Here is a 54,165-nt window from a genome sequence, read left to right as displayed (position 1 = left end):
AAAATGCATGTCCTAATGACTATCCTTAGTCATGATGCAATCTTTCCATAAAGATCCTCAGCGGATCAAGAACCTTTGTAAATTAGATTTTCATTAGTACGATCACAAGTAAAAATATTGTTGTTCCCCCTTTAATTTGAATAGTCGAACTATAAAATTAAGCTTAACAAAGAAATCCTCTTTAGCAGTTGCCCATCGAATTCTCTGAATACGATAACAAGAATGATAACTTTAATTGTAATTGGTTGTTAATTTCAGAAATCAACAAAGTTCCAAGTATGTGGTCCAATATCTTAGTAGATAGGGTATTTGGTGCGTCTCGGACCGCCCCCGCCCCCGCCCTCCACACACCACCACCACCAAAAAAAAAAATTATCATAATAGTTTCGAATTCTTCCCCTTCTCCTTACTAATAATAAAAAATGATAGTTCCAAATTTTCCCACAAGAAGTAACAATTATAAAGCCAGTTTAAAATCAAGGAGAAGATGATGAGCTTTTTAATTCGAGTACAAGCTTTTCCTAATTCAGGGAACGAATGAACTAAAACTATAAGCCTCTACTTCATCAAACAAACAATCCTTAAAACATAAATCTAAGATTTGCCAATTTCAATCCTTCACCAAACAATTTTATACACCATTGAATTTCTACAACTTATTGAGAAATGTGTGTGCAGTTTTTATAAAGGTTAAAATTCCATTTTACTCAAATAATTGTTTAATTAGAAAATTTCCTATCAGAAGCATAACTCCAAATAAATTCAGCTTCCACATCTGAACACTGCTATATATCCATAAAAGAAAAAGTGCCAAATGAAGTACGTGTAATATTGTGAATGTATTAGCAGTTTAGCACATATAGGAGAGAGAAAATGTTTTTTCTTGTAGATGGACTTAGAGATCTAGTCTACAAAGATTGAGATTGAAAGTACAGAGAAGATTGAAGGAAGAAAATGTTTTTTCTTGTAATTTTTTATTAAAATTATTCTATTGTTCTGAGATCTGGAAAGATGAAAGATGAAGATGAATCATGCTGGGTTTGAATATTTTGAATGGTTTAAAATCAATAACTGACGTTTGAGTGGATTAATGTATTTATTATCTTATGAATTTTTTTTATATAAATGAAAGTATTAGGAGTGGATGTATTTATTTGTTTGATTTTTTTTTTTTATATAATTGAAAAGTATTAGGGGCAGATGTTTCTGCCAACGTGGCAACAAAAACAATAGGGACGGATGTTTGACATTTTTTTGCATCTAATAACAATAGCAATAGCTTTTTTAGGGGCGAATCTATTTTCCGCCACTCCTTGTTAGTAGGGCCGATTTTTCCATATATTTGCCCCTATTGGTGGTTTTTAGAGGCAAATATTTTTGCCTATATTAATTCGATTTCTTGTAGTGAATGCAGTGATATATATGCAAAGTCAGATTATGATGTGACTCATGTTTCTAAAGTTTCTAACTTTTAAAGGTGATCTAAGGAAGATACCTAATTCTATGAAAAAAAAAAACAACATAATTTACAAAAATGTCATTTACTTTTTCTCAAAAGAAAAACTTTAAAATAAATATAATAATTTTTATGCCCATCAAATTTGTTTTCCTATAAACCAATAATTCTCCAACAGGCTTCCAATACTTCTTTAATGGGGATATGATTACTAAGGGCAATTGAGGACTCGAAGGAGCTACTGATCAAACAGGTTGAAGGTTTTTTCGCCATCAAGCTATCTAATTCAATTGCACATTGTCTGACTCGTTTTGCCTTGCATATTGGTGGGGTTCGTCTTTGTTTGAAGAGAGGCACCTGACTTCATTCTCAACAAAATGCTTTTTGGGGTCTATCAAAAAACTGAAATTTGTGATGATTTCATTCTGAGAAAATAACGATTCACGTGGAATATAGTTATGTAAAGAAAATGTATTTGTTTTATAAACACGAGAAGAATAAAGAACAGTACTGCTAAGTGCATATTGTTTACCCATAACATATACTGCACAAAACGTATTTGTTTTGATGCAATGTGTTTACCCATAACAATAGGACTTGTACGCATAAGAAATGTCGTAATTTACATATATAAAAAGACAGAGATTAATAAGTACGTAGAACATGCATGAACCTGCAGCCTCAAAACAGTGCATTAGTACAGATCAAATAATAAAAGAATTAATCGACTAGGATGCCGTTCAAAGAATATTTATTTTGAAGTAACAAGGAAAAGGTTAATTTCAAACGTGGATAACAAGAAAGGATCAATTTGATTAATTAAGGATGTGGTATACCTGAGGAAAGAGAAAGCGAAAGTATCAATTCTAATGATACAATTACTTAATTCCAAATTTTTTTGCAAGTTTGGTTTAAAAATTTGATCTCCCTAACATTACCCATTTTGATTAAATAAAGATGTGGTCAGAGAAAGCATCAATTATACCACTAATAATACAACTACTTAATTCCACACTGCGCCCCTTGTAAGCTATATCAGTGCACTTGTTTGTACTAAACTGAAAAAACAACCAGCCGCTCCAACCAAAACCCACGTTCGTTGTTTGAATCAAAACCATTAGCCATAACCTATCATTTATAATTTTTCTCCTTACTTTGATGTGGATGCGCTTTCTTTATTCTACATTCCAGAACATCACCTTTTTGGATTTTTCAATGGATTTTGCATTTCATACGCCATACATGTAATTGTCTCCAAATGGAAGCTATCATTTTATTTAATTTTTTTTTTCCTATAATATTCTTAACCGTTTATTTTAGTTTGATGCATGAAGTGGTTCGACTGTTTCTAACGTTTTATATCTATATATTTTCACAAAGAAAAGGCATCCATGCAGCCTCTAATTCATAAATTAAGATCAAGCTAAGGCCGACAATGTTGAATTTGTTAGCACGTTCTTCATTCATATACAAAGAGTGAGATGCATATTATATATATAGTCGCACTTTCGGTTTCTGAAAGTTAAGCCTTTCGTTTTAGCCTGAAAGTTTTGAAAATTAAGACTTTTTGTTCCTCTTTCTTCCTTTCTGTGATTAGATTATGTTGTTGAAAAATATGATTGACCAGCTGCAGAGAGATGGTGGAAGTTTCCTAACAACATGCAAGTACTAAATTGCTTTCAATAATATTTTCTTGGGCTAATTTATATAAGTTTGGTGACCTACAAATGCCTACGACAAGAAGTGACGTGATATTTTAATTTGACTAAGTGATATTTGATTACAGTAACTTTATATTTATTTAGATGATACTCTAATTTTAAACAAACAATGAAGAGAATTCAAACTTAGATGCAGAGAGAGGATATACTGACCTAGCCAATTTAATTAAGCCCATGTTTAAAACTAAATACGATACTTAAGAAAGAAGTGAAGAGTTTTATTTTTCTTCACTCACATAAAAGAGGCGAAAGCTATTAAATGCCGTAACCTAGGTTATAAACTAACTATTAAATCACCAATTAGCTATTGTTAAAGTGATATCAGTTTTTTTTTTTTTTTTAATTTTTTATTCACGGATATTCTCATCAAAGAATTTGATATTAAGGACTTGGATCCCATACATTGCTTCTTAGGCATTGAAGTCCAACCTTGTTCCAATGGCCTACTCAGACAGTATGGACAATTTTATTAAACTTTGTCACAATTATTTACCCAAATAAACTTTTACCACATTATTTGACCATATCAAAATTTGATAAACATTTTATGCAGGTATCTAAAAATATTTTTAATTAAAAAATGTCTTTATATTCGGTTCCTGAAAAAAAATAGATTGTGCTCTTATTCACTATTTCACTTGGTGACTTTTAAGAATGCTGTGATGATTATTCATGCATGGTGTTGAGATGCTTTGAAGTTTGAAACCGAACTTGATAGAGAAGTTTAGCAAAATTCTGGTAGCTACAGAGATTGTCAAAAAAGTGAAAGAGTTAGGCAAGCAAAAGGAAGGTTAAAGCCACAAAAACTCTGAATTAGGCCCTTGAAAAATGGAATAACCTTTTTATTAAGCAACTCCCTTCACCACCACTCTCATCTTTAGAATGCGCTTAAACATTAATTTCTTCTCTATTCCTCTAATATATATTCTAATTCTGATTTGCCTAATCATGGAACAATAATAAGGCAAGGAATAAAATTCAAATGCTAAATTCCTACCCAGTTCATGGAGAAAAATGAGAATCCTTACATGTATTACGTAAGATATTGTTTAGTTTATCATTGGTGGAATATGCAAAGTTGTAAACCTGGAGTTTTATTCCAATTCCACTCACATTCATCTGGATTTGATTCATTTTAATAGCCCCATTCTGGGATAAGAACCTTCTTTTTGGAATCATTGCCTCTTTTTCCTTTGGGCTAATTATAATTTTACCCCCTGAATATTCGGAATTATTTCACAGTGATCCTTAATTCTTTTTTTTTATTTTTTTTGCTAAGTTGGCACCAAACGTTTTAAAATGTATTAATAAGGAGAACAGTGACACTTGTGAAACAAAATGTTAGAAGATATCACATGCTTAACATGTAACTAGTGTTGGGGGCAATGTAGGTTAACTATTAAGCTTTGGGTGAAACTGCACCTTCGTTTCCACCTATAGGTTTAAGCATTTCCAAAGCTGGTAACCAACCAGTGAATGCGCAAACTGCACAAAAACCCCACCAGAACCAGCTACAGTTTATTTGGTTTTGGTCCACTTGTAAGTGACGACAACGACAACCAGGAAAGTTGTGCTTAAAGGAACTAATGGAAAGAAAAGGTCTTGCATAGTTGATGAGGGATATATAGAAGATCAGAAATCAACAAAGATCCTTAAACGATTTAGCGTTGGAAAATATATGATAAAGTGACTCAGATAGGAAATGAGATGACGAGATATATATATATATATATATATATATATATATATATATATATATATATGTATATAACACATCCGTTTTAATTGAATCACCGCCAAAAAGTACATTTGTCCGATAAAAGTTTACCCGACGAACCAATTGTCATCGGGCAAAGCAACTTTACCAAATAGACTTAAAAAGTTTGGTCAGGCAAAAGAGGTCAACGTTTTGGTTTTTTTTTTTTTTTTTTTTTAGGAACTTTGCCTAACAAAATAGTTCGGCAGGTACATTATTTTTCATTTCACAAAGTTTTCGTGTTAAGGGGAAAAATTGACTTGTATTATGCCACATTTTGACCGACGGAAGAACAAGTCCGTTGGGTAGAAAGACTTTGTCCGATGAACCGTTCCGTCGGGTAATATATGAATCGTTGAGTAAAAATCCACAATGACCTGTCCTAAACGTAACTGACACCTTTTGTCCGACGATATTTTCGTGTGTTTACCCGACAACCACTCTTTACTCGACGACCTGGGTGAAGTTGCTGGATGAACCATTTCTTCGGCCAAACCCTATTTTAATGAACAGGTCATGCAACCTTCCTTTTCCTTCTACTTCTCCTTTCTTCTTTCTTTCCCCAACAGTTATCTTCTTCTTTGCTACATTTATATTGTCGTTCTCTCACTCACACCCATCTCACACCCACCTCTCATCGCCAACCTCATCACCCATCTCTCATCACCCCTATCCCAGTTAATTTGGTTCATATATTCCCCAACAGGATCCTCTTCAGATTCTCTTTGTGAGGATCCTGGAGATTCATGAATCATGTCCGTTCATCGTACATCGTGCGGTCAGTTTTTGTCAGGTACTGTTTGTGTTTAATTTCAAATAAAAATTTTAAAATGATTTTTGATCACATAATATACGATGAACAAACACGATTTACGGATTTCCGGAATCTTCACAAGAAGATCTGGATTCATATATTCCCACCCTTGACATTCGCATGGGACTCACTTAAGTAGCAGTGAAAGAAACTTCCACTCAATGACTGATAAATGAATAAATATATATCCCCTTGGACATGGATCCTCTCCGGATCCATTGATTCTAATCCACCAAATCCTGTAATCCGGGCCATTAAAATTTAATCATATGGTTAAAGTTATTATAATTTTTAAAGTGGGCCCATATTTATAACCATTGGATCAAATTTCAATGGCCCGAATTACGGGATTTGATGGATTAGGACCAATGGATCCTATCCCCTTTACTACTTGCAGGCCACTTGTCCAAGTTATTATCTTTTTTTAAGTCCCACATGTGTTTATTTTGTTTACTAAGAGTATAAACCAAAGTTGCTACCACTTTCTTGTTTGCTAGCTATAATGTCTGCTTGAAGTTTGGTGAAGACTAAAAACCACCGAAACAATAAGTTGGAGTAATATAATTAAAAGGAAAGGTCAAAGCCTCCGATTTCAAACCATAGTTGGTGTATATAATTCTGAGATTCTACGTTTATACTTAATGTATACAACCATGGTAGCAAGAATAGGAAGCGGCGCCAAGTCACAATTAGTGAATTAGCAGGTGCATAAGTGCTGCCATGAGAGCAACTCCAACGTGCTCTTTAGCTCGATGGACTAGCGATTCCAATCACCCAATTGGCTCCAGCCCATGCAGGCAATAAGGCTCGAGGGAGGCCTGGTGGATAGGCCAGGTGGGAATCCATCGCCCGAGAGCCTGATGGTTATGTGATATGTGGCTGACCTCAAGGTGACCCAGCTCGAATTTGTCCATTTTCCTTTGTCAGAATCTGGAAAAAGAATGGGATGCATGCAGGGAATTAAACCACAAGAATTGCAACACAATATGATTTAAAGCTCAAGAACACAAGATAGTGATAGAAACATCACCTAGGTTCGAGATTGAGAGCTCAAGCTCTCAGCTTCAATAGTAGGACCTCGCACCATGCATTGATGCCGCATGCAAGGCCATGCTTGGGTTCCTTGAGTTCCAGGGATTCCAAAAATATTATTTTTGAGCTTCATTTGTTGAAGGTTTGAAGAGGAAGGAGGAAGAAAGCTCACGAGAATGAGCTGGAAAAGAGGGAGAGAGAGAGAGAGAGAGAGAGAGAGAGAGAGAGAGAGAGAGAGAGAGAGAGAGAGAGAGAGAGAGAGAGGAAGAACCCATCAAATGAGGGGAAAAGGGGAAAGGGTGATGGGGATGTATAGATTGGGTGAGGAAAAAATACTAATATTTTATTACCTATTGCCATAACTATTCAATTTAGGTAATTACTGTTAATTAAAGGCAGTTATTGTTCGATGGATGGATTCAATAGTGAGTTGCCCTAGGGGGCTTTTGCAACGCTGGAGTTGCTCTGAAAAGAGGAAGGAGAGAGGAGAGGAGGAGAGATTGGTTGTTTGGTTATGGGTGCAAGTTTAGGGTTGATTGATTGGTTATGGGTGCACGATTAGGGTTGATTGTTTGGTTATGGGTGCAAAAAGAGTTTAAGTGACTCGTGATTTTATTTCACTGGGCTACATGGTTGGGTCGTCACTAGTGAGCGGCTAAGTGTATATGAACGCGAAAGTTCTAAAAGAACTCAAATTTAATAAATCCATGATTGCAAATAAGAATTCAGATTTACCAAAAATCATGTATACAAACAGGAACCGAGATATGAAAATGCAAATTAATTACTGCAAAATTGAAAATCAAAGATGGAGAAAGAAAGAGAAGGAAAGGTAATGGGGAGAGGAAGGTCTATATCAAGAGAGGGGCTGATGTTAATGTCTGTTTAATGTGAGTCTAAAAGAGTATAAACTTTAACTCAAAGTGCGCGATGATATTTCACTTATTAAGTGGTCTGATTATTGTAACAGTGTAGACTAAATGAAATACGATAAATGCACTCGAGATCCAATTTATTATATAAAAATATAATTTTAAGGACGGTTCCTTTAATAAAAACCAAAAATAAAATTTTAATTAACTGAAAAATAAAATTACCTTTACATTTTTTTTTTCGTTGACAAAAGAAGACAATTGATTTTTTTTCTTTATTTATTTTTTTTTTTTTTTGGTAAGTATCACGTTTAGACTTCGTTCACTGTGCAATGTGGTCTCGAACCGTTCATTATATTTTCATTCTTCAAAAATCATTCATACAAATTTAACCACTGTGATAACATCTTGATAATTGTTTCACCTATTTATTTAACTTATATATAGTTACGTGACTAAACGTTTTTTTATTAAATTATTTTTATAACATTGATTCTTAAAAAGTGACATATAAAATTAATGGTTTGAAAAGGTACCATTAATTAGATTGATCATATACCACAATGGGTAGTGAGAAGAAGATATATGGTACAAACTAAATTATAAAGATAGAGTAGGTAGGGTAGTTTGATATTTAACTTAAAATTAATTTTTAATTTTTAAAAATGATGAAAGTAAATAAATAACTTAGTACTTATTAGCTTTAAAAATAAAAGAGTTAGAATAAAAAGTGGATATCAAACAACGTCTAACATTCCTATACATAAAAAAATGAACTTTAATTTTGTCTTTGAAAGATTTCGTTCAAACTTAAATATTCTTCATATTTATATACCTCTAACATTCCTATACATAAAAAAATGTTCTTTATGGTCCAAACATTGTATTATTGAAAATAATGGGTCAAAGATTCTTTTAACATTGGAAATAATCATGCGTAAGACATATGTTTGTTGCGGTACTTTCGATAATAATGCCATCGGTGAACCTCTTAGGCGGTGACAACAAAATCTCCGATAGACCAAACATTGGATTGTGACAGACATTTTACTTGAGTATTCCGCTGAATACTTGCATAGTGGCTTCTTTTCTTTGCCATTCTTCAGTGATTGTAAATAGTAATTGTCATGGCAGTTATTATTCGTCAATTATTTAACGGATAAAATTAATTTAGAATAAATTGTTATGGTTATGCTATTCTTCATTTACGGTAAATAGTAACTTTCATAGATTTAATTTGGGGTTAAAGTTAACATAGTTGTTCTTCCTTAGTATAGATAATATCATTTGTTAAAAAAATAATAATAATTTGACATGGCCGCTGCCTAGACTCCATTAGCCATGGCTGGAAGAAACGGGTAGAGGTGAATGTTTGATTGAATATGGGATATAGTCATGGCCAAAAAACCATGGGTGGACTTGCTTACCGACTAAGAAAGCTAATTTTGGTTGCCATGGGTAAAGGAAACTAGGTATGTTTTAAAGGTGAAAATATTGTTTAACAAAACAAACCCACGTACAGTGGCATTTGCATATCGTAGTCATCACTCCAATTAATCTTTCATTTGTTAACCAACACAAAATCACATGAATATTTGGTCATCATATAACCATAATTTGAGCCAATGTAGGGGTATAAAATGAAAATTATATTTATTTACGCTTATAATCAAGAAAGCAAGAGAAGAAAAAATAAACTAGATGTTGTGATATAAATTTAGAAGGAGAGGAAGGGAGGGAGATCGGCAGAGAGAAAAGAAGGAAAGAAGGGCTTGATAGAATTCCGCATGCCTTAGCTTTATTTATAATAGTAAGGAAGAGAAAAAATTTACTCTCCAAGTAATAAAAACACTAATAGGAAAGATCTTCTTCTAGATTTCATAAGATTCCTATACATATCTACTAGGATTTACACAATCATACATGTCATAATTATAATTAAATAACTCCCTATTGAGTGTAAATACTCAAGTAGATGGCGCATCAGATGTTCATGCAAATGTAAAAGCAGTTGATGAAGTCGCCTCATTTAGTAGGCACAAGCGGCAAACACGAGTATCAATAGGAATTGCATTTAGGAGTAAGTCTCACCAAAACCTAGTTAGGGTAAAAGCTCAATGGGACAAAACCCATAGTCTAAGGAGAACAACTATGAATTATGCACGTAAGACCATCTTAATATGAAAGATCTTCTAGATCTCATACGATTCTTATACATAATCTACTATAACTTACACTATCACACATGTTCCATAATTCTAACTACAACAATATTATTATTATTATTATTATTGTTTGATTTTTTAAACAGTACTGGTTGGAAAAAAATGTTGAAACATGAAAATATTGACCATATATATATATATAGTTGAAAGAGTGACTGAATTTTCAAATTCCTATGTTATCTTTAGGGTTGAATCTAGAGGTAGGAAAAAAAAAATGATATCGAATTAGCTGTTAACAAAATTTGAACTTAAATGACAGTTTAAGTACTAAAATACATTCTTTATTTTCATTATAAATAGAATAAAAACTATATCGTTTTTTAATAGGTTTTAATTTTATTTATTTGAGGCTTTGAGCCTTCGTAAAGGTCGTTGAAATAGTGACTGAATTTTCAACTTCCTATGTTATCTTTGGGGTTGAATCTAGAGGTAGGAAAATAAAATGATATCGAATTAGCTGTTAACAAAATTTGAACTTAAATGATAAGTACTAAAATACATTCTTTATTTTCATTATAAATAGAAAAAAAACTATATCCTTTTTTTAATAGGTTTTAATTTTATTTATTTGAGGCTTTGAGCCTTCGTAAAGGTACTGATCAAACAATGTGATGGCATCCAAACTAATGTGGAATAGTTCATTTGATTGACGAGGCATCAAATCATAATAATAACAACATGAAAGTGGCACAAGTACAGACGAGCTCCTTGCAAAAGGTGGACTAGCTAGCTTTTTTAGCTAGAAGGGACATCAAGCGTGCATATATTTGATTGAATTTGAAGCACAGTTGGTGAACACACATAGATCCCTCCCTCGATCTAGAACGCCAAATGAGGTATGACCGAGCATAAATTATTTGCTATCTAGCTTGCTCAAAGCCAGAGAGCACTCATGTCAAAACCAATGTCTTATCAGCTTATAGAAGTTGCTCTTGTTAAGTAACAGCATATGTAATCAACATGTCATGTACCAAGTCGTTAAGCTAACTTGCACGTAGATTGCATGCATGTGATGAAATGATATTATGTTACCAACCACGAGACTAATTAGTAATGGAATATGAAGAAATCCTGACATAGATTGCAAACCAAATTTTAACTCCCAATGTTGGTATAGCCTCATAGGCTCAATAATCTTTAGCATTTAACAAGTTTTTCATATATCGTAGCTTGACGACCAAACAATATTTATGTCTCCACTGTCCGTTATTCAGTTATAAACCACACCTTCTCACCAAACTCAACATAAAATCACAAAACTGGAAGAAAAAAAAAAGTGGCAATCCATTGCTGCTGGCCTTGTGAATCCTTTCAGAAAATTTAGCCAAAAATAGAATGCCAAGCTAATGGCCACATATAGAATAGGGCAAAGAGCTACAACTGAAAAAAACTGCCACCACAAAAGAAAACCCTAATGGTTTTCCAGTTAACAAAATGGACCTCCACTTAGTAAGGAAATACCAAACTCTGTATATGATATAGACAATGTTAGAAAAACTATATTTATAAACTAAATTATATGTGACTAATAAAAATGAGCATGTTTATTAACACTCAAGTAATAATCCAATTATTACATTTCATGTCATTTAGTTATATAATTTGTCTATAAATTTAATCTTCGTAATATAGGTACCCATATGATATTATGGACCTACACCCGTTCCTTTTATGCGATGTGACATGTGGAAGGTGGCCTGGCAATGATTCATCATAGGGCCCACAAATCATGTTCTAGTGCTAAGCCCACCAATTCCCACCACAACCCACTGAAACCCTAAAATTCTTAATCGTCTACCCCCACGCCCCACCCCCACCAAGCACCTTGTTGCAATCTGAACATCCTCTCCTCTTTCTTTTCTAGATTCTATGGCGTTTAATATTTTGAAGAGTGGGGCATAAAGAACTGGTTGAGATATATAAATCAAAAGCAAAGTGTTGTTTCTGTTATGAATTTATGATATTGAATCATCAAGCATTCAGTGGGTATAGTTTAGACTTGTTTTTGGATTCATATCCACTCATATTCTTTAGTTTCCTTAATCTTTTTCCTTTAGACTTGTTTTTGTCATTATCTTTCATACATTACTGAATGAGAAGCGTTATCATGTATTCTCCGAATCTTAAAAACCCATTAGCACTTTCTTTATATATAAATGTTGTCATGTATATGTGGAGGTTTGGAGTGGTGTATGGGACTATGTTGGATTCACATCCACCTATATTCTTGAGTTTCAACAAGCTTTTTTCTTTACATTGTTCTTATCATATCTTATGATACACATTAACAAATGAGAAGTGTTATCATCTATTCTCTTAATCATAAACCTCAATAACACTTCTTTTATCCATAAGGTCGGCAATGTTATATATTATATATGTATTCTCTGAAGCCTAAACTCTAATAGCACAGTTCTTCTATACATCATGTAAGAGGCGAACGTAAAACGTGAGGTTTGAAGTGTGAAAAGAAAGCATTATATTCTGTGTATAGCACAAAAAACATGTTGTGATTCCAAATTTGCAGTTTGTGCTATGTTTCCTCTTAATGACCTTTAATGAGTGCCTAACAACACACTTGATCCTGATGTGGTAATGAGGAAGTTGAAATGAAAAATCATTATCCAATGATAGCTAAGTTTCCTCTCATATTCTACTGAAAAATATCTCTTGGTTTCTCTTTTCATTGATTTTTTTTAGTGTGAAATAATCAAGCTAAATGTACTTGAAACGAAATGGAAACATCCTAAGACAAAATCATTGCTTTCAAATTGTGCAGATTTAAAAAGTTAGGCTAAAATAACATATCAATTCCCCTTACTTTCCAAGATCTTTAAGTGGCTTTTAACTCTTAATTGTGCTAGTAGTGCCTAGGGCACTAACTGGGATGTTCTAAGCTCGAAATGATTGCCACACAGTATTGTCATAGATGTCACATCTTAAATTCATTACTCTTCTATGATAAGCTTCTTTTGTCCTAAATAGACTTGTCCGAGAAATGAAATTTTCGAAAAACATTTTGATTAGTTTACTAGTTGATTTTCTTTATTTTTTTTTTATATTTTAATATTTAACTAGCAATTCCACACATGCTATGTACGTAACAGAAAAATATGAGAGATATGCCATAATGCATGTAAGAGTATAATTAATATTTAGTCTCATTATGTAACATGTACTTTAAGCAAGAGGTTAACAAACTCTCTTCTCTTGATGTCATTTAGTACTGACTATAATTTAGTTGTATTCATCTTCATTTGTAAGTAAGTGAGAGGTTGTTAAGTTCAAATATCATAAAACATGAGTTCACTACCTAAAGGAGAGGTTATTGACATTAACAGTTGGTATTTTTATAAAGAATAATGCTTGGCTACCTAAAGGATGAATAGGAGCTCATACTCAAAACTCTTCATTTCTGATTTATGGACCTTCGTGCTTTTTATCAGAACTATTTATATTATAAATCATTTTATAAAGATTATGTCTGCAAAAATTCAATTAAAACTAAGGTCGTTTAGTCATCAAATTGTATAAGAACAAATGAACAGAAATGGTAAAAACAGTACGAACTGTTTATCTATTTGCTACAGTTGATCGACTTAATGACCTTAGTTTTAATTCATTTTTTGCAGAGATGATTTTTACAAAGTGATTTATAATACGAACGGTTTTTATTATAAGCATAAAGTTCTGTGAATTAGACACGAAAAATTTTAAGTAGGAGCTCCTACTCATCTTTAAGTAGTCAAGCATTGCTCTTTCATACATAGGTTGAGTACTGACCTTCTTCACTTTTTTTTTTTTTTTTTTTTTATGACACACCCTTTTCAGTTAACAATAGTATAGATACAATACATACATAATTTCCCAAAAAAAGAAATGCTTCCCATGTCACATCCCGGCCCGGGGCGAATCATTTCCCGGGCCCGCTCCACCACCGTAGCACAATATTGTCCGTTTTGGGCTTACCATTCCCTCACGGTTTTGTTTTTGGGAACTCACGAGCAACTTCCCAGTGGGTCACCCATCATGGGATTGCTCTAGCCCCTTCTCGCTTAACTTCAGAGTTCCTACGGAACCCGAAGCTAGTGAGCTCCCAAAAAGTCTCGTGCTAGGTAGGGATGGGAATATACATATAAGGATCACTCCCCTGGGCGATGTGGGATGTCACAATCCACCGCCCTTAGGGGCCCGACGTCCTCGTCGGCACATTTCCGGCCAGGGATTGGCTCTGATACCAAATTGTCACATCCCGGCCCGGGGCGGATCATTTCCCGGGCCCGCTCCACCAGCGTAGCACGATATTGTCCGCTTTGGGCTTACCATTCCCTCACGGTTTTGTTTTTGGGAACTCACGAGCAACTTCCCAGTGGGTCACCCATCATGGGATTACTCTAGCCCCTTCTCGCTTAACTTCGGAGTTCCTACGGAACCCGAAGCCAGTGAGCTCCCAAAAGGCCTCGTGCTAGGTAGGGATGGGGATATACATATAAGGATCACTCCCCTGGGCGATGTAGGATGTCACAATCCACCTCCATAACCATTGGTACCACTACTACTACGGTACTACCTCCGATATCCCATCAATGTCCAGTACCAATCCCTGATCAACCGTTGTCATCACTAAAAACTAAAAGTAATTACTAAACAAATTTTTAGTTTTCAAAAAATAAATAAATAAATAAATAACTAAAAATTATAGTTATCAAAGAGCCCCTAAGTAATTAATTTACTTTTTTTTTTCTATTTTTCAACATCCCTCACATAAGTACACGGATCACGAGCAATGGCCTTGTTAGGTCTTTAATTATAGTTATAAATATATAGTCATGAACCCATTTGTAGAATTTTATTAATCACAGCGGTATAACTTATGTTCTTACAAGGACATTATCTCTTTCTTGTATAGACTTAAATTAACCAAGTACATTCTCATTACGTGTGTGTGTGTGTGTGTGTGTACCTTTCTTGTTTATCAGACGCTGCACGTAATTTGTTGTTATACCAACAACAAATTGATCAACTACTCGTAAGCATGTTCATCCATAGAATTATGATAGTACTAGCAGTCTAGCAGTTGCATTTGATCACGCATGCATGTCATCTTCATGTGTTTTGCCTACCACTTCCAACCCCAATTATTTCGTATCTTTTACTACCTCCATCCATCACTTAATGATTGAGGTTGATGAAAAGAGGTGAAGCTAACAAAGCCAAATTTGACACAAACCAGGCATTTTTGTTCTTACATTCAAATAAATAAAACTGGTCAGTGAGAATTTGTGAAAATCTTTGGGGTAGATGTCTTAGGAGCTCCAAGTTCTGGAAAAAGCATTTGACAGTACAATCATTGCACAATTGAATTTTTTATTTCATATATATTAATTTTATGTTATTCTTACTTTTATTTGGAGGAATCAAAGCCCATCCCACTTACCATATCACAAAGGACAATTATAATTTGACTGCCCATGCTTTGATTAGATATAATCCGCACCAGAAAATTGACAAGAACAAGGTAAAGTACAAAATGCACCCCAAAGTGGAAGAGTGGAGTTTCACGTGCGTTTAAAAAATAAAAATATGAATCATATCGCAGCCAGAATTCTATTAGATGTTACGGCACTAAGTTGGATCCCTTGATTCCCTTTAGTCAAGAAGTTAAGGTAGCACAAGAAGAGCCCCTAGGTTTTCGAGTCGGCAGGTTTATCTTTACAGTAACTTATCCTTTGGTATAGTGATAATTGTTTTGATTTAGCTCAAAGAGGTATTAAATTCAACTAACGTGAATACATGGCGGCATATATTTTTTTTGAAGTTTAATATTTAGTTGCAGAATGAGTTATTGTGATAGTGTGAGTTTGCGGTAAGTGAAAATGAAAACAACATAAAATCACAGAAATGTTGTTTTTTCTCAAGAAAAGGACACTAGTAAAATTTGTCGGAGATCACTCTAAATGGTGGCTGCTCAATTTCAGAGAGATCTTACAAAGAAATCGTGCTTCATATAGTATAATTAACTGACTCGTTAGCTTTACTTATGCAAATTGTATTTGGGAAGGAAATAAGGAAGAATCAATTCTTACGTACAGTGTGAAATGTACAGCTTAAAGTTTAAAATTTTAGGTTTTGTTTGATAATCATTTCCTTTTACTTTTTGTTTTGTGTTAGATTATGAGGAAAGAGATCATATCCGGATCTCTTCCACCAAGGCCATCAGATCAAGTGATTTGAGTTTTTCAAATTTCATCCAACAGTCAAAAATTATCATAGCTTTTAAGGGATCAAAACAGGTGAGCCGTTTGATGAAATTTGGAAGACCCAGATCACTTGATCCGGTGGCCAAGATGGAAGAGATCCAAAGAGAATCTCTTTCCAGATTATGAAGAGGAAATATATGAAAGAAATAAAGAATGCAGACTAAAGAAAGAATGGGAGAGAGATGCAGAAGATATGTACAGGACATGTAGGGTTTAAGGTTTCGGGTCTCAGGTTAATACAAAAAATTAAAATTAAAATGCAAAACGAAATGATTACCAAACCCTTAATTTTAAGTTTTGGAATGACATAAGAATCAGCTTTAAGTTGAAGAAAACTTGACAGTGATTTCATCTTATTTATGCAATTTAATCTCGTTAACTGCAAAACGTGTAGTTTTACTTTTGATGCTTCAAGATTAAAGATGGTGGTTGCACAAGCTGAACAACAAGGGAACAAATAAAAAGAACGTGTTCTTTTACCTACGGGCTCATATGGCCGGCAAGGTGACAAGGTCCATAAGTTTGGATTCAGATCTAAGGATCAATTAATCCAGTCCGTTGAAATTTGATCAAACGGCTACAAACAGGGGATCCCATTAAAGGTATAATAATTGTAGTCATTGGATCAAATTTCAACGGACCGGATCAATTAATCCCTAAGCCCAGAATCCTTAGATCCGGAGAGGATCTGGATCCCATAAGTTTTGGTAGTGTACACTGTATACTGTACTTTCATGTAAAACGTTGGGAGCCGGGAAGGTAAAAAAAATATCACATGACCTCAAACATCTTATTTCAAAGGAGTGCATAAGATGTTATAATTAAGGAAAAATATGAGAAATCCAAATGGCAATATGTATGGAGCTTTAACTTTTAAGCTATCTGGAAGATACGAGTATTTCACATAGTTAATAACTTAATAGATATAAGTTTTATATGCATATCCTGCTGCTACGACTGAAACAATAATTGTTAACGCCAATGAGCATTTAGTCTTGTAAAACGCAGTCTTCATTTTATACCTTTTGAGTTTAAATTTCATGGATTGTAAATGTTGATTAGTGATGTTTACTTTGTCACTCACCTGTTGACCAAAGATTCATGGTCACTCACCGTTGAATTTGATATCTAGAATTGAAATTAAAACACTAAAAACACTTCCATTTATTCTTTAGATTTGATTTTAAATTCAAAAATGAGTGACTATACATTCAGTAACAGAGAGAACATTTTATTATTGAGTGGTAAAATACGACAACATTGACAATTTTTGCAATTTTTTTCAAACTTAGATCTTTGAAGGCAGCCTTCAGTTGATTGCAAGTCTAAATTGGTCTTGAAGTCTAACTATCAAGCCCAAAAGCCAATATCTATTGGGTTAACCCTTGAAACCTCTCCCTTCCTCTAAAGCCCAACTCTATTCCGTAACTTTCTAAAGGGTCCCTAAACTATTGCTTTAGTCGAAATTGACCCTTTGAATTATTTTTTTTTGATAAATTAACTTCCTAAATTATTTAAAATCAGCCAATTAACCCCTTGCCGTTGGATTTCATCCACTATTCCATCAAATTCAAGGGCAAATTAGTGTTTTTATCATCAATTCTTATTCATGAGTTATAACCACCAATAAAACAATGACACATGGAAGCATACTAAGAAACATAAAGAAACCAAACGTTTACATAACAAAACATTTCACTTTGTCATTACACATTACTATGAGTCCACATGTCATAATTTTATTGGTCATTATAAGTTACATGTAAGAATTGATGATAAAAAGACTAACTTGCCCTTGAATTTGACAGAATGGTATATGGAATCTAACAACAAGGGGTTAATGGGATTATTTCAAATGATTCAGGGGGTTAATTTACCAAAAAAATAGTTTAGGAGGTCTATTTCAACTAAAGTAATGGTTTAGAAGGTCAAACGCCAATTTACCCTATTAATAAAGAAGACTCTATCAACCAGGTAAGCCACCATTTGCAGGTCCATCATACTCATTCAAAAATGTAAGATCAACTTTTTTTTGAAAAATCATAGCTTATATGAGGGATACCATTGTAAGGCTCATTTTATATCGTACTTCAACATTCCAAATCATTTATTTTTGGGAGTTTTAACGAAAAGTCCACAGTACTGTTCATTTTAACGAAAACCACATTTTTACACTAAAAAATCAATCCCGATATTATTCACTTTACCCTTTATTTTATCCTTATCATTAAAACACAAAGTTTTCAAGTCCTTTTCATTAGTTTTCCTTTTATTTTTTAGGATTCTCTCCCAGCTCATCATTACTAGAAAATTACCAAAATTTAAAGTCATATAACCACTAGATAAAATAGTGGTCATGTAATTGTTATTTTAAAAGCACAGTATATGTCTATTCATGTCACATCCCAAGCTCGACTCCACTGTAGTACAATATTGTCCGCTTTGGGCCCCGACCACGCCCTCACAGTTTTGTTTCTGGGAATTTACATGAGAACTTCCTAGTGGGTCACCCATCCTGGGATTGCTCTCGCGCGAACTCGCTTAACTAATTACCAAAATTTAAAGCCATATAACCACTAGATAAAATAGTGGTCGTGTAATTGTTATTTTAAAAGCACAGTATATGTCTATTCATGTCACATCCCGGGCTCGACTCCACCGTAGCACAATATTGTCCGCTTTGGGCCCCGATCACGCCCTCACAGTTTTTTTTCTGGGAACTTACACGAGAACTTCTCAGTGGGTCACCCATCCTGGGATTGCTCTCGCGTGAACTCGCTTAACTTCAAAGTTCCTACGGAACCTGAAGCCAGTGAGCTCCCAAAAAGTCTCGTGCTAGGTAGAGATGAGAATATACATATAAGGCTTACAGGATTCATTCCCCTAGGCGATGTGGGATGTAACAATCCACCCCCTTTAGGGGCCTGACGTCCTTGTCGGCACACTTCCGGCCAGGGATTGGCTCTGATATCAAATTGTCACATCCCGACCTGGGCCCCCACCACATCCCAGGCTCGACTCCACCGTAGCACGATATTATCTGCTTTGGGCCATGACCATGCCCTCACGGGTTTGTTTTTGGGAACTCGCACGAGAACTTCCCAGTGGGTCACCCATCCTGGAATTGCTCTCATGCGAACTCACTTAACTTCGGAGTTCCTAAGGAACCCAAAGCCAGTGAGCTCCCAAAAGGCCTCGTGCTAGGTAGAGATGGGAATATACATATAAGACTTATATGATTCACTCCCCTGGATGATGTGGGATATAACAATTCATTTATTATAATTAGATGTCTTAATAATTTTTAATTTATCTATTTTTTGTCTATAAATAATAAATTAAAATATAAATGATTCGAATTGTTAAAAAATAATTATGAAGTTTGTCTCCACATACGCTGAACAATGTTTGACTTGTTTTTTGAATCATAAGTATAAGGTTTGGAGTTGGCTTGATCCAAACCATAGCTTATAGATTATAGTCCAACAAACTTGACATGGCCCAAGATCAAAAAGCCCAAACCTCAAGACACATCATTTTAATTTCTTACAGACTGGTCCGGGTGCTTTGAAGGAGGACCTATAATCTAAAGGACTCGAACATTTTATTATTATTATTTTAACAAACAATATTATCTATATTAAATGAGTGGGTGATTAGGTGATTGGGTTAAGCCTCACATGAATTTGCAATAATATGGTTTAAATTCGTTTTTGGCGAGAATCGAACCTAAAACCTCTCACTTACAAGTGAATGATTACCACTAAGCGGCAAAACTCGAACATTTTAATTTCTTACAAACACATCTCCGCATATCATTAAGCAGCTGGAGGAGAACCTATCTTTCACGAAGTAGAATTCTCCCCTCATATTCTCATCCCCTTCCCTCCTCTCCCCTCATCTCACAGTGTTTTTTGTCTTATTATTTCTATAACAAAAAAAAAATCAATATAAAATGTTGACGTGGTTAAACCGTAACTGTTCAAATAGGAGGAGAGGAAAGGAAGAGAGATTAGGAGGAAAGAGAATCCTCCTCCCACTTCCTTCCCACCCAACCCAATATCCCCGATCGCTCCCTGTCCCCCTTCTTCCCTTTTTTTTTTGGAGTTTTTATTTTAATTTTGGCGTTATAACTCTTTTGTCATGTGTTATAAGTTAAAATTTCTTTTGGTCACTATGTCTTTAATGGCCCATTTGATCACTGTATTGTTTGATTTTAACAATTTTGACATGTTTGGCTTTGAGGGTGGGACTAGCTAGGCAGGTCATGCGAAGCGGCAGGGGCAAGGGCAAGGGCGGTCCAGGGGGTAGACGACAAAGTGCGACCGCCATGAGCCCCCAGTCGGAATGCCCCCTCCCCAAATGTTTCAGTGGTACAGTGGTAAATGCCAATATTTTGTGCCAAATGGTCTTGTATTTGCGTTTTTGTGAAGCACTGATTGGTGTTTTTTTTTTTCCCCTTGTATTGCATGATTGCGCATTAGCCTGGTGGTTGGTAAATAATCATCCTCCGGCATGGAGGTACAAAAAGAAAAGGCAGGTTTAAAAATCATGCCCGCAACACATTTGAATATTATATAAATTCTACAGTGATAAGTTCCTAATCTAGTTTTTGCCCTAGGGATTAAATTTTAGTCACTATCCACGATATTTTCCTCCCTTATCAATGAGTAAATTTTCAGTCTTGATGTCAATTTAGGCTTGTTTATTATTTTTAATTTTATCTTTTTGGCTTTCAAAAATATTATTTTATTTAATTCATATGGTCTTATGCGATCGGTTTGGTGGACCCTACAAATATACCGTGTTAGCACATTAACAAAATTTTAATAGAACCCAACGGCATGAATAAAATTGATGAGTAACTATATAAATATAGATAGATGATCAAACGGATGAGTTTGGAACATGAAAAAACAGACGAAACCGTAATAAAACAAAAAACAAAAAAACAACCCTTTATTTCGCTGATAGAGATCTTTTTACATCCAACGTAAATCTAGAGAATTATGATTTCATTCTCCTCCCGTGAAGAATCCTTACAAATCACAATACAAAAAAAGGCGGCTCTCGTTTCCCGGCAAGTGGCTTACCCAAACAAACAGCTCCCACTAAATATTTTCTTAAAAAAGAAGAATAAACAACAAAAACGAACAAATAAATAAATAAATAATGAAAAAAAAATATTAAAAAGCAAAAACAAGAAGTTCCTGAAACCAAAAGAAATCACCTTAGACGCCCCGTTCATAAAATCGCCCCCCTTTTTTTTCTTCCAATAAAAAATCTGCGTTTCTGTCTGGATTTTGCTTTCGATTTGGAAGAACGGGGTGTTTTGGTTTGAATTTCAATAAATAATCTGCAGATTTTGTAATTTAATTTTTTATGTCAGAGGCATTTAGATGAGATATTATCAGATCAAATCTTAGAGATTACTGAGCGAAGAAAATCAAAGGCAGCAAAAAAAAAAATGGAGAATATGATGAGCAAGCTTCGGAATTTGGATGCTTACCCAAAAATCAATGAAGATTTCTACAGTCGTACACTCTCAGGCGGCGTTATCACTCTCGCTTCCTCCATCGTCATGCTCCTGCTCTTCCTCTCCGAGCTGCGTACGTTTCCTTATTATTTTTTTATATATATATTGATATATGTAGATATGAATTTGTGCATGTATGTGTATGGTTGTTCTCTCTCTCCGTGAAGATCTCCATGATTAGATGTTCATTTGGGGAATGAAGATCTGTTAATTTCTAGGGTTTGTTCTCTAAATTGTGTTTCTTTTTTGTTTAATAGGGAGTTTAGGAATAGGACGAATTAAATTGTTTGAATTTCTGAATTCCAAGTCGTCCAAGTCAACGTTTTGTCAATCCTGATTGATCGTCAAGGGATTAACAAAAATTATTGCTTGTGTCGAAATTGTGTTTTGCATTTTTTATACTGTTGTGTATTTTGTTTAATTGTGCGAGTGCAGGGTTATATCTCCATGCGGTAACGGAATCAAAGCTTGTGGTAGATACTTCTAGAGGCGAAACCTTACGAATCAATGTAATGTTTTTGTTTTTCCTCTCTAACAAGTGTCAAGTAGCTCCTATTCGATAACCTGATATCAAGGGCATTGCTTTGTTCCGTTCGGACGAAGAACTTTTTGACAATGGTTTGAAAATGTTGTGGTAAACTCCAACTTTTTTGCTAAACTAATGGATGTATGTGCTTTTTGACGTTCACAATTGCAGTTTGATGTGACTTTTGCTGCCTTGCCTTGTTCTATACTAAGTCTCGATGCCATGGACATCAGTGGCGAGCAGCACCTCGATGTAGTATGTATCCCAATTGATCGGTGATGAGATATAACTTTTGCTCTGAACTCTCCCTCTATGCAGCCACACATCACCGCTCGATGCATTCTGACTTGTATGCAATTTCTTGTTCTTGTGTACTTGCAGAAACATGACATTATCAAAAAAAGATTAGACTCCCATGGAAATGTGATAGAATCAAGGCCAGATGTTATTGGTGCACCCAAGGTAAGTATTACAATGTTGTATGGACAAAAAAGAATCAGAACGTTTGCATTTGATAGATTAACAAGTTAAAGTATTCTGTAATTACCTGGTGTATGGAGAAAAGAGAATCAGAATAATTATTTCCTTTGGTTCTGCAATTTCAATTTCGTAACAAATTGCATTAAGGTACATAATATCTATTTGTTTTTACTCGTCTGTCCTTCAGTCTGCTCATACCTGTTTCTCCTTGACACACCTTGACACAGATTGATAAGCCCTTACAGAGACATGGTGGCAGGCTTGAGCACAATGAGACGTACTGTGGTTCATGTTATGGTGCAGAAGCGGTATGTTTGTTTGTCTGGATTGTTGTGCTAGATTTGTGTTAAATATAATGTGGGAAGTTGTTTCTGTTATAATGTTGGGAATGCTGAACTAGATAAGTGTCATCAGTCTACCCTGTAGATGTGTGTAAAGATGCTGATTATGATATCCAGCTGCGGTGTTGTAAATAAAATGAAGCTATTTGGAGATCCAATTGGATTGGATGTGTTCTGATTCTGTAAATCTAAATTTACTAACTATGAACTAGAAAGACTCTTACCCACATGTGTGTGCATTACAATGGAAGTTACGTGTGGGAAGGGGGGAAATTGGGTCACGGATGATAAGGGTGAGGTTTCTGAGAGTAAAAACTGGAAATTGATTGGAAGTTGGGTAGTGTTTAATTATCATGCTATCCTTGTTTCTTAATCTAGTATTGAAGTGTTTAAAACGTCGGAAGTATATTGGGTTTTCATTCTCCTATATGTCAAACAATAGAGAGTTTATATAACAATATAGACAGACATGCCAATTCACTGCCTTAATAGACTGTAATAGGATATACAAAATAAACCTTTGCAATGCGCTTCTATTTCACTGTCCTCTCTATATATAGTTCACTATCACTTAAGCTTGATCATGATTATATATAGTTCACTGTCACTATGACTTATACTTTGGGTGTTATGTTCAGTAGCTATGTTTGTCACTGGTCCTCCATCCACTGCTTTAGTTTCTCCTTTGCGTTTCATTTCTCCTATGGGTTTCTGCATGCATGCAGACAATGTTTTCATTTTGATTTTCTGCTTCGTTTCATTTCTCCTATGGGTTTCTGCATGCGTGCAGACAATATTTTCATTTTGATTTTCTGCTGGAATTTTTTAGAAGCATTGTGATGATCGCTGAAATTTGGTCCATCACAATTGAGAATCATTCTACACAGATATTTTGAGCGAAAGAAGTTTCCTTAGTTATGTATTTCTTATTTTTCTAATTCCCTTTGTTTGTTTGTTTCTGTATTTTTGCAGGCTGACGAGGATTGTTGTAATTCATGTGAAGATGTCCGTGAAGCTTACCGAAAGAAAGGTTGGGCAATATCAAATCCCGATTTGATTGACCAGGTCAGCGAGCTCGAGATCTTGAATCCAAAAGAGCAGTCTTAAATGAGAAATTTTACTCTACATTTAATCTTGTGCATTAAAATGATCACCTTTGTTTAAAAAATTTCCCTGGGCAAGTCACATTTAGAAATGACTATTTTGGATGTCTAGTTTCATTCATGTTATCATCTGAAACCATTTGTCCAAAACTTTTCTCTGTCATATTCTACCTTTTACATGTCTCTCGAGTCCCTTACTATCATTATTTTACCCCTCACCTTTTTCTGTCACCTGTTATAATTCTGTTCTTTTAACATTTCCAGTCTTTCTTATGTTATGTGTTTCACAACAGTGCAAAAGAGAAGGCTTTCTGCAAAGAATTAAAGATGAAGAAGGGGAAGGGTGCAATATATATGGATTTTTGGAAGTCAACAAGGTAGCTGGGAACTTCCATTTTGCACCTGGGAAAAGCTTTCAACAATCAAATGTTCATGTACATGATCTGTTGGCATTTCAAAAGGATAGTTTCAATGTAAGGCCTGATCACTAGTTTTTTTTTTTTTTTTCCTAATAAGACATATTGGAAAATTAATGTATGAAAAAAAAAAAAAAAATAGTGGCACCAATTTTCCCCAAATAAACATGAGAAAAAAGGTCTGATCCCTGATGTTTCTAGTTTTCTTTGTATATGTGGATAACGAAAATATAAGGAGACGAATGAGATCAAATTATCGAAGTTCCTAGAAATATACTTCCTAAAACTTTGTCCTGCATCTTTGGAGAAGTTGTGTAATTAATATATATTACATGATACAGATAAGTCACACGATCAACAGATTGTCTTTTGGAGACTATTTCCCTGGTGTTGTAAATCCTCTTGATGGGTATGTTTCCTCTCTTCATTATATATTCTAGTCAACCTTATTATTTCCAAACATTTAAATACTTTTAAGGTTTTTCTGTTTATTACATCCTATATTTTGATATTATATATGCTTATAAATTGGTTTTTCAACCTTCAGTGTGCACTGGACTCAAGACAACCCAAGTGGGATGTATCAATACTTTATCAAGGTCTGTTTCCTGCAGAATGGCTCTTATATCTTTTGCATTATTTTCTATGTTATTATAATGTCTGCAGTTTATCTACATCCTTTCACCATGTTCAATAATCTTTCATACATATGTGTATGCTTATACATAGCTACATTTATGAGCATGTACATGCACATGCGTGCACACACAAAAAGAACGTGTATTAGAGTTAGCAGGAAAAAGGTTTAAACGGCAAGAGCAGAAGAAATCTACTGTTTAGATGCCACCGCTTTTTTTCTTTAGATTTACATGTAAGAATTTCTGGACTATGGATGTGCTGTATTTTTGTAGATAAAAGAGAATTAGTTCTTTTTCCCCTTCATTGTTGCATGGCAATATATAGCATGATCCAGCTATATAATGTCTTGCATACAGCTATTGGAAAAAAAAAAAAAAATTAATAATTAAAAAGTTGAGTTATTTCAGAACTTGCGCATATTTGGTGTTGAATGATGACTCTGGTTCACCTAGCTGGCTATCTGCTTATTTCATTCCTTTGGCCCAAAACCGTGTGTTTTCACCTTTGAGTTGAGTCGCATATGAACTTAATTCTGTATGGATTACTAATATTAATAACCTTTTGTCGCATATCATAGATCTTATCTCGATTCCCCAATCAATCCTGATTACCTTGCTCTTTTGTGTACCTGTATATGGTGTTATACTCTTTAAACATATTTATTGCACGTCTGCATATACATTCCAAAGAGGAAAAACAAGTTCTTAGTGAACTTATTTACAGCTACTATTAGTCTTCCATCTGAAATAGTTGCCTTTTATCGTTGGCCACCTTTGTTGGATCAATCTATTTTTCCGCCAAGGAATTTAACGATCGTTTTTATTTTGCAGGTTGTGCCTACTGTGTATACAGACGTGAGTGGGCACACTATACAGTCAAATCAGGTGCAGTAAACTCGAATTAAGCAAAGATTAAAAATGATGCAATTTCTAAGCTTTGTCTTTTCCCAGTTGAATACAACGTCTTATGTTCTAATAATTGGAATTTGCAGTTCTCTGTGACTGAACATTATAGGGGTACAGAAATGGGCAACCTTCAGTTCCTTCCTGGAGTGTTTTTCTTCTATGATCTTTCTCCTATAAAGGTGTATTTTGTTTTCATTCTATTCCACAAGCTAGTTCAAGAACTAATTTTAACGATAATTCAAATCTTTTGCACTCCCTTCTGTTGAAGTTGAACCTATATTCTTATGCGGCTGAACTTGCATGTTGCAGGTAACTTTCACGGAGGAGCATATTTCATTCCTGCACTTCCTGACAAATGTTTGTGCCATAGTCGGAGGTAATGACTAATTACCAATTTTCATCTCCCCTCTTTGATTGTTTCTATTGACACAGTTTCCATCTTTTTAGTTTTTCTTTACTTCTAATGTCTTTTGTGGATTTTGAAGTTGCATTGTCATTTATCTGTTGATTATTTATCCACCGTTTTAGCATTCGTCATTAGTCATCAGTCATCTTGAACTGAACCTGTTGCAGCATATGCTGGATTTCTTTGGCTATCGTTATTTTAATAAGTTGTGATGCATGTACTCTTTTTATCATTTCATTTCTGTTTTTCAGGTGTTTTTACAGTTTCGGGGATACTAGATTCATTTATATACCATGGCCAGAAGGCAATCAAGAAGAAGATGGAAATTGGCAAGTTTAGTTGAGTGGTTCTATTAGCATATGGTGCTGCTCCATTTGTTTGGTCCGCCTGTCAACGACTTTGTGCGACAGAATCGATCTGGGAAAGAGGAAGCTTGTAGTGCACTCTCATCACTGCTTGGGCAGAGGCATCATCGTTTAATCGGAGACTTAAAAGAACTAGGTTGACATTCCTTAATTTAGACATGCCAAAATGCCCACAATGTTAAAACAGTTTTGTAATCGCTAAATCGTGATGTGAATCTCTGTTTGAAAGCCGAAAGAAGGGCTTCTTCATTTCCTCCGGGATATTCGATTCTCAATGGAGATCCAGGCACTTTGCTCCCTCCCAAATTAATCTCTCGTCTTCTTTTCCTTCTTCCGACATTCGACGATTTCGAACTCGTTGTCCTACTCTTTTGTTTGGGGTCTTGGTTAGTGGTTACTTGTCTTGCTCTTTGCTTTGGTTCTAGTGTTTGATTGACGGATAAAATTAGTGAACACAAATTTTTGCGGGTTGTGCATTCCTCAAAAACATGGATAGGATTTGCATCCGCTTAAAACTAAAACCAATGTATATAATAGCAACTAAACTCAATGAGATCCATGTATTACGCTCAACAATTAAATTCACCTGTATTCAACTCAAATTTTTTCGGTCCGTCGCATGAGTTATATATTTCAAATTTATAAGAATCAAACTCAAAATGTTCCGATCAATGTGGACTGTCTCGAGTCAATATAAGCCTCTCACAATCATTTGTGTTTGTAAATGGCATTTTGAGTCGGACATTGGGAACCGTGATACTACATTCTTAAATCTCCGACATTCATTTGTTTATGTTTGATTTGTTTCGTGTTTTCTCATACGAGCTATACTAAGGGACATGAAATCAAACACAGAATCTCAAATGTATTACAAACTTCTTAGGTTTAGATAAGGTGTTTTGAATTCCACATGGCGTGTTTGCAAACTTTTTTAGAATGTTTCGGACAATAATCAAGATCTATCAACTAAACAATTCAAAATACAAAAAATACGAATAATTCCAAAACATAAGACAAGGACAGAAACCGCGTCGGCAGCACAACCAATGTCCATAAAAAATTGGAGCATTTTGCAATTTAATTGTTGAGATTCTTGCACACAGCTCATCCGCAGAGGCAATTAGATCTAATCACCTTTTAACCTTTCACAGCAAAATGCCAAAACCATTCCCATCACCCAGAACAACCCTTGCACTGTTTCCACTGCCCCATTTCACACACCTTTCCCCCTTTTTCTATTCAAAGATGCTATTGCTTTCGAATCATATGTAAATCACACAAATATCATCTTGTTTTCAATAGAAATGACAACTTTTTCATCTTTACGCACATTTTTAATTGTGTATGTTATTTTCATTTGATTTATAAAATTTAATATCAAAACATACACAGGGTATGTGTAGGAAGAAAAAAGAATAGTCATTTTTTTTGTGAGTAAAATTTTATGAACACATGAAACTGACGTACTTGTTAACACTCTTTAATAGAGGTGAACCATATTATTGCATGTGTATTAGATAAGAGGAACTTGTATGATACAGATACACTGTCACGGCAACACTCATGCCACTAACGCGAGGACATGTGGGGAGAATTAATACATGTCCTCATACCATGACGTTGTATCTGTACCTTATAATTTATTGTATTAAAAAGCGTGTCAAGTGTATTAGTTTTGTCGATTAATAGCTATCACCTCTTACTTTTATAGACGGCCCCGTTTGGTTCCAAATGCCCCCACCGACTTTTTCTTTGCATCCTTTTTACACTTTTTCTGTGCATTTTTGACCTTCTAAGGCTGTACAAAATGCAGGATTGGAAGGACTGGAAGGAAGAATAAGAATAAAGATGGATATAGGGACACCCAAAGAATAAGAACAAAGTGTGTTTTCTGCCTAAGGTTTTAAGAAGCAGCCGTGTTTTTAAATTATGGAGGCATCAAGCATGATTGTTGTGGATTTTATTTCTTTTTCAAAAAAAATGGACCAGTTGGTTTTTCGTCGTAGCAATCCACCATTTCGAAATCGAAAAGATTCACAAAGGCATTACAGCCTCTCTCTGACCACCATCATTGTGAATTGTTAATCGTACTTGTCAATGAAAGAAAATGAAGGATCAAAGCTTCTCTCTTTATTTGTTGCTAGAATTACTAACCTACATGCAAATATTTGTGTTCATGGGCGAACTAGGATAGATTTGGCTTTGCTAGGGTTTAATTACAGATGAGACTCATTTTACACAAACTGGTTTCGGTAAAATTTCTCTACAAAGAGAGATACCCTTTGTTTTCTTTACCCGAAAGTAGAACGATTGAAAAACTTACTATCGTTGGATTGTTACTGTTATGACCAATAATGCCCACTATCGTGAATAGGGCAATAATTATTGTTGATCTTTCTCATTTGACCACTATTGAGAAAAGAAATCTATAATGATGAAGTCAGAACTAGCAAGAATTCGTCGTTTTTAATTTTGACAAATTTGTACTTACAAAATAATCAACGTCTTTAATCAATGACCTAAGCCTCACGATGACTGTTATAATTTACTTCACAATAATATTCTATTTTACGAGCCAAACTTAAAAACTTAACTAACCTTAATCACATTCAAAAAACTTTTGACTAAAATAAACTATTTAATCGTTGGGCGGTTACTGCTACGACCAATAATATTTTTCCTTTATGGTAAATATGATGGTAATTATTGATGTTCTTTCACATTTTGACCTATATCGAGAAAAGAAATCTACAATGATGAAGTAGGAACAACGAGCCACCAATTCATATTCTTGTTGTTTTTTGTTTTCACATTTGACTACATAGTAATATATTACTCTAAAAGCCCAACTTAAAAACTTAACTAACCCTAATTACATTCAAAAGAATTTTGATCGAAAACCGAAGGAGTTGAAAATCTTCCCTATCCCTAAGAGATACCGTTATGACCAATAATTTTTTTCGTTTACAGTAAATATGGCAATAATTATTGATGTTATTTCATATTCAACCACTATCGAGAAAAGAAAGCTACAAAGATGAAGTTAGAACTAACTAATCACCTATTCATGTTATTGCTATTTTTTCACATTTGACTACACAATAATATTCTACTCTACGAGCCAAACTCAAAAACTTGACTAACCCTAATTACATTCAAAAGAAGTTTGATCGAAAACCGAAAGGGCTGAAAATCTTCCCGGATACCTACGAGATACTTATGACCAATAATGTTTTTCGTTTATGGTAAATATGACAGTAATTATTGATGTTATTTCATATCCGATCACTATCAAGAAAAGAAAGCTACAAAGATGAAGTTGGAACTAACTAATCACCTATTCATGTTATTGCTGTTTTTTCACATTTGACTACACAATAATATTCTACCCTACGAGCCAAACTCAAAAACTTGACTAACCCTAATTACATTCAAAAGAATTTTGATCGAAAACCGAAAGGGCTGAAAATCGTCCCTACCCCTAAGCAGCCACCTTTATAGTGAATATGTTAGTAATTATTGATGTTCCTTCAAATTGGACCACTATAGGGAGAAGAGCTTCAATTGATGAGATAGTGCTAACTGGTCACCAATTCATGTTACCACTGTTCTTTTCATACATAAATTAGATATCAAATTCAACATGTATATTACATCGTAATCACCAATTATGTGAGCCGAACCGAACCAAAGGGTTGAGAACTTCCAAACACGTCCTTCACCCCGAACTGAAAGGGTTGAAAAACTTCCTTATTACTAGACGATTACCGTTATGACCAGTAATGTTTTTCCTTTCTAGTAAATATGGAAGTAACCAGGCCCTTCATATCTAAAAGGAATCCTATTTTTGGTGGGAATAGTTGTAGGATCCACTGCAAAAATTCAGTTTAATCCAAAACCATTCGCTTATTAATTATCACAATGAAATTTCTTTGCTTCTTGTACAGCAAAGTGTTTATCATTTTCCTTGCACTCAATTAAATATCTCAAATATTTCCAATTTTGCTAATATTTTGTAAGGATGATGTATGAAGTTCAACTTGAAAATAAAAAAGCTCGTTCGTTCGTTGAAGTTCAAGGTGGTGTGGGTCCACAACTAACACTCATTTCTGAAAAGAAAAAAACAAACTGAAAGTCTTCTTACCTTAAAGGCCTCTTGGAAGTAACTATTGATGTTGGATCGAAAGGACCACAAGTGAGAAGCAAGGCAAAATGAATTCGTTCACTGGTCACAGTTCAGGATAGGCCCGTGACTCACTCGCTAGTCACCGGAGCAACCAGAAACAAAACCTTTCCAGATTCTTAGCCGCAATGCAACCCATCACACCATCTAAAGTTGAGACACCTCCATCCAACTCATGACTCCCTACTGACTCAACATCACATGTTCTTCAATTATCTTCCCCATTTTGTGCCCACAAATCCAGTACGAATCAAATTCTTTTCGACACAGAATCGACAACTCCAAGCTCCTCCCCAAACACATCCATCACAAAACTATCTCGATGACACCGGAATGCAGGGAGTCTCGTGTTTTTGTAGCAAGTGTTTTGCTTGGCTACCAAAAAATAAGTCCCAACTCTTCGTGTTCCTCACAAAATTTTGACCTGTTTATATTGCAAATCAACTGATGACGATTACCTTTGAAAAAATTATATTAAAACTGGTCTTTTAGCCTAAATACCAATCTATTATATTGACCATTATATCAAAAATAGATAGAACGATTCGTAATGTATTTTTATACAATTTGATAACTAAATGAACAAATGTGGCAGGATAATTGCAAGATGTGAGAAGATTAAAACAGCAAGTTTCAATGTAAGAAATACAAACACCAAGAGACTGAAATACATATGAGAGAATTCATACATATAGATATATATAAGGGAAGTTGAATGATTCATGGTTTAGCTAGGAAAAAACCAGCCGAACATGGTGAAGACTTTTTACAAGATAATTATATAAACATAATAAAACCCAATGCAACCAACTAAAACCCTAAAATTCAAATGCAGCTCTGCAAATGCCAAAAACTTGATTGCAGTAACCACTATAAACCCTACTCAACTTACTCAATTACTTAAGACTGATGACCAGACTAAAACATACTCGATTACAATTTAACATGATTGATAAACACTAATTAACTGAGGATCGAAGCCCAATCAATCTCGGACGGATACTTCTCCAACACGGAAGTGCTCTCGGAAGCGCCGCTGTTCTCCCATGGCTCCGTCGAGTCGCAGAAAGTCAGATCAGACAGCGGCGAAGACCCGGCAGACCCTTCGCTATCAGTCGTCACCGGCGACGAGGTTTCAACCTTGACCGCTAAAGTCTCCGGCTCCGGCTGTCGGCTGGCGGCGGAGGACCTCTTGGCTGGCTTCCCTGACTTGCCCTGTTTCTGAGTCTCGGCCAAGCCTTCGCAGATGGCTTGAAGCTTGGCGTCGACTGAGGAATGCAGAGGCTTGTACTCACCGAACTCGCCTCCGACGACGGATCCGTTGTGGCGGAGGTGCGGGAAATTGAGCCTGGCGAAGTCGCCTCTGAGCTTGTACGCCGCCTTGTCGTAAGCCAAAGCGGCTTCCTCCGCCGTGTCGAAAGTTCCGAGCCAGAGCCTGGTGCGGTTCTTAGGGAGCCTGATCTCAGCGACCCATTTTCCCCAGTGGCGTTGCCTCACACCCCTGTAAAGCTTGGTGGGTTTCGGCGGCGAACCAGCCGAGCCCACCTGCTTCATCGGGATGGGCTTGGGGCTGAGGAAGCTGAGGGTACGAGATGACGTCTGGGAAACTTGGTGGTGGTAGTTATCCCAAGAGATTTGGGGCTGTTGGGGTTGGGATTGAGACTGGATCTGAGCTTGGATCTGGTGGATCTGGGAGGGGGTGAGGTGGTTCAGCCCGATTGACGGCGGTTGCTGCTCAAAGAACCCATCTGAAAACACCTGGGTCATAGAAGAGGTGGAGCAACCGTCGTGGTAGTAAGTGGGCTGGTTTGGGAAAGAGAGGAAGTCGTAGGAGGTAGAGGGGAAAGAAGGGAGGAGAGAGGCGGAGGAAAAGGGAGGAGAAGCGGTGGTGGTGGGAAGGGAAGACGGCGGCGGCGGCAATGAAGAAACACTTTTCATAAAAGGCTCAAGTGCTTCCATCAGCTCACCTCTGAAGGGATCTGATGATGAGTGAAGAGCTGATCTGCAACTGTAGAAATCCATTGTAGCTGCCATGCCTTCAAAACACACACTCAAGTCACAAAATTAAAACTTTTTAGATTCCACGAGACAAATTAATTAATCTACAAATCCACCTGTTTCTTATCAAAATTAAAGAACAGGAAGCGGGTTTTTCACAGAAAATTAAGAACCTAAAAATAGAAAATGGGAAAGAGATTTTAAATAATCAACCTCTTTTACTCCCAGAAAATCAAACAAAAACCAACCTTGAGGGACCAAAAATTAACCCTCTAAACTGATTTTTCCAAACCCCCAAAAAAAAAAAAATTATAATTTAGCTAAAACCTGAGAAAAAAATAATTATATAAAACCTGGATCTCGATTCTGAAAACACCTGGCTTTCGACTGAAAACTCCTTCTAAGTTTGCTTTCTTTTTTTTTTTATATTTTATGTTATTTCCAAAAAACAAACCCAAAAATCATAACTCTTTGAAAGACAGATGATTAACAGAAAGGGATTCAGAGAAGCGGGGATTACAGAGAAGGGGGGGGGGGGAAGAACACAGAAATTAAACCAGAAGATTAATCGCTCTTAAAACTCTCAAACACTCGGCTTTGCTGCTAAATTTTTTTTTTTTTTTTTCACTCCTCACTTTGTTTTTTCTCTGCAGGTGCATCTCCTCCTCTATTATATAAGGGCCCTGGGGGATTAATTACCTTCGTTAATCACGTCGTTAATCCCAATTATCTCACTGTAAGCCCCACTTGCTGTTTTTTAAATTTTCTGCGTCCCTCTCGAGTCTGCCGCGCGTTCTGTTCGTGACGTAGGGTCATTCAATGAATGGGGTCCGGGCCAATGGATGTCTGCCACGTATAGGTTCTGTGCTTAGAGGCGGACACCTGTCCTTTTCCAACCGGCACCTGTCGGTGGACTCCCAGTTAGTCTTGGTCTGGCATAAATTTGTTGCCTAGCTTGTTGAATATTTTATGACGCGTTCACACCTCGTACTTTCCAAAATTTTTAAGCACTGACAAAAAAAAATAAAATAAAAATCATCTCACTTTTTTTTTTGGGAACTAGCAGTGTTATCTATCTTCACAATAAATTAATAATAATATAATTCTAATTTATTTTTAATAAAAATTTAATTTAAAATTTTTCATTTACAAATAAAGATAAATACTACAAAATTGTATTATTAAGTGACAAAAATAAATATATCATTGACTATGAAAAAGTACTAAGGGCATGTTTACGTATCTGTAATCGAAATAAGAATGTGGAATTGAATTCCGATTACGGAGTACTCTAATATTTACTAAATATGAAGGAATCAAAAAAGCAATGGGGGCCCACACAAATTTTGGAATTCAATTCCTTATATTGGTGGAATTGGATTCCCTAGATATAGGTGGTAATCCAATTCCTGATTGTTTGGGTAATCGGAATGACATTTTTGTTCCTTTTGTGCCCTCATTTACTTTTTTTATTTCCAAGACTATCCTTTATAAACCTATTAAAGTATATAAAATATTTGATTTGGGACAAGGGCATTTTAGTAATCATACTAGTTTATATTTCGGTTCTGCTGAATTAGTAAACAGCTTTATAGAATTCTATTCAGATTTCAAAACATTTAAGTAAACAGCTTCAACAGGAATCCGATTCTGACTTCTCCTCATTCCAACTCCTCATCAATTCAATTCTTCCTCAATTCAATTTCTCATATTTTCATTACCGTTACGTAAACGCGCCATAAGGTTTGACAAGCCGCAGGCCTACCTCTCTACCTAAAATGCAATATGCTACAGTAGTTTAGTCCTCACCATATGGATATGTGATTTAGACTGGTTGATTGTGGTAAGAGTTCATTTTTATGCATTTTAATTCGAATATTCCTACTTATAAATTAAAATAAATTAACATAAATTGTCGTTCTTGACTGTTGATCAACTCGAAATCTTGAATCCATTTTCGATAAGAATGTGAATTTGAACTATATGTCAACTTTATCAATCTTCTATATTGATTGTTTGATGTGTATTACTCTAAACAATAGTTCCATATGAGCATGATGATAAATTGTCATTTAACAATTTTTAATGATTTGCGTAAGAGAAATGATTTGTGAATTCTTCTTTTTGTTTATGCCTCCTGATTTTTTTTTTAGGGTAAATTACATAAAACTATATTAATTATTGGGTTATTAACAGTTTCATACCTCGTTTTTAAAAGTTTTAATGTTATACCTTCCGTCAGTTATCTGTCAATTTTTCTGTTAAATACTGACTTGGTTTGAGACGAAATCCATTTTCTATTAAAATATTAATAAATTACCCTAAAAAAAAATTCTCAACCCGACTATCCATTCTCCCTCTGCCTTTCTCCCCCCTCCCTCCCTCCTCTGCACATCCATCATTCCCTCACCCCACCCCCCGACCCTCCCTCCCTTTCCTTTCCTTTCTTCCCCAAACCCCAGTTCGTCTTCCCCAAACTCATCTTCATCTTCCCCAATCCCCCTTCCTTGCAACCCACCCCTTTCTTCCCCTCCCGTCTTCCCCAAACCCCAGGCAAGGTGGGGGAGGATGGCTCGTTTTCTCCACTCGCACCCCCAACCCGAGCCCAATCTGCAACCCAGGAAAAATAAAAAATAAAAAATCATCTTCATCTTCCCCAACCCCCCTTCCCTGCAATTAATTAAATTACCAAATTACATTCACGACGATTTGGCACACTTGTCAATTGAAATTTAAATATACCATTTTCATAAAAATAAAAATAAAATTAGTGTAGGGAAGAGGGTGGGTGTGGAGGAGGAGGTGGAGGATGGGTGCATGGTGGGTTTGGGGAAGACGGGAGGGGGAAATAAGGGGTGGGTTGCAAGGAAAGGGGGTTGGGGAAGATGAAGATGGGTTTTTCATTTTTTCCTGGGTTGCAGTTGGGCTCGGGTGGGGGGGGGGGGTGAGGGAATGATGGATGTGCACAGGAGGGAGGGAGGGAGGGAGGGGAAGAAAGGAAAGGGAGGGAGGGTCCCCGGGGGGGGGGGGGGGGGGTGAGGGAATGATGGATGTGCGGGAGGGAGGGAGGGAGAAGGGATGGTCGGGGTTGAGATATATTTTTTTTATTTTTATTTTTTAGGGTAATTTATTATTTTATTTTACATCAGCATTTAACAGAAAAATTGACAGACAACTGAATGAAGGTATGACATTGCAACAAATTCGAATATAAAGTATGACATTTAAACTTTTTAAAGATAAGATATAAAACTATTAATGATCCAATAATTGAAGTAGTTTTATGTAATTTATCTTTTTTTTAATTATTTGATTCCAACAACAAAGAACTAGTATAAACTCTGTAAGAGCTCTCGTTAATCAGCATCCCTTGATAATTGATAAAACAATACTACCTTAAATATACCGATAGAAGTGATTAGCAACCATTAATTACAATAAGTTTCGAAACATATCTCCTGACGGCAATGATCTATGCACTCACGAGCCACTATGTTTGACATAGTTAGTATGTTATAAAATCTCATCCGCATGACAAGCTAGGTCACAAAAATAATTGGATTGACACAATGCCACTAAACCTACTCCTCCCCATTTTAGGGTTGACAATTTGACAACTATTATTTAAAACATGTACAATTATATAATGTGATGGTGTAGAGTAGTAGTGCAGCTATTATTTGTCTTAATAGTATTAGTTACCAATTTTTGGATGATTAAGATTCCCCCACATTCTTCAATTAATGGAAGCCTCTCGATTAAAATCATTGTTTTAAAAATTTCCGTCTCTTGTTGTCTATGCGCTAGATGGTTGGTCATTACTCCGATTAATCATCGAACGTTTGAAAATTAAAAAAGAGTGCATAGGTGCCTACCTAGATACCTGTCTAAGTCACGACTCTCACTTATACAAAGAAGTGATAACTTTCATTTTGCGTTTTATTTTTTCAATAATTTGTAAGAGATTTGTTAAATACTCAAACAAACACTCATTATATGATTATTTCTCATGTTCTCAATATGTTTAGTACTTTATAATTTATAGATATTTTGCAATATATGTATCTACTACAATTATGTATCTTTTTTAAGTATAAATAGACTCTTATTTATATGATATAATAAATTTATTAAAACCCCTTAATTCGCCTAGGCCCAACCACTTAGGCGTTAAGTTCCAACCCGACATCCGATTAGTGCCGAACGTTTTTTAGAACCTTGATCAAGATATTGATGAAAAACTCATCTTATGGACTAATTAATTAAACCCCTAATCCGCTCGACGACCTAATCTTCAAGATTAATAATTTAATTAAGGAAAATGTTATTGGCATTCCAAAAATCTCAATATACGCTCCTCACAAGTGTATTTTTCTTTCCAAATATAGAAAATTTAAAGTGTAAAATGAAAATTTTGAAGTGTCAATAACAATTTTATTAATTAATAATCATACAAAAAGTGGTATGCGCGTACCAAATCCTAGTTGGAGTGACAAGGACTTAAAGGAGCTATGACAGCCGTTGATGTTAGGGTCAGATGACACGAAAAAGTGGTCTTTGACGTCATGATTACAGATATCTGATGGTTGAGAGCCTGTCCCTTTCTATTTCGTCTATCAAGAGCTATCCTAATTAACAAGGTGACAATGTGGAATAAGAAGGGAATATTTTTTTATAATCATCTTCGAGTGATGATAATGTTACTATTATTTTTATTATTATTAAATGAGTTTAAATTTTAATATATATGTAGCAGTTAGATGTAAAAAATTTAAAATTTTTACTAATTCAATACTATAAATAGAATGGTAGCATTACCATCACTTGAGGATGCTGAGTAAAAATGCACAAAAAAGGACGAAGCTTTGAGTTTTCAAGTTCTTAACTTAACCATGGTACATCAATGGTTTGATGTTTGCTAACCATGGTTAGATAGAAATTATTTAGGTGTGACTGCTCACATTTATCTTTCAAATTCACTAACGTATGTGTATATATGTATTAATACAATATTTAATCCATTTGGGTACTTGGACAAATGATTTTCGTAAATAGATATTTAAGAGCCGTTAGTTTTCACTTGTATTAAATTGAAATTTTTGTTCAGTTTTGTGGTTCTTATACTTCATACTTGGTATGTGCTAAGGGCGGACGAAAAAAGAGACTAAAGCGGTCCCAAGATCATCTGAGTCTACAAAATATACATGTGAGGTGTTCCAAGAATCCTTTCAATATTTAGTATAGATCGTTTGTGTGCCTATTAAATGTTTGATGTAATGCATGCTAGATATATCTTGACAAGTTACGCCAACATCACTCGACAAATTCTCTCTATATCATTCATCAGATTGCTTCAGTATACACCAATACCTGTTAAAATATGTACAACAAACCCACAAAGTGAATAAACCTTTTTTTTTGCGCTCTTTAAACTTTATTTTTATCTAAAAAACTTATATTTAACACTAGCATCCTAAATATTCACGACTGCATGTGTAGCGTTGCCCAAAATCAATTCTGCCAAGACTCGCTAACCGCGTAGTTTTTAAACCCCTCATTAAATTATAGTTGGTCCCCACGTCTTAAACAAAACCGAAAAAAATTAAAATGTTAACTCAGTGTCTTAGCCTAGGAATATTATATAGGTTAGCCCAGGATAATTTGGCCATGGCAGTTCTGCGGTGGATTTGGATCCTACCCAGAACTAATGGAGAAGATCATCATGACCAATCATCGTAGGTCGTTGATGAGTTTGCTTAGTTGTGATCACAAGTAGAATAAAATTCTCTATAACTTCTGAAAAAGATAGATAATTGTGACGTGCCATCAGTTATTTTCTTTTAAAAAAAAAAAACTTTATTAAATATTATTTCCCAAAGAAACCATCCCACCCTTTCATTTCTCTCCTCCCGCATCCATCATATAACATAGAGCACGCCACGTTGTGTATAAAATAAGCTCTAAATAATTTATCGCAGTTCAAGTATGGCGGAGAATACGGCGTAGACTGGAGTGGGAGCCCAACATGTCACGTGCCGCACCACGCGAGTGGGACAACTTCTTCAATTCAGGCGCCAGGCTCAATCTCTACTACTCTTAACCCACGTGCACTAGCGCGTACCCCCTTATCACCAACTAAAGCTTCCACACCGTTTACTTTTTAATGGCACGTGATATTCACGCTGTACCAAAAAGCGTGGTATCAAAACAACGCAGGCGTGCTACACATTTTAATGATTTAAATTGCAATAGTAATAGTTGACCAAATCGGGTCGAGAGAATCACCAATGAATCTTGCGGCATGTCGGGCGGAACCCGGAACCCGGAACCCGGAGCCCGATCCTTCTCCATGATGCCATGATTTTTTAATTAAAGAAATGCTAACGTTGACTCTCTAAATATGAGACTCTTTGTGGACTTACAACCACCTTATATTTTAATATTTTATAATTTAAAAAAAAATAATGCCGACTCTCTGAATGTGAGACTTTTCATGAACTTACAGCCATCTCATATTTTAACATTTTATAATATTATCTAAAAATTAACGTTAAACTATAAAGTAATAAAGAATTTATAAACGTTTTACTTTTGTGAAAATTTCCTTAACATTTTATTTTTAATTGTTGGGTAAATGAAGCTTCTAGATTAGAGGTTTGCGCCGAATCGCTGAAAGGACTTGATAAGTCTCCAAATTTTATAATTTTTTCTCAATGTTTTTGGATCCATCCGACTTGTGCCTTTGTCTTCAAGTCTTCCAAATTCCAACGTAAAGCATTATATTTTTCCTATTTCTTTTCTTTTAATTCTATTTTGTATTTGAATTGTGATTAGGGTTTTGTTTTTTGTCAAGGTTTAATAATAATATAATATTGTTAAGTTTTTTGTTCGATTAATCTATTAGACATAACAAGATTTATGACACATTCCGACTAAAATCAAAACGAACTGACCGTCGCGCGAGGGTGACTTAACCATATGCACAGTGCAGAAGCAATAATAATATAAGAAATGCGAATAAATAAAAACCAAACTAACTAGAGTACTAAGAGAGGGTGACTTAACCATATGCACAGTGCAGAAGCAATAATAATATAAGAAATGCGAATAAATAAAAACCAAACTAACTAGAATACTAAGAGATAAGGTGCAAGATGAAATAAGTGTGAATTCACAATCAAAACATAAGTAGCCTAGGTGCAGTCTAGCAAGACAAATACTAATTATACAACACTAAAGGTAATTCTACAATGGTGATAATCTGTTAGAGTTGCCAAAGATTAAGATCCCTTGCCGTAAAACCTGTATAATATATATATATATATATATATATATATATACAGATCGAAATCAAGGTATGCTGGCCGTCATGCAAGGATGACGTAGCCATGTGCATAGTGCGTCTTGATTTCGATCAGGATGTGTTAATTTAGATGTGAGATTTAAATTTTCTCTTTTCAATGAATCGGTTTGTAAATGAAAAATAAAGATGAGTATAATGATTCTTGCGTACACAACGTAAAGTTACCATCGTCATCAATATGATACATTGTGTACACGACAATCGTTGTACTCATCTTTATTTTTCATTTACAAACTGATTCACTGGAAAGAGAAAGTGGTGGTGATGATGATGTTCAAATTATTAACAAGAGAAATTGGTAACTTTATGGAATGCATGTAGTGTAAATTTGGTAAGATCTAGTACTTTACAACTAATTCTTATCTAATATCATATCTCATAATAACCAACTTTTGACTTTCCAAGCAAAATCATTCTTTTTAGTGTCTAATTCACGCTTCTTTAGGTAATTAAGTCCACACGATGTGATCAACTTTTTATTTTGTTTTATTTACTTTTTATCAAAATGATGTCATCAACTTCATGTTGCTTGCTTTATTGAAAAAAAAGTTGTAATGAGCATAATTAGAGATAGACAATGGTTATGATAGTTGCGTAAAAACGATTATTATTTACAATTGTTTATGCTCATATATGCATAACTGTTTACTTTTTGAATAATTATCTAAATAGTTATACTCGTACTCATAACCATTTATAAATGATTAACCATATCCATAAACCGTGTACCTATTTAATCGTAGCCGTTTACCCGTTTATTATTTTTTAACCCATTTATCTCTTTTTTTACCCATTTTTTCACCAGTCCACATGTTTTTTTAACAACTTGAAAATTAAAAAAGAAAAATTCGTGATAAATTTCTTCTTCTAACAATTACACTGTTAACTTATAGATACATTTAGCATGCATTTTGTATTTTAGTCTTTTAAGTTCTCATACCATTCCAATAATCCTAAAACTTCTAAAAACTCAAGTTAGTCATTATCTTGAATACTAGATAATTTCAAAGCTTCAAAATATTCCAAAACTAGACTTTCGACTATGCTTTAGATTTTTTTGTATTTTTAAATTTTACATATATTAAGATAAATGGAAAAATGGGTATTTGTTATAACCCGCAAGTAACACTCATAACCACCTATTTAAATTTCACGGGTAAATGGTTATACCAATAACTGTTTATTTATTTAAACTGTTACCCATAACAATAAACGTGAATATTTATCTAAACGGTTATCCATGACAGTAAACGTGAATTTTAAACGAACGAGCAACTGCGGTTACTCATGCCCGTGGGTATTTGAAAACTAAAAACCGGTTGGTGATTACTTTTATTTATTTTTAATGTAAAAAATTAAATACAGACAACTGAAAGTTGTTCCAGACGAAATTGAGAGGGAAAATGGAGTTCAGAAAATTCTTGTGTTGTTATTTTCCCCACACATTGTCTCATATTTATATTGCTTTATCTAGGATTTAGGAGTTCTTTAATGATTACAGTAAGTACATGCGCTTGAAGAAATGTAAAGGAGACTCTCAAAGTGGGACTATACATGAACTCTCCGATACCTCATAATATAACGTCAATTTCTATACTAACATTACAAAACATTATGCAAAAAAATAAGATGACAAAGAGTTTATAGAAAGTCTCACTTTTGAAACAGTCTCCTTAACATTTCTCCATGAGCCTCATACAACAGACCATGTTAAATCCATACTTTAGTTTACACAATTAAAACTTAAACACTAGTAATGCTTACAACAAAAAATACTTTTTTGAGTTTTCAAAATTTGGCTTTCTGTCTTTATTTATCTGAAAATTAAAAACTAAAAATAGTTGTAAAAGGAACTTTTAATTTCCAGTTACCAAACCAAAGAATTATGAATTGGCCCCCTTAGTATTTGCAATTATATGTTTTTCTTAATATTTGAATCATAGTATTAGATAGCAAATGAGGCTTTATTGTAGTAGTAGATCATGTCTATACATTATGATGTATCTTCAATCATCACGATCCTTTATTCTTAACAATTAACAATTTAACACACCAACGTTATCATTTGTTAAAAAAAAAAAATCATAATATTAGATAAAAAGATAACACCAATTGCTATTTTATTCCTTTTTAGTATTGGATGGATCCAAATTTACATCATATCAATCATTTATCTAATTAATTTACTCCACTATGAAAGTTAATTTCCCATATGGACATATGAGTCCAAAGCCTCCAATATTATCCCTCAGCTTGAATAACACAAGCTCCAAATATTTTCCACACATTTAGTTATAGGTTTGTCACTCAATATTGCAGTTTAGTGGTATTCATCTTCATTTATAAATAAAAAACCTTAAGTTCAAGTCTCATCAACGATAAATTTGAATCATATTATTACTAGCTTATTGATGTAAGAAGAAGTTCACCATTTTTAACATTGTTTGTTTTTTTTTTTAAAAAAAATATAGGTTTAATTCCTCAAAAAAGAAAAAGAAAAAAATAATAAAAAACGTGAAGAGTAACTGAAAAGAGAGACGCGTGAGAGTAGTAGGCCCCTCCCCCAATGGGAGCGTTTTTAACGCGGTTTCGCGGGTCTTCTCTCTCACACAACGGTTCTTGCACTCAATGCAGTAGCCTTTTAACACGATTTATTAATTCACTAATCAATTTGTTTTTCGGTCAAGTCAATAATCTATTAATTATTCTCAAAGTCTTGTGCGCACCGTTTCTTCACTAAAATTCCTGTCAAATTTCGGTCCAGCAAAGGATTTCATGAAAGGTTCCATGCATATCACGTGATATCATGTAACACTGGTTCAAGATAAAATAAATGCTAACAACTTTCTTATTTGAACTTTTAAAATTTTTTTTTCTTATTTTAATGTTGTAAGATAATCAGAATCGTTTATTATTTGAGTTACTTTTAAACATCGTTTATGCAAAAAAAACAAAAACAAAAAAACAGAAATCTGAAGTCATTTAATAGACGAACCAAGTTTTTAATTAGATACTGAAATTATGGTACCGTTAATCGAATGAGTAACTAATTTTTTATTTGGTCGATTTTGTGTAGAGCCGATTTTTAAAGATTGACCTAAAAAATAGACGATTTTGATCATCATGCAACATTATAAATGTACAAGATCGTAAAAGAGAACGAAAAATAGAAGGAGAAGTCCAAATAACAAGGCTAGTAGCATTCTTGTAATATAATTGGGGGTTTTTCCCTTCTCCATCTCTTCATTTTCATATTTTATAAAATCTTTTATTTTTAGTTTTTATTGATAAAAGAATATAGTAATTTTGAGATTTGTGGGCACAAAATACTTTGCAAAACAAAAAAAAAAAAAAAAAAAAAACAAAACAAAACAAAACCAAAATCACCATATTCCTTGTTTGAGAAATGCTAAGGGGACTCTCTCAAAAGTGAGACTTTTCGTAATTTGTTTGCCTGTTTTACAATGTTCATGAGAATTGATGTTAAACTATGAGATAACAGAAAATCCATAGAAAGTCTCACTAAGGGCGTGTTTATGTATCTATAATCGGAATGAAAATGTAGAATTGAATTCCGATTACGGAGTACTCCGGTATTTACTAAACATTGATTAATCAAAAAAGCAGTGGGGCCCACACAAATTTTGGAATTCAATTCCTTGTATTGGTGGAATTGGATTCCTTATATGTAGGTGGTAATCCAATTCTTGATTGCTTGGGCAATCGAAATGACACTTTTGTTCCCTTTATGCCCTCACTTACTTTTTATTTTATTTCCAAGACTATCCTTTATAAACCCATTAACCCTAGTTTAATTATGCACAACTCCTTACTTTTTTTTATATTTCCATGCTCATTCATATTATGCACAACTCCATGCATATGCCGAAGAGAATAAACTACAACTTGAGCGAGAAAATTTAAATGTTTAAGTAAATACTTAAATTAAAAATTAAAAAAAAAACTAAAGCATTTTAGTGTGTTTATAAAATAAAAAAAAATTTACTATTATATATTATATCAAATTTTATTAAAAAAAAAAGTATATAAAATATTTGATTTGGGACAAGGGCATTTTAGTAATCATACTTGTTTATATTTCGATTCTGCTAAATTAGTAAACAGCTTTATGAAATTAGAGTTATTTCTATTCCAATTCCAAAACATTTAAATAAATAACTTCAACAGGAATCCGATTCCGACTTCTCCTCATTACAACTCTTCCTAAATTCAATTCCTTCATTACGGTTACGTAAACGCGCCATAAGAATCTCTTAAGCATTTCTCTCTTTATTTTCACTAGAAGGGAAGGGGTGTATTTGATTACTTGAAGTAATAGCTAATGATTAATAAAATGAGAGTTTGTGCTTGTATATATGTAACCAAATTCCAAGTAGAGAAAAGATGCTTCTTTGGAGTTCTACTAGGTCGTCCGAATCACTTGCATCAATTAGGTCGTCCAAATCTATTGACCTTGTTCAAACTAAGCTGCCTAGAAATAGAATGAAATTTAAGGTTTCAATTTAGCCACCTGAGCCACAAAGAATTCCAACAAAAGATTTGGTTCACACTTATACAACTTTCCACTACATTAAGTCTTAAAGAAAAGTACAAGTGCAACCACCACCTCCTTTTGTCACAAGTTTCAACCTAATCAAACCCATTATAGCTTCTTCTCGTAATTTCATGTATTATGCATAATGGTTTCTTGAACAAAATTAATGTCGATCGTTTATGCATATATTTAAATTTTAACCGTTAATGCATGTGACGTTTATAATGTATTGTTGATAAACATGCGCGTATGTAGACGACTGTCGGTAACAGCTTTGTGATTTCTTTGAAAGTACAAGCATAGAAGAATGGGGGAAGGCAAGGGCCATTGAATTTGAATTTGTTTTGCGACTAAGCAAAGCAAAGTAATAGATGGTGGGATATATATGTTGTCATTTTCAAAGTGGTTTTCATGTCATTATAGCCAAAGATATATGAAAGGATTTGGTGGGGGTCCTCCAATTTAACTTTTCCACGACAGTATTTGATCTTGACTCATACATTGCTTATTTCTTGAAGTTTCTTTTTTGTTATCCATGCTTTTAAAGTGTGAATTGCCCAACCTTGCGGGTACAAAATTGTGCTGAGTTTGGATTTTTATTTTTTATAGTATGTATCACTGAGTGGTTCAAAAAATTAACAATTAAATTTACATACAGAAATTTGATGAATTTTGCAATGATTACTCTTGACTCTTTCGATCGACATTACTTATTTCTTGAAGCCTCTTTTTTACTATACATGCTTTTAAAGTGTGAATTCCCAACCTTGGGGTGCAAAATAGTATTGAGTTTGGATTTTTTTTTTCTTCATGATACGTATCACTGAGTGGTTCAGAAAATCAACAGTTATATTTACACATAGAAATTTAATAAATTTTGCAATGATTAGATCTTATATAATTTTTGTACAATTGAGTGAGACATAGCAGTATAACCCAACTCCAAAGTTTGAATATATATAGTGAGCATGAAAATTTATGAGTTATGATGGCTAACATATCAAAAATGTTAGAACTATGAATGGTTTTAGTGCTATGGTTGGAATGTTGCCCAAAAGTGAGCATATGGAATTCCCCAAAAGTGTTGTATTTTCTTCATGCTTTCTCTTTCTCCTTTCATTCTCATTCGTCATTTTTCTCCTTCACCCCACTTGGACTTGGATTTGAATTGAGCATGGCGTGCAATACACGGTGATAATACTAAGTTATAAATGATATATGAACACGTGTATATTTTAAATGTTGAAATATATAGTCATAAGGGTTTATAGTTGGTCCAAATTTGAATAAATGAAACACTGTTACGTAATGGACAAGCAATACACGAGAATAGTACTAAGCTATCAATTATGTTTACTAAATGACGTATGAATACACGTATATGTTTTTAATATCGAACTATAGAAGGTCATAAGGGTTTATAGTTGGTCCAAATTTAAATAAATAAAACTACATGTTGAACAAGTTTGGTAGCTTTTTTTTTTTTGGGAGAACAAGATAATATATTATCCGGGCAAAGATGCCAAAGATTACAAAGAAGCCTACCCTGAGGCAAGCACGCCAACTACAACAACAATAAAGAAGTTGTGCAAGGAGTTACAAACGACACCGCGTCTGATGCTAAAAGTGTCACTCCTCGCACTACCAACTAGAACTTAATGGGAACATGGAAGACCATCATTACACAAAACATGCACAAGAGAAGATGGGGGTTTATTGACCCATATATTATCACATACTTCCCTATTTTGCTGCGACGCCAAAAAGTCTGCTGCCATATTGGCCGATTTTGGAATCCAAGACCAGTGGCATTCTTGAAAAGCCTCCCCCAAACCTTTGCACTTTACTAAAATTGGGAAGGCTTCCCAACTGCCCATCGTTGCCAAATCTCGAAGACCAAGAAACTGAATCCAACGAGTCTAGCTTTTGCAAGATTGAAAAGGCATTGTAGAAAGCTTGTCCACGAGCTTATGCTTATATCTACGAATGAATAAAACTTTCTCTAAAAAATTCATAAGCTTGTTAAATATGGATCTGTTTTATATAACATTTTGGGCTTAGGGTAATTATACCTCATGACTATGTTTTAGTACCTGACAATAATGCTCGGCCAAATTTGTCTTGCTGAACTGGATCGTTATACACAATTTGGGTTTACGTTAGTACCATTCAATAATTTCTCCAGTCAAATTTGTGGTTTTGAATTAGATCATTAAATAGGTGCTTGAAATATATCCCTTTGAGGTTAGATAGGCACATATCCCTTCAGGTTTTATGTTGGGTGATGTTATCTACACATTTTTTTTCTCAACCTTACAGACACCTCTTGTTAATTCCTACTTTTTTATTATCTTCAAATTATTAGATCTGACGGTCAAAAATTCAAAGAGATGAATGAAAGATAAAAAAGGGTGTGGGATAACAACACCCTTTATTTTATGTTTATACACTCTTTTGGATTAGGGAGTCGCCCTTGTGTCCATTTTTCAATTAAGCACTCATATTCTATATCAAGTTAATGAGATTAAAAACAAAACAAAAAAAAAAAAAAAAAACAATTACCCATGTTTCTTCTCACCTATTTAGGTCAAAAAAAGATGATACAGATTACAGACAAAGAACAAGACATGAACAGTAAAATAAAATAAAAAAATATTTTTGCCTTTTTTTTTAATCTAAAAATGCATGCATCTTCTTTTCTTTTTCTTTTTTCTTCTACAAGTGACTCATCTCTCTTGTTTGTTTTAGAGACAGAAAAATTAAATACTAAAGCATCAGCACCAAAATTATTCTCCTGGTACGTCCAATTCTTTATTTTTTTTGGTAATTGAAAATCCTTTTTTCTAATATTTAAACGATGTACTTGTAAAAAAGGTCCTAACTACGCATCACACCCTTGAGATTTGACTTGGTTTGGTGTGAAATGTTGTTAGTGGCCCAACTAAAACAAGAGGGCCAGACTCTTGGCCCAACCAAACTCAATTTAAGCTGCAGCTCCGTTTTATGAAAAATAGAAAAGTCACGAAGATATATTACACTAAAGAGAGGGAGAGATCAGCTAACTCACACAATGGCTTTGATATCGAATTCGTAATTCACGAGATTTGAATCTAAAACCTCTCAAAATGAAGAGAAATACCATGAGACCATAGTATTGAGTGGCCTCACGGGCTTTAACTTATAAAACTCAATTTAGTTTGTCCTAAAGGATATCTAAACAGAAAAGCCGCAGCAGCCTTAACATCATATTTTTGAATACGGACCAAATTCCTTCGCGTGCTAGTTTAGAATGACTAGAATTGCTTTAAGAAGCACTTTGGATTTTCAGTAAAAATTTCGACGCTTTTGTATTAGAGACGCTTTCAACAGGAGTGCTTACGAGCTACGACCAAAAGTTTGTTCAGAACAGTTTCAAACATGCTCTAATTGAACTTGGGACTTTTCCTTCCTCCATTCGACACTTTTGCAACGAAAGGGAAAATAAAGTCAAGATGATGCATCTTCTAGATCTTGAGCCTAAGCGCCACCATTTAATATTAGTTTAGAGAAGTTTGATCACATACTGATACTCCGGAGCATCGTAAAATTTTGTTAGCAGATGGTTTTCTGTTTTGGCAACCGTTCTAAATCCAACTACCTTCAACTGTCCTTAAACTAATGCTAAAACCTTCAAACCAACAGCCGTGTACTAATCAATTCTTATTAAATTTGTTTCAAACCATCTCCTGAATTCTAAATCAATTTTTATTAAATTAGCGGAGTATTTCTGCCGCTTCGGATAATCCACATGTTTTGAAATTGTTGTACTTTGTTCAACGGATCATCAAAGTTTCAAAATCTGCCATATTACACATTCCAACTACTCAAACGTATCTCTTTTTTTATCCATTGAAAGACCGAAACTTCCAATGCTCGGCCTAGAACGATCGTGTCTTGGTTTCCTTGTTTTCGGGTTTGCTCCCGTGCAGCCGAAAACACAAAATATCAATGGCCCAAGAATTGCAAGAACGAAAGATTGACTAAACTAGGAACCGTTTATGAATCCACATTTTGAGATTGAAATGTGCAATACAAAACCCGGAAGTTACTTTTATTCCGTTTCTGCTTGCTCAAGAAACAACTTCATGGAGGCACTCTTACTAGAAGACTGCTTCCAGATACTGGTTACGATGCCTCTTGTCGAACTCCAACACGCTACCATATGTCCGATCAGCGATCCCAACAAACAGAGCTTCTGTGTCCGGGCTAAAGGATATTCCGGCGATTTCACCGAACAGGTCAATCTCTTGTTCCTTGACATACCCACACTGGGTATCGAGGATGTGAACAAAGTCTGCCGGCTCAGCCATGGCCATGAACCGACCGTCTGAAGTGAACTTTATGGCTCGTATTGCTCCCATTCTTCCCTTTAACACGGCTACGGACTGTGAGAGGTTCCTTATGTCCCATAACCTGCAAGTGGTGTCTTGATTCCCGGTGGCCAAAATTTGTCCGTTCGGATGCCACGCCGAGGAAAAGCAATAGTCCAAATGACCTTTGAGGCTTCCGACAGCCTGTGCCAAGTAGGTAGGTAAACCATCACATCTTTGCTTATGACTTGCATAAATCACAAAATGAATACGCCGCACCGCGACAATGCAACTTACTTTTCCAGACTGAGCATCACCAATCAAGCAGTCCGTGCTATCACCGAGTACTGCAACCAGTTTACCATCCGGACTAACAGAGGTGTTCTGCCAACAATCATAAACAAGAAAAGCTAAGATGAGAAATATAAAGTGACAAATCACTCGTAAGGAACAGTTTCAGAAGAGGGTACTCACATTCACGGACCAATCGAATGAGAAGCAGTTGAGGCAAGTGAAATTCTGGACATCAAAAACTCTAACTTGAGCATCATTGTTTGCAGTCATTACCCTCATTGAACCACTGCACAAGGAAAGTTCAGTTATAGGTCTTCAAGGCAAACAACCTATATCAGATACTGGCGGGATGACTTACGTGGGGTTTTGGAAAATGTCCACTGCATTTGTGATGGCATTCTCATCTGTGGTTAATTTTGAGCAGAAAGCAACTCCAGGTTGATCAATGTGCTGGCCGCACAAACGAAAAAAAAAGAGTTAGTAATAGAGAAACAATGGCTATGATGGATTCAGTAGTCTCAAAGGAATATTTGTTTGAGCACTTCCATACCTTGCAGATTAGTTCACCTTGGAATCCCCCAGCAACCAATAAATTTTCCTTCACAGCCATAGTGCTTATTTGCACTCTAGAGAGTGGACGAACCAACAACCCAGGTCTTTTCTGAGGGAATATACAACCTTGACATTAGAATGGCCTTTTGGCCCTTTTTCCAATAAAGCGCGATCAATCGATCAAGCCTTTACGTACCTCAGTAGGCACAACTGGTTTCGCTACGTTCAGTACTTCTTTGCCTCTCCTGAGTAAAGAAGACCAGTGCATCACTGAAAAGTTCTGCATAAGGTATAAATCGTGCTTTGATGTGGCCCATAACAGATTCCTCAGCTGCGGGGGGAGAAACAAACCAAGTTGACAGGTAACTTAGTAACAACATTCAACAATCCAAAACAAGAACTAAGATTATAACAAATATATGTCTGCGCATGCTAGATGACAATTATGAACTAACAGTTAAAATGCTGCGACAGATATAAGGTTTAAGCAGCCATAAGACAATAGAGAATTATAAAACCAAAATCATTAAGGTCAGTGACCAGTATGTAAAAACCATGCAATATAGTCTTTACTTTTCATGGACCGGGAAAACCACCAACCAAGAAATCGAAAATAAAAAATGTTTCGTACCAGACCGTTGCAAGAGGATTATATGAAAAAATTAGATGCACAAGCAGTGAAAAAGTTGACTCTAGTGCCCTGAAGAGATGATGAGATTATTTATGCTATGCAATTTTTTAGATACATGATGAAGGAATTTGGTCAGTATTCCACTTTGCTAAGACTACATCCATCCACTTCATGAGGCACAGAAATTGGAGATTAAAATGATAACGCCAGTACAAGACAAATGCATCCAACCAGGAATAAAGCACATATAAATGGAACAACATGACGACTCTTCGATGTTCAAAGCAAAGAATAGAGCACACATAAGGCTGAACAATAAAATGATCATGACCAATCCAATGGCATTTCAAGGTCACAAAAAGACGGACAGTATCATGAACAAATATCCATAAGTAAAAGAGCAGATGTACCACACCACCATATACTTCAGGTGACAGTTAAAAAAATATGTCAAAAACAAGCAAATTTGAAGGCCCTGGATGCCACAAAAATTCTAATAAAATTCGAAGTCCAAGAAAGCAAGAACTGTGTTAATCGGCCCCCTCATGACCAGAACGCATTGACTTATTAAGAGGCCTCTTAATGCTCAAATATCTTCCTATCATACCATATTAACAACGTCGCGCCAGCAGCTCTAATGTCCACCCTGCTGTAAAAGCTGAAATAAAGAGAGAAATAGCAGTCCTAAATGCAACAGATGGGTTAATGTGATATATATTCAACAGTCAACAGAAGCAAAATATGTACCACCATAAATCAAAATGCAACTGATATGCAAAAGAAATCGCATACAGGAAAATTCAGAAGGTACAAAATTAAAGTGAACCGATTACAAAAATATGTGAAAGATTATGTGTAACTGTGGTTAACGATGTAAGATCCAGCAATTTAAGAGGCCTAGTTTAGCTAAAGCTGAAACACAAGCCTCAAAATGTATGCGACTTGTAGGTGCAAGTGTTCACAACTACTCTTAATCTTACAGAAATTAGGGGTTAGTTATTGATTCAGCTGTTATTCTAGCTTGTGTAAAACCGGTATGTACAACTTAATTTCTATTATAGTGTTTGCCTAACAAGAACCTATGACAACCGTAAATGGAAAAAACACAGCAAATTTGTGAACAAGATGGTGACATATTGCCTACAGTATTAGTTATTGATTCAACTGTTATTCTACAATATGAAATCCATACCTTCCAGTGAATGGTTGAGCACATAACGACAATCATAAATTAAAATATCCTTCATAGAGGATAAATAAATTAAGATATCCTTCATAAAGGATAAAACATATTTGTGTAAGACCTGCAAAACTACGAATTAATGATATGCATATAACTAAAAGTAAAATACAGCTATTAAAGAAGCTTATATCTAACAACAAGGCACAAAATTCAAAAGGATCATAAGTTTTATGCACACGACACGCCATCTATATTCAGTGACAAAAATGAGGAAATTATCTTGACGAGCAATAACTTTTGGAAGATCGAATGAACTACATGAAACAATGAATACTGATAGTAGCGAACGGACTAAATTATGCATATGATTGCGCAGTGGATGAAAGTCATGTAAATATTTCAACACCACATATGGATGAAGTTTTGAGAAAAGAAAACTTAAACAAACTCAACAACAAAAGACTCTTATGTCCTGGCGTCCAACAAACTCAAAAACAAATTTCTTGAAAAACTATTTCCAAAGAGTTTAGAGAAGCAAGAACAAAATCTCTACCTGGAAATGCACAATTGTGGACTTCACAATCCTTGTATTATAGTGAAAGTCATAGAAGGTCTTCCCCATCTCTACTGGCAAACACTCCTGTCAAGGCAGAAGATTCACAAACATGAAGGGAAGCATCAAAATAGAAGTAAAGATGAATTCTTTAAGACCAACAAGGCATTCTTTATATATATATATATATTCGAGCGATATTCTAATTAATCTAATAGAAGGATCACGCTAATCTAGCCCACTTGGTTACACCGGTCTGCACCAATGCAATTCTAAAGCCAATTAATCAGAACCTAGAGCAAAAACATAGAGGATAGTATCCATGCTATGATGGGTAACAATCATTTTGGTACATAATGCAAAAGGTGAAGTCTTTAAGACCAAAAAGGAATTCTTTATATTATTCGAGCAAGCATATTCTAATTAATCTAATCAAAATCTAGAGCAAAAACATATGCAAATTCCACAAAAGACAGAGTGAATGGCACAAAATCGACACCTTTTCAAGGTCCTGGCGCGGCCGAGAGAGGTTCTCGTAGTTCTTGTACTGCTTCAATCGGGTCACACGGTACCTATCTCTGGTAAAATTAAGCCTCTCCCACGGAATCCCTTGGATGTCCTTCCCATTTCGAGCTTCCATTGCTGAAGTGTCAGTCTTCACCTTGCTCTGCAAAAACCCCAAATTTTTTAATTCTTCTGGAAAAAAAACATTACCAAAGTTTTACAAAGAAACAGAGCAGACGACCTCATCGAAGTCGTCGTCGTCGTCAAAGTCCGAGTCGGCATCGTGGCCTCCCGGGAGCTGGTTGTCGGCAAAAGCGTCGGTGTCATCAAAGTCGACGACATCGTAATAGTCGTCGACGTACTCCAGCTCGTCGTTCTGAAACTGCGCCATTTCCGACTGCGGAAAACTCACAGATAAACTGAAATCCGCATTGGGCACTGAATCGAAACCGAAAGTGAGAGAGGTAGCGAAGGGATTACCTGGAATTGGGGGAGGAATTCAGTTGGGCGGTTGAGAAAAACAGAGTGTGTAGAATTTTCCCGAGAAACAAACAGGAGCGTTTTTTATTAGGTGGGAGAGAGAAAATGCGCTGGGAGTGGAAGGAGGAGAAGAATCTTGTGCATGGATAGCGACGGCAAGTACATTATTATTGCCTTATTTTTAGTTTCTCCCTCTTAACGCTATTTTGATTTTACTTTGCTATCTATCATTTTAAAATTATCATTTTACTTTTCAAAATTCAAAATTCATTTCATTTTTATTTGTGAACTTTTTTTTTTAGTCGCCTTCTAAAACATACGTGGAACCTATAAAACTACTACATGTGCATAAATTTGATTATAAATCTCTATTATGTGTTAATATTGAACAATAAAAAAATAATAAATTTAAAATAATTTGAAAAGATGAAAAAAAAAAAAAAAAATTGAGTAGTCTATGACATCCAAATTAAATCTACATAAGAAACTAACAGATTTATGGTAATGTAGAGCAAAGTTTCACTTTATAGATGCGACTTTGAAGTTTTAGGGGGTAAGTGATCAAAATCAAATTTCAAAGGGCAAATGGAGCAAATTATGAGTTTCAGAAAACATATTTTTGAGCAAGGTTCTAAAAGACGTTAGGCGCTAGTCGGTCAGTAGGCTG

The 54,165-nt window shown here is 34.9% G+C and overlaps 2 protein-coding genes and 1 pseudogene across 3 annotated transcripts; 1 reads left to right on the top strand and 2 right to left on the bottom strand.

The window, feature by feature from the left end:
- The first annotated feature begins 21,192 nt into the window (after positions 1–21,192).
- On the top strand, positions 21,193–27,159 carry LOC137718311 (uncharacterized). The gene is made up of 13 exons (XM_068457834.1): positions 21,193–21,745; positions 22,108–22,181; positions 22,370–22,453; positions 22,580–22,660; positions 22,906–22,986; positions 23,992–24,084; positions 24,416–24,595; positions 24,880–24,947; positions 25,086–25,137; positions 26,008–26,061; positions 26,169–26,261; positions 26,392–26,458; positions 26,740–27,159. Exons 1-13 carry the CDS (start codon positions 21,604–21,606, stop codon positions 26,829–26,831), a joined length of 1,161 nt encoding a protein of 386 aa, XP_068313935.1. The 5' UTR covers positions 21,193–21,603; the 3' UTR covers positions 26,832–27,159.
- A 4,635-nt stretch (positions 27,160–31,794) lies between these two features.
- On the bottom strand, positions 31,795–33,641 carry LOC137717490 (ethylene-responsive transcription factor RAP2-4-like; annotated as a pseudogene).
- A 15,179-nt stretch (positions 33,642–48,820) lies between these two features.
- Positions 48,821–53,567, bottom strand: LOC137718196 (uncharacterized WD repeat-containing protein C2A9.03-like). 2 transcript variants are annotated; one of them, XM_068457697.1, is made up of 10 exons: positions 53,499–53,567; positions 53,260–53,415; positions 53,014–53,181; positions 52,515–52,601; positions 50,344–50,478; positions 50,146–50,256; positions 49,954–50,045; positions 49,776–49,881; positions 49,599–49,685; positions 48,823–49,505 (listed from the first exon to the last, which is right to left on the bottom strand). In XM_068457697.1, the coding sequence occupies exons 2-10, from the start codon at positions 53,407–53,409 to the stop codon at positions 49,092–49,094; spliced, it is 1,350 nt and encodes a 449-aa protein (XP_068313798.1). In that variant the 5' UTR covers positions 53,410–53,415; positions 53,499–53,567; the 3' UTR covers positions 48,823–49,091. The 2 variants fall into 2 exon arrangements, with proteins under 2 accessions (XP_068313799.1, XP_068313798.1); XM_068457698.1 differs by lacking the exons at positions 52,515–52,601; positions 53,014–53,181; positions 53,260–53,415; positions 53,499–53,567 and adding an exon at positions 51,386–52,491 and having other exon boundaries at positions 48,821–49,505.
- Positions 53,568–54,165: the final 598 nt, after the last annotated feature.

Source organism: Pyrus communis, chromosome 15 (assembly GCF_963583255.1).
Source record: "Pyrus communis chromosome 15, drPyrComm1.1, whole genome shotgun sequence".
NCBI lineage: Eukaryota > Viridiplantae > Streptophyta > Magnoliopsida > Rosales > Rosaceae > Pyrus > Pyrus communis.
The sequence above is the reverse complement of the archived record's forward strand: the minus strand, read 5'-3'. Positions and strand labels throughout refer to the sequence as shown.

Excerpts from the sequence above, each read along its gene's own strand:
- LOC137718311 (XM_068457834.1), top strand. The coding sequence starts at position 21,604 with ATGGAGAATATGATGAGCAAGCTTCGGAATTTGGATGCTTACCCAAAA. Across the intron at positions 24,596-24,879 it reads TTCAAAAGGATAGTTTCAAT|ATAAGTCACACGATCAACAG; the intron begins GTAAGGCCTGAT and ends TACATGATACAG. Across the intron at positions 26,262-26,391 it reads ATGATCTTTCTCCTATAAAG|GTAACTTTCACGGAGGAGCA; the intron begins GTGTATTTTGTT and ends TGCATGTTGCAG.
- LOC137718196 (XM_068457697.1), bottom strand. The coding sequence starts at position 53,409 with ATGGCGCAGTTTCAGAACGACGAGCTGGAGTACGTCGACGACTATTAC. Across the intron at positions 50,046-50,145 it reads AAGGTGAACTAATCTGCAAG|CACATTGATCAACCTGGAGT; the intron begins GTATGGAAGTGC and ends TTGTGCGGCCAG. Across the intron at positions 49,686-49,775 it reads CATTCGATTGGTCCGTGAAT|AACACCTCTGTTAGTCCGGA; the intron begins GTGAGTACCCTC and ends GATTGTTGGCAG.